The sequence below is a fragment of the Mya arenaria genome, chromosome 3, assembly GCF_026914265.1.
Source record: "Mya arenaria isolate MELC-2E11 chromosome 3, ASM2691426v1".
NCBI classification, from domain to species: Eukaryota; Metazoa; Mollusca; class Bivalvia; order Myida; family Myidae; genus Mya; species Mya arenaria.
The window spans coordinates 92054555-92126643 of record NC_069124.1 but is presented as its reverse complement, the minus strand read 5'-3'; the positions used below and the strand labels follow the sequence as shown (position 1 = coordinate 92126643).

General features: G+C 37.8%; 8 protein-coding genes across 9 annotated transcripts in view; 5 read left to right on the top strand and 3 right to left on the bottom strand.

Annotated features, from left to right (window-relative positions):
* Window positions 1–2823, top strand: part of LOC128227147 (uncharacterized) — a 2853-nt gene extending 30 nt beyond the window's left edge. Inside the window, exons 1-2 of the mRNA XM_052937393.1 lie at window positions 1–146; window positions 1600–2823. The exon at window positions 1–146 is cut by the window's left edge and continues 30 nt beyond it. Coding sequence (XP_052793353.1) covers window positions 56–146; window positions 1600–2804 — 1296 coding nt within the window. The 5' untranslated portion in view covers window positions 1–55 and the 3' untranslated portion in view covers window positions 2805–2823. The remainder of the gene's footprint in view (window positions 147–1599) is intronic.
* Window positions 2824–2960: 137 nt separating this feature from the next.
* Window positions 2961–4965, bottom strand: LOC128227148 (uncharacterized). The gene has a single exon (XM_052937395.1). The coding sequence runs from the start codon at window positions 4813–4815 to the stop codon at window positions 3661–3663; it is 1155 nt and encodes a 384-aa protein (XP_052793355.1). The 5' UTR covers window positions 4816–4965; the 3' UTR covers window positions 2961–3660.
* A 615-nt stretch (window positions 4966–5580) lies between these two features.
* Window positions 5581–9593, top strand: LOC128227149 (uncharacterized). The gene is made up of 2 exons (XM_052937396.1): window positions 5581–6358; window positions 8667–9593. The coding sequence occupies exons 1-2, from the start codon at window positions 5737–5739 to the stop codon at window positions 8858–8860; spliced, it is 816 nt and encodes a 271-aa protein (XP_052793356.1). The 5' UTR covers window positions 5581–5736; the 3' UTR covers window positions 8861–9593.
* A 6540-nt stretch (window positions 9594–16133) lies between these two features.
* LOC128228774 (protein mono-ADP-ribosyltransferase PARP16-like) lies at window positions 16134–28506 on the bottom strand. The gene is made up of 8 exons (XM_052940275.1): window positions 28403–28506; window positions 25006–25063; window positions 24606–24776; window positions 23036–23173; window positions 22242–22445; window positions 21822–21987; window positions 21399–21564; window positions 16134–16299 (listed from the first exon to the last, which is right to left on the bottom strand). Exons 2-8 carry the CDS (start codon window positions 25048–25050, stop codon window positions 16152–16154), a joined length of 1038 nt encoding a protein of 345 aa, XP_052796235.1. The 5' UTR covers window positions 25051–25063; window positions 28403–28506; the 3' UTR covers window positions 16134–16151.
* Window positions 28507–29318: 812 nt separating this feature from the next.
* Window positions 29319–41613, bottom strand: LOC128227012 (uncharacterized). Of its 2 annotated transcripts, XM_052937173.1 has the most exons (10): window positions 41579–41613; window positions 40906–41107; window positions 37676–37794; window positions 37231–37433; window positions 36535–36588; window positions 34453–34603; window positions 32026–32181; window positions 31076–31555; window positions 30447–30550; window positions 29319–30021 (listed from the first exon to the last, which is right to left on the bottom strand). In XM_052937173.1, the coding sequence occupies exons 2-10, from the start codon at window positions 40920–40922 to the stop codon at window positions 29995–29997; spliced, it is 1311 nt and encodes a 436-aa protein (XP_052793133.1). In that variant the 5' UTR covers window positions 40923–41107; window positions 41579–41613; the 3' UTR covers window positions 29319–29994. The 2 variants fall into 2 exon arrangements, with proteins under 2 accessions (XP_052793133.1, XP_052793132.1); XM_052937172.1 differs by lacking the exon at window positions 41579–41613 and having other exon boundaries at window positions 40906–41556.
* A 15-nt stretch (window positions 41614–41628) lies between these two features.
* On the top strand, window positions 41629–47010 carry LOC128226435 (E3 SUMO-protein ligase ZBED1-like). The gene is made up of 3 exons (XM_052936310.1): window positions 41629–41742; window positions 45343–45507; window positions 45598–47010. Exons 1-3 carry the CDS (start codon window positions 41629–41631, stop codon window positions 47008–47010), a joined length of 1692 nt encoding a protein of 563 aa, XP_052792270.1.
* Window positions 47011–53427: 6417 nt separating this feature from the next.
* Window positions 53428–56051, top strand: LOC128228391 (uncharacterized). Its single transcript, XM_052939687.1, has 4 exons — window positions 53428–53580; window positions 54318–54558; window positions 55317–55453; window positions 55593–56051. The coding sequence occupies exons 1-4, from the start codon at window positions 53538–53540 to the stop codon at window positions 55778–55780; spliced, it is 609 nt and encodes a 202-aa protein (XP_052795647.1). The 5' UTR covers window positions 53428–53537; the 3' UTR covers window positions 55781–56051.
* A 9570-nt stretch (window positions 56052–65621) lies between these two features.
* On the top strand, window positions 65622–66296 carry LOC128226434 (neuronal acetylcholine receptor subunit alpha-10-like). Its single transcript, XM_052936309.1, has one exon. It carries the CDS (start codon window positions 65622–65624, stop codon window positions 66294–66296), a length of 675 nt encoding a protein of 224 aa, XP_052792269.1.
* The last annotated feature ends 5793 nt before the right edge of the window (window positions 66297–72089 follow it).

The window sequence follows — 72089 nt, the reverse complement described above, 5'->3', positions numbered from 1 at the left end:
TGTCTTACAGGTACCAGGTGAACCGTGGAGGTCGCATGAGGAAAACTCACGAACAATGTGTGTGACAATAGACATGAGGAAAATAGTAGTGTTCAACATTGTCTTCATAGCATTCATTACATTCGGAATGTGTTTGTACTTGTTTGGTATGTGCAATTTTCCTGGTTTCGTATGTAGCTATTTTCAATAAATACAGCTCTGTGCATAGCTAGTGCCAGATAACGGCGATAAGAGCATTTACAAAATTATCACTGGTCGAAACAAAGTCAAAAAGATGTTCTTTTAGTGCATTCAACTGAAATAGATCATTAAATGCATTCACATGCATACATGAAAGGGGCTTGTTATGGTATCATAACATTCATGATATGCGGTATGACTAAAATACGAAAATAGGCTTTTTTCGCGAAAATAGCTTTTTTGACTAACATACGAAAATAAGAATATTTTCGCGAAAATCAGATTTTGATATAAATCTGAAAATATGGTTAGTTTTGGCGGGAATAACATTTTTGACATAAATGTAGATAGTTTGGGGCTAAAATAAAGTTATTTTCGCGAAAATAAGATTTTGGTGAAAATCTTGTAATTTTTGGCGAAAATAACATTTTTGACAAAGTGTAGTTAGTTTTTGGCTAAATTAAAGTTATTTTCGCGAAAATAAGATTTTGGTAAAAATCTGGTAAGTTTTGACGAAAATAACATTTTTGACAAACATGTAGTTAGTTTTTGGATAAAATTATTTTCGCGAATATAAGATTTTGATAAAAATAGGAAAATATACCTACTTCTGTTGTCGTAAATGACAATTTTTAATCCAAAATATTAAAATATTTTTATTTGGTCTACATATCACATATGACAGGTGCATTAGTGTTTCGAAATATTGTGTTTTTAAGAAATTTGAACAATGATAATTGAAAGTATTTTAACATGTTTCTGTTGATCAAACCTTCATCCGAAATGTGCAACATAAAACGGTTATCATGACACACTTGTTTGTCATTAAGCGGATTAAGTTGATGACAATGACCCATAATTATAGAACGTTATTGCTACTGAAGCAGGTACTCGATAAAACTAAAGGGAACAGTCAAAGATATGTCCTACATGGGTAGCTGGTCACTATTATATATTTGCATAACATACTCTCTTTTTTTCAATGTCGCTGTTGTATATCAAAAAACAACAACAAATAAATCATCAATTAAAAAAAAATATATTATATTCAAATCCAGTCAAACGCACTGAGGCATAGTCATAATATGCACTTTACTTAACATGGGACCAATAACAAATTCCACTCCCCGACTATACGCATTATATTGTTCTGTATATTAACAACAACATAACTTGTTGTCAGGCCCTTCGTCGACATTTTAAGAGATGTGCGACAACAAAATATGCTAAAGTCCGATGTTGTAGAGGGGTTTGGGGGCGTGCTACCCGTATTTTTTTTTAATTTTACTAATATCACTTTTTTAAAGACTAACTGTCTATCTGGAATGGTGTTCAATCAGAAAGCTGAAACTGTCGCGGTTTGCATCTAGCCATCACAATCCAAAGAAGAACACATTTAGTCTTTCTCATTTCTTTCAGTTGACAGCAAGCAGATCAAGATTAAAGTTGCCGGCGAAGAAGCAATGACCAATGGACAGCGATTGAAATGTACGGACATCCCGAAGCGGGTAAAAGTGGGGGTTGGGACAGGGGCCGTGATGGATCCTGGTACCTGGGCGAATGGCAGCCCCGCCCGCCCACACGCGCCTATGGACCAGATCGTTCCAATGGAGGCGGGGTTTGAGCCCGATGTCTCAACAGACTTCCCCTCCGCAGATGTACGAGCGACCACGATACCACGCACTATGCACCAGATGTGGATATGTGAGGAGGAGGCTTGCGGTGCCGATGCTGTTAAAGGAAAGGGGATTGTCGTTCCAAAGCAATTCAAACAGCCTGTCATTTCATTTTTTAAACACCATAAAGATTGGACGTATTACTTTTGGGGGCATGCAAACGGGAGAAGTTTTATTAAACACAATTTCTCAATACTGTTACCCGTGTTCGATAGTTACGTAGAGAATGTACTGAGAAGCGAGATGCTGCGATACACCGTGTTATATGTGTTCGGCGGGGTTTATTCTGACCTTGATATTACATTTCTGAGGCCGTTAGACCGGGTGACGGCAAGATACACGTGTATCTTGGTACCGGAGCCGTTTGAGCACCCTGTGTTCACTAGCGGCCAGCCCTACCGGCTAAACAACAATTTGATCTTTTGCCGGTCCCGCCACCCGTTCCTCAAGCTCCTCATTGACAATCTCGCCCGGGCCAGACTGCTTGTGCACACGCTCGATATCTCCGGCCCGGGATTTGTTACAATGTTCTACACTTTGTACACCAACATATCCGGCGACGAAATATTTCATGCGGACATAAAGCGTGATACAAACGATACATCCCCGTATTTCTATAAAGGAATACAACCAGAGAATGAGGAGGATGGTATTTACATCGCTAACACTCAATATTTCGTGCTTCCAGTACCGAACATCGGCGCGGCCCGGTGCGTGCAGGAGAGGTTCCGGTCCCGCCTGGTGGAACGCATGTGTACGTACCTGCGGACAAGACGACGCGCCCGAAACCAGTACACGTTCACGACGCATGATTGGACCAACTCTTATGTTCGACCTGACCAGTTCCGTGAAACTATCACCTTAAATTTCACCATAGAGACCTTCCTTTCAGTAGATAGAATATCAAAAAGGAGTTTTCAGTCAGCTTTGCAGTCCACTTTGAACTGAGCTTATATTGATGTTTGTTTGAAATTTATTCAAGACTGAAGAATATATAGACATTTAAAACGAACTTGGTCAAGTATGTTCTGTTAATACATGTGGATGGTATTGCAATTGTAGATCATCAGTACATACTTCACACAGAGAGCAAACAAACCACCCTACGAATGTCGAGGGTTTCTCGACTTTTATTATCATGTTTCTGCATAGAATAATTTAAACATTTGTTTAAAACTTAAGAATATAATATTACAGTGTAGTACATATACTGTTTATCATGTTTCGATTTTTTATACATTTGTTAACAAATTCAAGAATATATTATTACAGTGTAGTACATTTGCTGTTTATCATGTTTCGATTATTTTATATATACACTTGTTCAAGAATTTACTGAATAAGTATTTGGTACAGGCTACATATTATTAAGAGATACAATGAAATCAAAAACGGGTATTTAAGTTTTTGCGATCACGGTATAAGCGGACCATGTCAGAAACTATTTAAAACCGCTTAAAGTTGACGAACAACACACAACATGTAATTAAGTTGTAAGTTCGTGAAAACTACGACAATTTAATGGCATATCGAAATGGTCCACTCTCCATGTTCACGAAAAACACAAATAAATCTGAGATCAGTACTGAAGGAAACTCGATCCATATTAAGTAGTTTGTACTGTAGAAAACTAATATCCCTTTTTACGTAGTTTGTAATGTAAGAAACTCATATCCATTTTACGTTGGTTTTACTGTAGATAAATAATATCTGTATGAGACTAGTACTTGTAGAAAACTGATTATATGGACAACACAACCCAAAACTAAAACATCTCTTGACAAGTTGTTTCGTGTTACTGTATTCAAGGCTTAGCAATGGATGCTCGTAGCCTTGACATCTTTATCACAGACTTCTGAACAATCCTCGACGTTTGTGTGAGAGTGACACCACCCTGGATACACCTAAAGTCGCTGGGCCCCGCGTCGATGGCCTGTGTGTCAGCCTCAGCCTCCCTCAGCGCTTCTGCCAAGCCTCCCACACTCAGCGTGGTTCTACCACCAGTGGCAAGATTAGTTTTGGTAGGAAGCTGCGACAGCGCTGCAAGTTTGGCATCAATCTCCGCCCTTTGCTTGGATTCTGGAGTTTCCCCCACCTTCCACTTGTGCTTTGGTTTTGCGGTTTTATAGTGTGTTTGTACGTCACTGAAGTCCATTCTGGTCATCTTCATGGCAGCCTTAGACGCCATGGCCGTCTTCAATTCCTTCTTTCCCTTTTGTAGCTGTTGAGTGGTCACACCCTGTTGTTGCCATTTTGTTTGCAGAAACATAGAAAGCTCCATCTCATTTATTGGCTCGCCATCTTCAATCCTCTTCTCGATTAGCGCCTCAGTCTCATTGGCCAAATTTGTAAGCGACATTTCTTCCGTTGCCCCATATATGATCACGTTTACAAGAGACTTTGCGTGGTCCAAAGGCACGTACTGGCCGCCTGTCATGTGCGCCACAGACAGATAGAAGTCCTTATATGCGCATATGCTCGGTTCACATCCGGCGATGTATACGCTCACCCCCTTAGTGGCGAGCTGGCGGCAAATCTCCATCGGGTCCAGACCATCCGGACATCCGTCCGGTAACTTATCACCATAGGTGCCTAGTCCGTGTGGTGGTGCATCTGTTATAAACACGCACACCTTTGTCGCCTTCTCCCGCCAACTGAGGTAAAGTACTGCCTGCAAGGCATCAGCTACAGCTTCAGGTACGTCGCCGCCTCCAGCTGCCGTCGCCATTTGGAGCCAATTCTTCATTTCCCCAGGTATGGTAGTAAAGTCGTGCGTCTGTGTCACAAAGGTAGGCTCGCATAGCGGATGGTCCCTGTACTCCACTAAAGCCATATGGAGGTCGCAACCCAACGAAACGAGCGCGTTGATAATGCCAATGACGTTGTCGCGGGCCTCAGTGATGTAGGGGTCCATGCTGGACGTGCAGTCAATGGCGAACACCAGGTCAAGTTCACCCATCTTGCCAGTCGTTGATCACGGAACACACTGCAATCTTCAGTCAAATGGCTAGTTCGCCTGGCACTTAATTCACTTCCTGGTTCCAATGATTTTCACTCAACCCTAACCATTTGCAGAGGGTTACGAATAAATGTTTATTAATGTATATGTTATGCAATTTATGTCAACATATCGAAAATAGGAATGCGATGAAATAATATGCATACATGCATTGCGTCAATGTTTGTATTATTATTATCTACCTAACCTATTTAATCAATGTTAAAGGTACTCGCTCATGTTTTTTTGTGAAATGCGCTCTTTTGAATATCAAAATAAAAGTAGACAAACCGTAAGGAGTGTTAAAACGATAAAAAAGCTGAAACTCTTAGCAAATGTTGATATTTGCTCAAATACCGTCTTTGAAGACCACAATTTTCATTAATTAGCGTTAACAACGTTGATATTCACTTTATTAATGTATTTCTATGACGTTGAAATATCTACCACTATAGTAAAAGTGCTTGGAGGCTTTTTGGTTTTGGCGTCGGTTGTTATAAAAAAATCCGACTTTACCGGCATGGGTTCGCACCCCACTAATACTTGTTTTTTTTGTATACTATTATTGTACTATTATTGTATTTTATCTACAATTTCGATATCATAGAGAAACATGATAAAATGAGTGTTTTCTGATGCATTACCTGGAAAATTATGTTTTGGTCCAAAACATGAGGCAATACCTTTTAATATTAAACGTGTTTCTTTCCCTTTCAGCTTTACTCATATAACTGCATTACAGTATTCAGATGAAGTATTGATCGACAGTGTGTGTTGTGTTGGCTACTGAATTTATTGATTGACAACTTATGTACTTGGTTGTAAGCACACAGTATTAGTGCGTTAATGTTAGCAGTGTTTGTGTGTAAAAATGTTTAAACAATGGTAGATATTGATGGTGGCAGTTTAACTTTAAAATGCAGCATGAACGATACTTCGAACGTTACAACCGCTAGTACAGAAGCAGAGTGTCCGGTTGTGGAGCCGGACTGTGCTGAGTGGACGGACGTGGATACGGGATCCATCTTCGCCACCTATCTCCGAACCAGCGGCTGTCTGCTGTACGGACAGCTGCAGCAGCACGGCCACCAACAGGATGGACTTACCACATTTCGGCTGAGTGAATCCCCCTTTCTATGTGCACATCACAGCGACGAAAGGACCAGTAATTGTCTGAAGTACGCAATATTGCCAGAAAACAATAATGAACCTCTGGATTATTCACGGACTAACAATAAATTGGTAAGAATAAGAAAAATACACAGCTTGAAAAACGGAACTGTAAATCTATCAAATTGCAGTTTGACAAGAAAATCGGTTACTTCCGCCATTAATTTGACTCGAGCTACCAACAGCAGGCCCGAGAAGGACAATTGTAGGAAAAGGGCTTCAGCAACGCTCAGCACACAACGGCTGCTCGACTGCCTGATAGCTGAGACCCTGGATACACCAAAGGGGAAGGACCCAAGCTCCATCATAGCCACTTACATCTCAAAGTTCAAGGGTAGGTCTTTATCAAGCTGTTACCTTGCCAATATCAACATGCATATAAATTATCTAAAGCCATTATGAATTAAAAAATACATGCCACATGTGACTGTAAAACAAATTAATTAGGGAAGAGAAGTCAGGCGTACGCACGAACACACACGCACCCACGCACGAAAATACACACGAACGCCCGCAGACATACGCACGTAGAAAACACACACGCACGCACGAAAACACATACACGAATGCACATACAGACGACCCCCCCAGTTATGAAGATATAAACATGGATTCTTTCTTAAGATATGGATTTAGTTTGTACGAAGACATAATTATCGAAAAAATGGGAATGTGATGCATGTTTATATTTTCAACTTATTTTAACTCTCGTTTTGTCAAGAAACAATTATGTTATGCTAGACATTTGATTATTCATGAGTGTGAAATATGAGACTTAAAATCTGTAGTGGAGTTCTTAATGTTCAATTTCTAAGGAGACCAATTTTAAAGTTTGCGTAACGTACACAGCGTTGTCAAGAGGATCTTTTTATGTTATATGAAAACGCATCCACTGGCGCACGAATTTTAGTAAATTCTTGAAATGTTTGTTTCAAAATACTGCATTCATCTTTACGGAGGAATCTCAGAAGAAATATTATGTTTCAGTGAAAACATTAAAAATGAGTAAAGTAAATAGCAAAGACCCCATGGGATATAACAATGCAACAAACGGTGCACTTTCTATTTAAAAACTCATTCCATGTAATATGGGAGATAATTTTGCAAAAATGGGCCAAATAGTTCTTATCCTTGCACATTTTACGGTTTCACATTGTTAGCTATTATTATTCTAATTTTCATTGAATTCCATTCGGTTGTTTCCAATTAAGTCTGTTGATAAACTTTGTTAAAGAAAATAAATGTACAAGTGGAAGTTACTTTGCAATTTAGTACCCAGTAGTTAAACATCATATATTGTGCATGACTCCACACTGTTAGTATCCATATTCAAAGGTTTATTAACATAATTTCAATTTGAAAGTTATTTTTGCAAGATTATTGCCATCCATCAATTTTCCAAGTGCCATTCAATTTCGTCAAGAAGTTTCCGACTTCTGCTTCGGACAAAAATTGTTTGAAAAAAATAATGTCAAAAACAGTATAAAGGAGAGACATAACGAACTCTGAAATTATTGAAAATGTCCTGTCAGCCAATACATGCATATGCAAAATGGACCTATTTATTTAAATGCGAAATTAGATTCTTGGGAATTGACTTTTTTGTCTCTCAAATCTAAACGATCAAAGTCAATAAAATAACGCTGTTCAAAATTAACATAACACATTAACCGATTATCAGTAAACAGTATCGTTTGAAGGATCTGAGGTCTACTGCACATTTAACAATGGTTAGACGCTAGTTTAAGATTACTGTTCGCAATAAGAGTTCGAACTGCACGTGTGCACATGTTCTATTCAGTTATACCCGACCTACGCAGTTTACTAACCGTAATGGGATTGGTTTTAAATCATTGAAGTAAACAATTCCATGAATTACATTGTACTGTATACGGAGAAGAGATATGACACATTGTTTCCGTGAAGTTCACAATGTTAATTGGACGAGTTGCGCTCCTTGCCTCGGGACTAAGTCGTCAGCGAAATGTGGTTTGAACAGGTAAACTCACTTAACGAAGGAGTGACTCGTCGTTTTCGCAGAAGAATGTCGAAGTATTGTGATAGCCTTGGTGTCGTCCGTCTTGCATTTCTTAACCTTGACCATAAAGCAAACAAGAGGCCCGCGAGAGCCTATTCTATACCGGCATTAATGTTTTTGTTATGTACTGAACTCACAACTGCACAAGGGAAGCAATCCGTGAACCATATATTTTGCAAAGGGCAAGAACTACTACAATAATACAAACTTTCTGCACAATGCTGTATCCCTTAAAATACTGCAGCATTTCCAGGTCCATAATCCAGTCATGCATTGGCGGACCTGCTCGGTTTAAAAAAAGTAACCGAGCTCTCATGGATATCTAACTACTGTATACGTTTGATTAAGATACAATTGAAATTGAAGACTGTGGCGCGCTCATAAGCAATTGTTTACATGCGCACGAACAATGGACACCGTGTTTGGTCAGTATAAGAGCTAAAACAACAGCAAACGAGCATTGGCGACGCTTTTGTTGTCTTTCTTAGCTTTAATGATTCACTGTTTTCCCTTGAATTTCTTCGAGGGATGTACAACATTGCTTAATAAGGAACATGAGCTGTACATAACAACATTCATTTTAATTCATGTTATTGCTTTGCAGGAATAAAAACAGGGCGAAAATCTCCCGAGAGCCGAGAGTGCTGCAAGGCGGAGCAGAGCCGCGGACAGACCGAGGTAGGGGTTAATGGGTGTCACCTGTCCTTCAATCAAGAAGCCTCCCTGGACCAGCAGGTGGAGCGATATCTGAAACAACTCCTACAGGGCCCGGGAAAGAGCAAACACACCGGAGATTAACACGTGACAGTTTCAGTTCCTATTATGAAGTGAGCAAATGCTGAGATTTAAAGATCGATACATTATGGTTTGAAATGTTCGGTTATAATTGACTGTATCAAATAACATTTTTGTTTATTGAAATGCATCATTAATATGACAAAGTTTAATCCAAGAATGCCATTAATCGCTAACCATCCTAAATGGCTTTAAAGCTGCACTCTCTCAGATCTACCGTTTTACAACTTTTTTTGTCTACGCCAATAGACCCCTATCACTCTGATGCGTGTCAACCAGACCGTCTTTATGGTGAGAGGTTGGCATGTATAGCACAAGGCCATTGCCACCCTGTTGGGGCTCAAACCCACAATCTCTTGGGCGAGAGGCCGACATTATTAAACTGTAGCATCATATGCAATTGAAAGTTTCGACTGAGATAACAGCACTGGCCAAGTTCACCAACAGAAGATGTGCTCAAGGGAACCAGTAAAGCCACCCAGAAAACAGCTCATGATCGCTTAGTTTAAACATATTTTATTTTACATACATTGTATACATCAAACATCAGATTGCAACATTCTGTGTTTCACTATTTTATACTAAAACGGATAAAAATTAAAGCAGAGCTTATAATGTTTTGCTCTGAATAATTTTACCTACAAGTAGTTGAATGCTCACTTAAGACGGTTATTTATGTATGAATATTCGTATTCAATATGTTAACAATATTCAATGATAAAATGAACTAATGCAATGCATCTTGTCATACAAACCACAGGAAACCAAACTTCAGCACCACATGCATTTGTGCAGAAGCCAACTTGTTATAATAAATAACAAGAGCTGTTGTAAGACAGCGCGCTTGACTCTGCTGCTTTGACTTAGAAGTGAATACAATATTGATGTATGTGCCTGTCACGAGCAATAAAAATCAAATTAAAAAGTAAACAGTGACCGTTTCTCTCGGGGCCCAAAACACAATCTCATGAAAGGCCTCTATAAACTCTTTATATATACCAAGTTTGCTCGCAATATGTCAACCCTTACTTAAGTTATTCAATACCAATCATTTTTCTATTGGGCCTCATATGCAATCTCATGAAAGGTCTCTATAACCTCTTCCTATGTACCAAAAAGTTTGGTCACTGGATGCCAAACTTAGCTAGATATTCGATACATAAGGTGACTTTGATGCTGCCCTCCCACCAGCCCGCCTAAACAATGACACAAGTCATTCTTATAACTTGTTTTCCCTTTGTGAAAATCTGGTTAAGAATATGAAATGTGCTTGTCAAAAGAAATCAAAAGAAATTTAAAAACAAGAGCTGTCACAGTATGTGACGAATGCCCCCGAATGTGACATTGACCTATGAACAAGGTCAGTACATGAAAAGTTAAAGATAAAAAGATACATATGGCAAGTTATTTTAAATTGCCTCTGAACATAAAAAAATACCACCCGTACTTGACAACCTACATTCTTATGTCCTTATATTCAGCATTTCATTGTGAATAAACACAAAGTGTATCTTTCACCTTAGAGGTAGGGACATGGGTCTTGCACGTGACACGTCGTCTTGGTATGTCGAACACATGTGGCAAGTAATTTTAAAATCTGTCCATACAAGAAAAAGTTACAGCCCGGACATAACAACCTATACTCTATGTCCTTATATGCAGCATTCCATTGTGAATAAACACTAAGTGTGACCTTGACCTTAGAGGTAGGAACATGGGTCTTGCACCCGACACATCGTCTTGGTAATTCAAACACATGTGCCAAGTTATTTTATAATCTGTCCATACAAGGGAAAGTTACAGCCCGGACACGACAACCTATACTCTATGTCGTTATATGCAGCATTCCATTGTGAATAAACACTAAGTGTGACCTTGACCTAAGAAATAGGGACACGGATCTTGCACGCGACACGTCGTCTTGGTATGCCGAACACATGTGGCAAGTTATTTTAAAATCTGTAAATACAAGGAAAAGTGACAGCCCGGACACGACAATCTATACTCTATGTCATCAAGTGTGCCCTTGACCTTAAGGGTAGGGACACGGTTCTTGCACGCGACACGTCATCTTGGTATGTCGAACACATGTGGCAAGTTATTTTAAAATCTGTCCATACAAGGGAACGTTACAGCCCGGACACGACAACCTATACTCTATGTCCTTATATGCAGCATTCCATTGTGAATAAACACCTAAGTGTGACCTTGACCTTAGAGATAGGGACACGGTTCTTGCACGCGACACGTCATCTTGGTATGCTGAACACATGTGGCAAGTTATTTTAAAATCTGTCCATACAAGGGAAAGTTACAGCCCAGACACGACAATCTATACTCTATGTCCTTATATGCAGCATGCCATTGTGAATAAACACTAAGTGTGACCTTGACCTAAGAGGTAGGGACACGGGTCTTGCACGCGACACATCGTCTTGGTATGCCGAACACATGTGGCAAGTTATTTTAAAATCTGTCAATACAAGGGAAAGTTACAGCCCGGACACGACAACCTATACTCTATGTCCTTAGATGCAGCATTCCATTGTGAATAAACACCTAAGTGTGACCTTGACCTTGGAGGTAAGGACACGGTTCTTGCACGCGACACGTCGTCTTGGTATGCCAAACACATGTGGCAAGTTATTTTAAAATCTGTCCATACAAGGGAAAGTTACAGCCCGGACACGACAACCTATACTCTATGTCCTTATATGCAGCATGCCATTGTGAATAAACACCTAAGTGTGACCTTGACCTTAGAGGTAGGGACACGGTTCTTGCACGCGACACGTCGTCTTGGTATGCCGAACACATGTGCCAAGTTATTTTAAAATCTGTCCATACAAGGAAAAGTGACAGCCCGGACACGACAATCTATACTCTATGTCATTATATGCAGCATTCCATTGTGAATAAACACCTAAGTGTGACCTTGACCTTAAGGGTAGGGACACGGTTCTTGCACGCGACATGTCGTTTGGTATGTCGAACACATGTGGCAAGTTATTTTAAAATCTGTCCATACAAGGGAAAGTTACAGCCCGGACGCGACAATCTATACTCTATGTCCTTATATGCAGCATGCCATTGTGAATAAACACCTAAGTGTGACCTTGACCTTAGAGGTAGGGACACGGTTCTTGCACGCGACACGTCATCTTGGTATGCTGAACACATGTGGCAAGTTATTTTAAAATCTGTCCATACAAGAGAAAGTTACAGCCCGGACACGACAACCTATACTCTATGTCCTTATATGCAGCATGCCATTGGGAATAAACACCTAAGTGTGACCTTGACCTTGGAGGTAAGGACACGGTTCTTGCACGCGACACGTCGTCTTGGTATGCCAAACACATGTGGCAAGTTATTTTAAAATCTGTCCATACAAGGGAAAGTTACAGCCCGGACACGACAACCTATACTCTATGTCCTTATATGCAGCATTCCATTGGGAATAAACACCTAAGTGTGACCTTGACCTTGGAGGTAAGGAAACGGTTCTTGCACGCGACACGTCGTCTTGGTATGCCAAACACATGTGGCAAGTTATTTTAAAATCTGTCAATACAAGGGAAAGTTACAGCCCGGACACAACAACCTATACTCTATGTCCTTATATGCAGCATTCTATTGTGAATAAAAACCTAAGTGTGACCTTGACCTTGGAGGTAGGGACACGGTTCTTGCACGCGACACGTCGTCTTGGTATGCCGAACACATGTGGCTAGTTGTTTTAAAATCTGTCCATACAAGGGAAAGTTACAGCCCGGACACAACAACCTATACTCTATGTCCTTATATGCAGCATTCCATTGTGAATAAACACCTAAGTGTGACCTTGACCTTAGAGGTAGGGACACGGTTCTTGCACGCAACACGTCGTCTTGGTATGCCGAACACATGTGGCAAGTTATTTTAAAATCTGTCCATAATATTCTGAGTTATTGAGTCGGACGGACGGACGGACAGACGGACGGACGGTGCGATTTTAATATTCGGGGGCATAAAAAAGTAAATCAAGGGCCAAAATTGGTATTTAGGGTTTAAATGGAGTTATGTAACCTTATTGTAAGATGGTTGTCATTAATTGTGTGAAGTATTAAGTCAATTGAATGAAGGGTATAGAAGTTATTAATAAATATCCCGACCTGCCCTAAAACTTAGTTCCATAGTCAATCAGGGGCTATAATTTGTATAAAGGATAATATGGAGTTATCTAACCTCATTATGTGATGGCCATGAACAACTGTGTGAAGTATTTATTAAGGCAATTGAATCAAGGGTATTGGACTTTTAGTGAAAATCCTAACTTGCCCTAAAACTTTAACCGGACGCCGACGCTGGGGCGATTAGTAAAGCCCTCCTTATTCTTCAAATAGTCGAGCTAAAAAGCCCTTTTGGCATAAACATATTCACAAATGTAATATAAATTCATAAGTAGATATTGTGGTGAACAAATGCAGAGACATACCTCTAATCACATTTCAGAATGACATATGAAATTAGAAAAACATGCACAGATAAGATTCATTATAAACCAAAAAATGTGAAAAAAATTGTAGAATGATTCACCACTTAAAATATAAATGTATATAGAATACTAGAGATGAAAGAAGCGGTGTATGTAGAAGTGTATGTAGAGGTGTATGTAGTGACGCATGTAGCCATGCATGTAGTGATGCATGTAGCGATGTATAGCAGTGAATGAAGCATGTTTGTAGCGATATATGTAATATGTGCATGATGTAAAAATAACAAAATGATGGAAAGATAATTGGATGTCTTTGCATAACTAATTAAATTTACAGAGCTTAAAAAAAAACGCAGTGGTTATTTAAGAAATTCATAACTTTTTAATGAAGTAGTTTTCTTGGGGCAAGCAAATAATTTGAAATTAAAAGACAACCAGATAATAAGTATAAATGTTTGATGCCAAAGATGATCTTTGTAAGTGTTTTAAATGGCTTCAAAGCAAATATTTATATTGTAATATATGTTGTTTGAACATTTTCATGAAATAAACCAAATGAAAAGTTCTATTAAAACAAATTGGAAGCATCAATTAAAGTTGAAGGATGGTAATAGCAAATCATTGATTGAGAAAAATAACTACCTTTGTTGACAATTGCTGACATACTGAAATCTTTATACATATATGGATATTATGAATATGAAATGACAATTTGCAAACAACAGCTTGACTATCTGTTACATTATAATACAGTAAAACACAGCATGTTGCACAAGAAACATTGGACATGGGTTTTTATTTTTTCTAATAACAAGACCTCAGATACCAGTTATACAAACCTTCGTCTGCAAATGACATCGCACCATGAAAATGATACCATTGATACAAAATATGAAGTTTATTAACAGCAAAAAGTTTTTTTTTTCAGTTTTTTTAGGGAAATTCATGTTACAGTGTATAATATACCACATTTAAATGGGGATCCGATTACCCTGCACTGTCTCCTGCAATACAGTGTACTTATTTCAGCTGCAAACATGCATATATTGTAATTGTAGAGGTGTTTCCCATACAGTAGTAACCAAGGTTTTTAGTGAATTTTTTTCATTTAAATGTTATAAAAATTGCTGAAATATGTTAAACCTGACATTGCTTTATATGACATTTCCAGAACCAATTCATAGATATAAAAGTTGATATGGAATTTCCCAATGTAAATCAAGCCTCCATTCTGAATGGTAAAATTGATGTATTTTTTATAATTGGACAGATCAATTGTCTGACAACTTTGAAGATATCTTAGTAAGGATTTTCAGCAACAAATAAAATTTTGTGTGGAAATTCTCAAAAAACATATATATTGCAAACCATATCTGGACAATCCTGTAGTATTGTATCTACAGTAAGATTGAGATATACAGATTTCCTCCAAACAAATCGAAATATATTGAATAACAAGTGAGAAATTACGAAAAACCTTGAATCTACAGTATCTGTGTATGAATCTCATATTGTTATCAAAATACATCAATATGATTCACAACATCTTGTACAAGCCCAGTATATGATTGTGTCATCAAAATTGCACATAATTTAAAAATAAACGAAAGGGAATGTATAAATATACATTTTGGAGATAACATGGATTTCAGAGAGAAGCCATCACAGGAGCACAAGGTGCATGTCACAAATAAGGCACATCAGTATATCAATACAAACAAATACAAATATACGATACTAGACTTTTTTAAAAGCCAGTAAATCATTATAACATTAATGGATTTCAAATGGAACTTTTTCACTATGAACATGTGCAAAGAATGAGCATCTGCTGTTCTTATCATTTCCTAGAACCAATGCTTTACAACAATATATAATTATATCATGTGGATTTTCACTAAACTGTGCCCTCTGGTAACCTTAGTTACCTCTCAGATAAGCCCCTGATTTCTCGAAAATTCCTTAGCCTAACAGACTTAAGTGTCTTTTTTTGTGTAGTAAAATTTTTACTTTTAACCTTATTTTGATAAATAAAACTAAGTTTTACACGATTACCAGACAGATAACTTTAATAAACAGTCATAAAATAAATAAAAAAGTAAATATTTCACAAATCGTAGAAGAACAAAAATAGTGAGCTTAGCTAAATCCTGTTATAACAGACTTAAGTAGTTTTGAGAAACCGGTCCCAGGACAGTTCTAAACAAAGGCCATTCAGAATTAGTTTTGTCTTCGTCTATCTGTTTTCAGACATGTAACAACTGAAGGAAAAATAATATGCATCTTCTAAAAGTACAGAACAGTTAAGAAAATTGCACAGCTAAACTATTCTTACCACAAATAGATGTGTCTAGACATCTGAAAAAAAACACATACCGAGTAAAATATTATGTACACTCTGGTGTGTTTTTAGATCCTAATTGAGTGTCAGTTTTCATCAATTATTGGCATATTGCCAAATTTGCCATGGGCCATTTACAAATAATTTCAACTAGAAATAAACATCTTCACATTATCATGGATCTGAGAGTAGTGTACACAGCATAAAGACAACATACCTGATTGGTTATGAATAAAACAGCATTCTTCTTCTTTTAATTATTTTATATCAAGACTATGGCATGAACTTGATTGGTTAAGGTCAATTAAACCCTACACAAAACAAAAATATCACAACAATTGTAATTTCAATAAACACTGCTAGATTGAAATACCATAGACTGACACAGATCCACTCCCACAGTAACAAAGGTCTATGCACCGCCCCCCCCCCCCCCCCCCCACCCAATCCCTCTGGGGACACATCCAGCAGCCATATCATACAACCTTCCACAGTCGTCTCCAGTACACCTTCAAAGTGTGGGAGTTTGCAAGGCCCACGGCACACAAAATGACCATGTACCCAACCATCATCAGCAGAAACCTGTGCTCAATCAACCACGACTTACGGCTCAATGAACTCGACCTGCAGACAAAATATAGGCATTTGCAGCTAATCATAAAACTTCACATTTTCGAGCATAGAACTTGACAAGCTTACCTAACAAAAAATGTGCACATATATGTACTAGCAGTTTACCATACAAACATGTGCTTACAAGTACCAGCAGCTTACCATACAAACATGTGCTTACAAGTACTTGCAGCTTACCATACAAACATGTGCTTACAAGTACCAGCAGCTTACCATACAAGCATGTGCTTACAAGTACCAGCAGCTTACCATACAAACATGTGCTTACAAGTACCAGCAGCTTACCATACAAACATGTGCTTACAAGTACCAGCAGCTTACCATACAAACATGTGCTTACAAGTACTTGCAGCTTACCATACAAACATGGGCCTACAAGTACAAGCAGTTTACCATATAAACATGTGCCTACATGTACTAGCAGCTTACCATACAAACATGTGCCTACATGTACTAGCAGCTTACCATACAAACATCTGGCTACATGTACTAGCAGCTTACCATACAAGCATGTGCCTACCAGTACTAGCAGCTTACCATACAAACATGTGCCTACTTGTACTATAGCAGCTTACCATACAAACATGTGCCTACAAGTACTTGCATCTTACCATACAAACCTAAGTACTAGCAGTTTACCATACAAACATGTGCCTACAAGTACAAGCAGTTTACCATACAAACATGTGCCTAGAAGTACTAGCAGCTTATCATAAAAACAGGTGCCCACTTGTACTAGCAGCTTACAATACAAACATGTGCCTACAAATACTAGCAGCTTACCATACAAACATGTGCCTACTTGTACTAGAAGCTTATAATACAAACATGTGCCTACAAGTACAAGCAGCTTACCATACAAACATGTGCCTACATGTACTAGCAGCTTACCTTACAAACATGTGCCTGCTTGTACAAGCAGCTTACAATACAAACATGTGACTTCAAATACTAGCAGCTTACCTAACAAACATGTGCCTACAAGTAATAGTAGATTACCATACAAACATGTGCCTACATGTACTAGCAGCTTACCTTAAAAACATGTACCTACTTGTACTAGCTTACAATACAAACATGTGACTTCAAATACTAGCAGCTTACCTAACAAACATGTGCCTACAAGTAATAGTAGATTACCATACAAACATGTGCCTACTTGTTCTAGCAGCTTACAATACAAACATGTGCCTACAAGTACCAGCAGCTTACAATACAAACATATACCTACACATACAAGCAGTTTACCATACCAACATGTGCCTACAAGTACCAGCAGATTACCATACAAACATGTGCCTACTTGTATTAGTAGCTTACCATACAAACATGTGCCTACTTGTACTAGCAGCTTACCATACAAACATGTGCCTAATTGTACTAGCAGCTTACCATACAAACATGTGCCTAATTGTACTAGCAGCTTACCATACAAACATGTGCCTAATTGTACTAGCAGCTTACCATACAAACATGTGCCTACAAGTACTTGCATCTTACCATACAAACATGTGCCTACTTGTATTAGTAGCTTACCATACAAACATGTGCCTACAAGTACTTGCATCTTACCGTACAAACATGTGCCTACTTGTATTAGTAGCTTACCATACAAACATGTGCCTACAAGTACTAGCAGCTTACCATACACACATGTGCCTACTTGTATTTGTAGCTTACCATACAAACATGTGCCTAATTGTACTAGCAGCTTACCATACAAACATGTGCCTAATTGTACTAGCAGCTTACCATACAAACATGTGCCTAATTGTACTAGCAGCTTACCATACAAACATGTGCCTACAAGTACTTACATCTTACCATACAAACATGTGCCTACTTGTATTAGTAGCTTACCATACAAACATGTGCCTACAAGTACTAGCAGCTTACCATACACACATGTGCCTACTTGTATTTGTAGCTTACCATACAAACATGTGCCTACATGTACCAGCAGCTTACCATACAAACATGTGCCTACATGTACCAGCAGCTTACCATACAAACATGTGCCTACTTGTACCAGCAGCTTACTATACAAACATGTGCCTACATGTACCAGCAGCTTACCATACAAACGTGTGCCTACTTGTACCAGCAGCTTACCATACAAACATGTGCCTACTTGTACCAGCAGCCTATCATACAAACATGTGCCTACTTGTACCAGCAGCCTATCATACAAACATGTGCCTACTTGTACCAGCAGCCTATCATACAAACATGTGCCTACTTGTACAGTAGAAACTCACTAAACCGGAACTCCACAAAACTGGAATGCTCAGGATACCGTAATTTTTTTCAGAGTCCCCGTTATCCCCTTCTATTTTCAATGTAAAAAAATCCCTACAAAACCGGAATTCTGAATACCGGACAAAAAATCGAGAAAATTTGTTAGTTGTCAACGTAATTTTACCTCACAATACTGAACATATATTTGTTCCAACATGTCAATACAATTTTGTGTATAAGGAATTCACGCATCCCAAGTCACTTTGTTTTGACAGCCGGTGCTTTGTTAAATATTGCACCTGTGATGTTGTGTTAACTCGATAATGATTATTGCGCTGTGGATTGACTGCCGCATGATAATCAAACTTGTGAAAAGGAAATGATTGAAACATTAATTTGTTTGTTGCAGAAAATAAAGAACTAGAAACGGTTATTAAGTGATCATTTTGGAGGGTTGTTTTATCTAAAGACTTCTATGATTGAATCAAATTAGAGCGGAGCGTTTATTAAACTATCAAACATACTTAACAGGCATTAAATTACAGATAATCGTTGAATTTGTTTGTTACTCAAATCAAGAACTTTGATTGGTGATGAAGTGGTCATTTTCACAAGTTGTTTTATTTTAAGACTTGGAAAAAAAGATGATTATTAAAATGCAGAAATGTTTAATTATGTTTATCACTTTTGCATGTGCTTTAATCATGTCTCAACCTCTGTCTTGATGTAAAATAATGTTATCTTTATGTGTTTTCATTTTATTCCAGTTTTCAACTTCCCTTTAAAGGTTAACTCAGTAAATATTTTGAGTCAACTTACTCCGTCCATCAAAACCTCACTAAACCATAAATTTTGCATATTCCGGACCTTGTCCGATTTAGTGAGTTTCTACTGTACTAGCAGCTTACCGTACAAACATGTGCCTACATGTACTAGCAGCTTACCATACAAACATCTGCCTACTTGTATTAGTAGCTTACCATACAAACATGTGCCTACAAGTACTAGCAGCTTACCATACAAACATTTGCCTACTTGTATTAGTAGCTTACCATACAAACATGTGCCTACTTGTACTAGCAGCTTACCATACAAACATGTGCCTACAATAACTAGCAGCTTACCATACAAACATGTGCCTCCAATAACTAGCAGTTTACCATACAACGAGTGCCTCCAATAACTAGCAGTTTACCATACAAACATGTGCCTACTTGTATTAGTAGCTTACCATACAAACATGTGCCTACTTGTACTAGCAGCTTACCATACAAACATGTGCCTACAAGTACTTGCAGCTTACCATACAAACATGTGCCTCCAATAACTAGCAGCTTACCATACAAACATGTGCCTACTTGTATTAGCAGCTTACCATACAAACATGTGCCTGCAAGTACAAGCAGCTTACCATACAAACATGTGCCTCCAATAACTAGCAGCTTACCATACAAACATGTGCCTCCAATAACTAGCAGTTTACCATACAAACATGTGCCTCCAATAACTAGCAGCTTACCATACAAACATGTGCCTACTTGTATTAGTAGCTTACAATACAAACACGTGCCTACTTGTACAAGCAGCTTACCATACAAATTTCACGGGTACTAGCAGCTAACCATACAAACATACGCCTACAGGTGCCAGCGGCTTACCATGCAAACATGTGCCTACAAGTACTAGCAGCTTACCATGCAAACTAGCAGCTTACCATACAAGCATGTGCCTACATGTACTAGCAGATTACCATACAAGCATGTGGCTACATGTACTAGCATCTTACCATACAAGCATGTGGCTACATGTACTAGCAGCTTACCATACAAGCATGTGCCTACATGTACTAGCAGCTTACCATACAAGCATGTGCCTACATGTACTAGCAGATTACCATACAAGAATGTGCCTACAAGTACTAGCAGCTTACCATACAAGCATGTGCCTACATGTACTAGCAGCTTACCATACAAGCATGTGCCTACATGTACTAGCAGCTTACCATACAAGCATGTGCCTACAAGTACTAGCAGATTACCATACAAGAATGTGCCTACATGTACTAGCAGCTTACCATACAAGCATGTGCCTACAAGTATTAGCAGCTTACCATACAAGCATGTGCCTACATGTACTAGCAGCTTACCATACAAGCATGTGCCTACATGTACTAGCAGATTACCATACAAGAATGTGCCTACAAGTACTAGCAGCTTACCATACAAGCATGTGCCTACATGTACTAGCAGCTTACCATACAAGCATGTGCCTACATGTACTAGCAGCTTACCATACAAGCATGTGCCTACATGTACTAGCAGCTTACCATACAAGCATGTGCCTACATGTACTAGCAGCTTACTGTACAAGCATGTGCCTACATGTACTAGCAGATTACCATACAAGAATGTGCCTACAAGTACTTGCATCTTACCATACAAGCATGTGCCTACATGTACTAGCAGCTTACCGTACAAACATGTGGCTACATGTACTAGCAGCTTACCATACAAACAGATGCCTACTTGTACTAGCAGCTTACTGTACAAACATGTGCCTACAAAAACTAGCAGCTTACCATAAACATGTGCCTACAAGTAATTGCAGCTTTCCATACAAACTTTACAAGTATTTACAAACAGCATTCATGAATGATTCAGATCAATGCTGTATTTATGAAAGGAGACCTGATACATCTTCCGCCATTTTTCAACATATTAGCATTTTACTAAATATTACCATTTCACCACATGCTTCTATTCCTGTTTAATCAACCATTCCTTTACATATACCATTTCACAACAAAAATATATCTATTAAGGAAAGAATGCTGAGGAATCTTATATATATACTTGTGTGAAGCAGTCTTCTGTCCATACACAAGGAGATACTTGACCCTCATAACCTCGTTGTTTTGTACGACATAGTATTTTTCCGGGACATCCCCACCCTCACTGGGGCCAGCATTGGCTCGAGCACGCGCAGCTACCACTGAACTTCCCTTTTCTGTGGTGTACGCTGTAAAAGATACAACATGTAACCATTAATTCAAGCTACGGACCTTTAAACAGCACACAAAAAAGTGAATAATAAGCAATATCTGACTTAGACACAGACCATTTTAATTATACGAATAGAAGTAAAGGACCTACAAAAGTTCAAAGCTACAAATTATACTACGGATTACGAGGTCTGAACAAACATTAAATATGCACCATGTCATAGTAGGAGGAATAGGAGATATTAAATGTTATGTTCTATAGTTAAAGCCATACGTTTATCTTGGCACTTGACTGAAGGAGCATCTATCATCTCACAGACGGCTACACAACTTAAGCTGTTTCCCAGCTCACTGTGGTCCCAGCCGCCCCCCTGCGGACTGTAGATAAGGGACACAGACAACTCACTGGAAAGGTACGTACCCTCACCAAATACAGACATCTGAAAAATATCAGCATATTACATTGTGATTATCAGATTAAGAGCAGATATTTTGGTACTTACATAGAATGGTTTGAAGATTTTTAAACAAAGGGTATGGATAAAATATAACAGCATAGATCTTTTGAATTCTTACAGAAACTGAACTTCTCTTCTTTGTTCATAGCTTCATAATTGTCATAGAGTAATCCTGTAGGAAAATTGCTGATTTACAAAGGATATGATCATTGGAGATTTACGTTTGAATATCCTACCTTATTCATGTGCAGAGCCAGGCCATTGTGTAGAATAGAGAAGAAGTTTTCTAGTCGGCTGCCGTGGTAGGCATACATGAGGCCCCGTCCATCCCTTATCTGTTCAAATCTCTCATCAGCCACTGCACTCGGCTGAACCTCAAATATGAAGTTTGGTTTGGGCACTTTGAACAAATGTCCAGTTAACTTCTTAATGTCTGAAAACTAGAGCAATGACAATGTAAAACAATATGAAGTGCATTTTGAAGTCGCACATAAAACAATATGCATTTATATTCTGTTGCAGCAACTGTCTTCTATAAGTTTTATCAAAAGGAATTCAATACCCTCTATAAAACACAAAAAGAAATAAATAAATGGGCATTATTCAACTTTACTTTAAAGTTGTGGATGAATGGAATAACTGAAATGTTTAAATTATTTCCTATATAAATCACCAGTCATTTTTTGCTATATGACTGGTCATCAGACCATTTGGAACTGGTCAACAGTTCCAAATGGTCTGATGGGTACAATCATTTCTTTTGATTTATTGCATTTTTTTCCTTTTTAGATAGAATTTATCAGAGAAAATTAACGTAAATTGTATTTAAATACTTTTCAATTGATTAACATGTATGATCCGAAATAACCCCTTCTATGTAATAGATCAATGTTCCTTCTCCAGCCTCAGGCAAATACATTTGACTTTTGACTCACAAGAAATTTAATAAATTTATGTAAATCGATGTTTTAAATTTTCTGTCAGGATTAACCTGCTACAATTTTAAAACCCCACATTGTTGTTAACCTACCTTAGATGAGCCGACATTGTTGAGAACAAATGTTCGGGCATCAAGGACCCACTTAATCAGCTCCAGCTGCTTGTTGGGCAACTTGTGGCACTCTCTGCTCAGCCGAGACAGAGCAGGAACCTCTGATACCATCTTACGCTGAAATGCAATAAATAAATAAAATATGTGAATAGTCATAAAATTTTATGAAAGGTCGAGATCATTTATGATTACATAGTAAGATTAGAAGATCACCAAATCGTCTTGATAAACATTACTAATTGCTCCTTCAAATAAAGGTTTTCAAGACAAGACAAGACAACAGTTTATTGTGATATAGGCCTCTGCCCTCTGACAAAAGAATATAAGTGAACATCTTTAAAATACAGTTTATGGTTGTACTTAAACTATCTCATTAATATTATGCCATTCCTAAAAAAGGCTACAAAACTGACTTTTAGGTAGCTTTTGTAATTCTTCAGTCAAACTAATTCACATAAGGGAGTGTACATTATTTAATTCCAACTGGACTTCAACCAAAAGAACTAGAGCTGTCACAGGAGTGACGAATACCCCCAAATGCCACCTGGACACAGGAATGGCAAACCATTCCTTTGAAAAGAGGCCATAACTCCAAGGTTACTGCACACTGCATCTTCTTTTATCATGCATATATTGTTTTATTTAAATCTGTTGAGTAATTTAGAAGTTACACTGCTGACAAGAAAAACTAGCTGATGCTCTAGCTGATCTCTTCTGGAATAAGACATCTAGAGCATTCACGAGCTTTTCTTCCAACACGATCATCATCAAATTTTACAAGTACATATTTGGGCTTGAATGCATCCTTATCCACCTGGGAATAAATCCCGGGATTGTTCCTGTAGCCGAATTAACAAGTCCATCTGACAGGTCAATATCTGTAGTAAGCACTACTGTGGCAAATATGCCATACTTAAGTTCTGCTGGTATTTCACTGGCATCTGGTTCAAATGAAGCATGCTCGATTTGTTTTGTTTGTTCATCTTTCTAAGTGTCAATTACTTTTAAGGTAAATATTTGCTCATTTAGTTTTTGAAGGATCTATCGAACTTGACCTGTATCTTCTGATGTTACACCTGTGTACCAAAAAATTTTCAAATCTGTCAGGCCTTTCATGAGTTATCGTCCGGAAACCGTTTTTCTATTTTTAGTAACAGTGACCTTGACCTTGGCCCCACCAGCCCCAATATCGAACTTGACCTGTATCTTCTGATGTTACACCTGTGTACCAAAATATTTTCAAATCTGTCAAGCCTTTCATGAGTTATCGTCCGGAAACCGTTTTTCTATTTTAAGTAACAGTGACCTGGACCTTGGCCCCACCAGCCCCAATATCGAACTTGACCTGTATCTTCTGATGTTACACCTGTGTACCAAAAAAATTTCAAATCTGTCTAGCCTTCCATGAGTTATCGTCTGGAAACCATGAAAACCGACCGACCCACCGACAGACAGACCGACTGACAAGCTCACTCCTATATACCCCCCCAAACTTCGTTTGTCGGGGTATAATAATCCAGTGTAAATTTCTGTACTAATATAGCCTTACCAATGACTGTACATCTTTCTCATCATTGTTGATGAACATGGGAGGGAATGGCCGAAGGACAGTGTCGTATCTGTAGTTACACAGAGCAGCAAGAAACAGGCTCCATTGGAGGTCTGCCGCCAGTGGGTCCTGCCAGATACGCTCCTTTATGTGTTCTGCAAGCTCAGTAACCTGTACATACCAAAAACTAGCTATGCTTCATATGTATGTCTACTTATTGTTCAACATCTTATTCAATGCTTGCAGCTTCTCGTTTTACATGTTTCCATATATTTATGACATGCTTTTACCTAAGAGATATCTCAAATTTGAAGTACATTGTATAATTTGATATTTTCAAAATAAAAATTTTATTTTTATTTTTTTTTCCTGAAAACTTAGACTGAAAGTGAAATATTACCTCTTCATCCACTCCCTGAGCACCGAGGTCCATTGTGGCCATCATTTTTAATTATTCTCTGAAATATAATCAGTCTTTCTTGCAAGCTTTTACTAAGCAACCTCGTCAAAATGTCTTCTCACAGATTTTAGTCGAGTACAGTGTTTTTTTCAACTTTTAAGGGAATGGTGGCTTGACCCTTTGATAGGGGAAAATAAACGTTTCCGCAAAAAGGGGATAAACACTAACATGATTCACATAATGTTCAAACCTTTTATTCAACAAACCAATAAACATATTCATGAATTGCACTTAATTTTTGCTTAATGTAAATGGGTAATGCTCCTGGAATTTTTTTTTTTTACCTGGGTAGAGGAAAACTACAGTATATTCAGAAGGGGAATGGGGCCCAATTTCTGCCCACAAAAGGACAAAAAAACACTGAAATACTGCATTGAAGATAATTTACAGTGCTTCAGCTAGGCCTAAATAGCAGGGTGGGGCACCCCGCTGCCCTTTTCCAGCACCCTGCTGCCCTTTACTACACCCTGCTGTGCCCTTTTGTTTGACAGAGTCAATTTTCAGAAATAAGTATGAAAATAATAAATATAAATAGTTTTGACACTAAATTAAAGAAAACAGCTAAGGTATTCATAACTAACTATTAGGATTGAAAGTATTTACAACAAATACACAATAAGAATTCAACATTGGCCCTTGCAAGTGCCTGATCAAGGCTCATTGAAAGTGCCCTTTTTAACCTAGCACCCTGCCCTTTTCAAATCCTGGCTGGAGCACAGGATAATGGTATATATTTATAATATCAAAAGCAAAGTTTTAAGTTAAAACTCGAGTAGAAAGTTGGTTTCGAAAAGAATATTTTTAATAATAAAAACATAAATGAAGACAATGAATGGATTGACAGGTCTAAGGGTTTTAATAGTTTCCCGCAAATACCACGAAGCTGTATATGGATATTTATAAGACAACATCTGCTCATCTGGGCTAGGTAAAAGCACAAACATCATGACAGTGGTGTCATGTAGTAGCTAGGCCTGTCACCCATCCAAATAGTAACTCCCAAACACATTGCTTAACTTTGCACCTATGCAGTACATGCTAACCACATTACTATAAAAGCTAACTCAACAGTGAGGCTGTTGCTCTTGACTGATTTATATGTTGTGTTACAGCGGTTGTGGGTTTCGAGACCCACAACGGGCGCATTTTTCTTCCCAGGTTTACTTTAATGGTGGCAGCAGTAAAAGAATGGAGTGGCTCCATTGGCTAAAAGAGGGAGGGGTATAATAGGGGAGGAGTATAGTGTGTGTGGGTAGGAACCAGTCGCCCAGTTAGCTCAGTTGGTAAGAGAGCCGTGCTAGTCTTCTAGTGGTCGTACATTCAAGCCCCACACTGGGCACACTTTTCCTCCCAGGTTTACTTTATTAAACATAGCTTATGTTTTACTATTGTTCATGGTTGCAGACTATCAATAAATATTGAATTGATTAATGAATAAATAATACACTTTCTACCTTGCCTGGTGCTTGCCATTTAAAGGGTATATAGGTGCTTTACACTGAGCACATAAAAGAACCAAGGAGTCTCTTCGAAAAAAGAACTAGGGTATTGCACCCAGACTTCCTTGTTGTATCTCACCACACACCACTGTCTCTACTGCGTGGTGTCCATCAGCAAAGACAAAGGACTCCGTTAGAAATAGGTGCTTGCCTTTTCCCGATTATTCTTGACCGCAAGGTCTAAATAAATACATACATACAGTACACTCCACGCGGAACGACCACTTTCCTCGGTGACTCGGAGGCGTTTTTAATTTATCGCGGATTTCCGCCGAGTACGCAACCTTTTTCCTCGCTAAATTTCGCCGAGTTGCACCGAGTTAATCGTTTCCTATGGAGGGTTTTATTGCCGGTAGCGCCGGTGATCCAATCGATTTATTGACCTAATCGCGGAACTCCGCGTGTTGTGCATAGCTACTACAGAACATTGCTTCTGTTAAAACAGTATTGAATAATTAGATAATTATTTTTTCAAAGTACAGTAAGTTTCTTTTTAAAAACAATTATCGAAAATTTCCATATCAATTTTCATCAGCATCGTCTAACAACTGTTGTTTTTCACATTATGTAATTGAAAGATATACCATAGCGTGCGTTTGTGTTTGTTATTGTCATCCTTCTCTTAATATATTAAGGTGTTGAGAACTTAAATTAGATTGGAGTAATGAAGGTGTTGACAACTTTGTAAGTGTGAATATTTTTCGGTCTTTTTTTCCTAATTTGCATTTTACCTGACTTATTAATGTATCCGTACTTATCAATGGTTCTAAACTCATTTATAACGCATATAAGAGTAAATCCTTCATCAAGTTGATTAAAATTCCATTAAACACCATTTTATACATGCATTGAAATGAATAACACATTCTATCAGCTTTAGATCAAACAGTCACTCTGTGTGACGTCACATAACTCACAGTTTTACCCACGAGGATCTCATGGAGAGCATGTATATTGTTATGCAGGATTAATGTGTCTGAGTGGTGTTTTCGAATGTAACTGGAGTATTGCATTTCCAACTTTAATTCATCACATTAATTTGTTACCTATATCATTGAATGTGTTGACTTTTATTGATGATTCAATAAGTATAACTGTACATAATTGCTTCATACAGTCTATAAGTGTGGTATAAGTTTTAAAGTTTATTGGCAGATCGTTTTACAAAAATGTTATGTCTTTGTTTTCTTAATCCCATGATTGCCCTTGTTGTTTATTTAATCCTCCAATAAATATTTCACACTTTCTCTTTCTACATGTAATACATCGTTTAAGATGGGTATTTACTAATTAACATGTCACAGTGGTGTACTATACGGTATGTAATCTAGCCAGGATAAAAGATGAAAATCAATAATCTTCGTCTGTGAAACTTGGTGTGAAAGTTACAATTGATGTCCTTTGGGTGTTCGAAAATTAGGTATGCGAAATAAATTATTTTTATAAACAATTACGGGTGTAGCAAAAATTATCAAATAAATTAAACAAATTAGATACAGTGGGAGATTCTTATCGGTTTTCCTCCGAGTTTCACGGTGTTTTTACCTCCGAGTAACGCGGCGATTGTAATTATACGGTCCACTGATCAGCCTTGGTGGGTGAATGAGTAAAAACGCCGAGGAAAGAGGATTATGATCAATTGGATGTCGTGTCCGCGATGACCAAAATCCGCCGAGGAAAACGGAAAGTGGTAGTTCCGCGTGGAGTGTACTGAACATCTCTTATCCGAAAGCAGTCATATCCGAAATAAGCCAATTAGTACACAGTGAAATACTGTGCTTCCTTATAACGCCTTGCAAAATGTTGTGAAGATATCTAAATAATGAATTTTTACAAACCTTGTTGGAGCTTAGTCAATCAAACAGATGAGTAATCAATATTTTACTACATATTTTGGTGTCTATGTGTACAGTCATCCAAGATAGTTTCCCTTTGTTTTGACAGATTGTAACCGAACGAAAAACTAAATGAAAGGGAAAATATGGCAAAACGCAAAATCTACACAGCGGTTATTTCCCCTTTCAGTGATATTCAATGTCATGAATACTAGAATTAATTAATAAAAGGAACTCGTTCACAGTTTTCATGTTGGCATTTTTTATTTAAATTTGCTAAAAAATAGTTATCTGATTTCTTTTATGATCTAAATCTTAACAGCATCTTGAACAGCCGGAATTTTGAAAATCCAAGTTTGACATCGTTCTTTCAGTAGCGTTACCAGAACCATTCGACGAATTAGAGCATATATTTGTCACATTTTTCAATAATTATTAACTACTAAGTCACATTTTGTTCACATGTTACACAGTATTATTATGTTAGATGTCTGACCCTTAAAACTTAAAATAAAACGAGTCATATAAAACAAATTATTATTAAGAAATCTGGAAAATAATTGTGTCCGATACCATTATTTGTAAAACAAGTAAAGCCATATTTAACGTTTTATATCTTAAATGTCATTTCCTATGATAAAATGCATTATCAATGTGGTACCGCCATACTTTGTTTTTATTTAATTCAAATAAATACAATTTTCACGATTGTATGAAAAAACTCAAAAGCTCCACTTTCTTTTATGGTTACTGTATGGGATATGCCAGTCCTCGAAATAAATGAAGATATTAAACTGTCCAAGAGTTACCAAGAATATGTCGTTTTAAGGGAATCAATAGTTAATTGCTATGGACGAAATTCAATGACTTTGCACACTAATTAAACTCTATGCACAGGTGAACTAAACACTACGAACAATTAATTATAAATATTATTTATTTATAATAATTACATAATACGACATTTTGTAACAACTTATCATAGAAAAAAATGAATAATGGTATTAACACTATATAGGTCCGTGTTTTCACAGCTCAGAACTTCTACATAAAGAAACAGACAGACCAGCTGTCTGTATTATATATACGACATTTATGTTGACTTATTATCACAATCATAATATTTATATTCATATCGAAAATGCACCGTAACTAACGACAACGACAATGCACATGTAGCTAATGCTGGACACTTTACCCAGCATATACAAGTTACAATGGACTAGATGACTTTTTTTACTACTAACATATAGTGGTATGGCACCATGTCTTGAACGACCAGTAGCCATGGACTAGGTTTCCATGGTCGTCAGCGCGCAGACTGTCGCGTCGATATGTTGTATCGAGCATTTCCACACCAAACTCACGGCATATTCGTCAACAGATATGTTTAATAATACACTTTGTAAGCAAGTAATGCGTTTAAATAACCATGCAGGACCAAACAAGATGCCCCATAAAATACCATAATGTTTCTTTTCAACATGTCCGTTTATGAATCACTGTAAGTAGAGGTACAATGTCTGCAATTCTGAGGGGCTGAATTACGTGCACAACAACACCAACACTTGACCGGATGCAAGTTCAAAGTCTCGTCACAAATCCGTCATAGGAATCCCCTCCTGAAACGAAAATGCAAGGGATATTTAAACATCGTCAGTCTGCTGCTTCGTGGATACAATTTTACCCTTTCCTAAAATGCCCGTCAACAAGCTCACGCTGCGATGCGAACATCATGAACTGGTACATGCAATAACACACTTGCTTTTGTCATTAATTCAATAAAACAACTTGAATATAGTATGGACCGATGTATGTAATTCGGTTGGCGAATGATTCTCAAAACTTTGCAATAAAAATGTCTGAATTAAAGAGAATGCAAACCAGTGAACACATCAGATAACTAAACGACACAACTACATGACAGTCTTAGTGGAGAAAACATGAACATAAATGACAGAAAGAAATGAAATAGCTCGAATGTTTAAGAACAGAACATATTGATCAATAAGTATTGATGCCACATTGGTGATGTATGACAACTCACGGCGCTTTTGTACGTTCGGGAACCGTCTAAATCCGTGACGTCATCGTCGTCCTCACCCGCGTAACCCCGGTTATCGAAATACGTGCCCTCAAAGCTCGACTTGCCTGCATTGAATGAAACCAATCTTATCTTACCTCTTTTAAGATAGTTAAGTCATAAACAGTTTTACGTCTTAAACTTAGATAAAGTTACAAGATAGAAGTCAACAACCAAGAACGAATATACAGACCCATGCCTAGAATAGAAACGAAACTGAAGGAAAGGAACCAAAGAACATACATATACATGCTAGCTTTGTGACGCCGTATTTTGATAGCGACGAGTGTTGGTAGTCGGAAGGGTACGGAACGTGCAACGGAACATATTTACAGCTCTGACAACTCTGATTGCAATATATTTTCTTATCGTTTTTTAAAGAATGCTTTCATCGTCAATAATGATGAGAGACATGTAGAGCGATAGTTAAATTACTGATACCTTATTCGGTCAGTGATTTCATATTCACTGTAACTAGTAATAACATACAAATAATCGTCGGGTGTTACACGTTTTGGGTAGTCACTACCAAAACGCCTCATTCAAAATAGGGTGCTACACATGTAATTTATGTACAAACAGACAGGACTCACGTCTCCTCACGACGACTGGGCTTTCCTCTGGCGCAAGGTCCCTGGATATGGAAGGTAGCTGGTTCTGCCGGGTCGCCTCCTCAATCTGCACAGTCACTTCCTGCAGGAGGCCCGCCCTGTCTGCAGTGCCCTCCGACCCGTCACTGTCGAACACGTCGTCGTTCCCTTCGCCAACTTCCGCCGCCGCCGACCGCTTACGGAAACGCTTGCCACTCTGTCGAGGATTTTTCGATGTCAAATTTTGTTTAGTATCTTGTTCATTGAAAGAATCCTTCACCTCAATACCAGAGTCCGCCGCCTTGCTATTTTTTGAGTCAGAGTCATTTCTGGCTAAATCACTTTCATAACCAGTTTGAGAGTCAGTTAACTGGTTAAGTGCTTCACGTTGTCTTACACCGTCAATGTCATCTTCAGATGTAGTTAATACTTTATTTACTGTAATCCCATTTGGTGTTCGGCTCTGACCGTTAGGAGTAAGTTCTGAAAAAGAGTCGAATAAATCATACTGTTGGACACATGGACATCAGGAATGGAATTTAAGTTTGCAATCAGAATGGTGTAGGTTTCGTTTAAAGAACTGACTGACACTGAAATAACTGTACGTGTTAAATCAAAATGAAAAACAAAATGTTACTAAAGCATTTTATTCGATTTTAGCACAGACAAAACGAATGACACAATGTATTTGGATTAAGTACATTCGATAAGTTCCAAATTACATAAAACATATAGAGTGAATAATGAATGGATATTATAGAGGCTCAGTGTGTTATCAAATTCAGTTTATCGAGTGAGCACCGAACGAAAAATCCCAATGAAACAAACAGGTTCTCTTTATATTTTATCCTTAACACTTATTTAATTAAAAATACGTTCATTCTTTATGATCGCACACTGAATTTCTTGAGATCAAAAGTTAAGTCATCATTGGGATAAAAATAATCAACTACCCCTTTCCTTCAGGAGCTCACGGAGGTCGCGCAGCTCCATGACCTGCATGTTGTTGATTTCCTCCGATTTGCGGCACTTCAGGTCCGCATCGATTTTCGTCTGCCGAAGGTACTTCATCTCCTGCTCCAGTCGCGACACGTCACGCTCCTTCCGGACTGAAATAGAAGCAAGGAACACGTGGCAGTATATTGTAGAATATGTATATAGTGGCAGTATAGTGTATAGCAGGTATATAGTGGCAGTATAGTGCATAACAGGTATATAGTGGCAGTATAGTGTATAGCAGGTATAAAGTGGCAGTATAGTGTATAGCAGGTATATAGTGGCAGTATAGTGTATAACAGGTATATAGTGACAGTATAGTGTATAACAGGTATATAGTGGTAGTATAGTGTATAGCAGGTATATAGTGGCAGTATAGTGTATAGCAGGTATATAGTGGCAGTATAGTGTATAGCAGGTATATAGTGGTAGTATACTGTATAGCAGGTATATAGTGGCAGTATAGTGTATAGCAGGTATATAGTGGCAGTATATTGTATAGCAGGTATATAGTGGCAGTATAGTGTATAGCACGTATATAGTGGCAGTATAGTGTATAGCAGGTATATAGTGGCAGTATGGTGTATAGCAGGTATATAGTGGCAGTATAGTGTATAGCAGGTATATAGTGGCAGTATAGTGTATAGCAGGTATATAGTGGCAGTATAGTGTATAGCAGGTATATAGTGGCAGTATAGTGTATAACAGGTATATAGTGGCAGTATGGTGTATAGCAGGTATATAGTGGTAGTATAGTGTATAGCAGGTATATAGTGGCAGTATAGTGTATAGCAGGTATATAGCGGCAGTATAGTGTATAGCAGGTATATAGTGGCAGTATAGTGTATAGCAAGTATATAGTGGTAGTATGGTGTATAACAGGTATATAGTGGCAGTATAGTGTATAACAGGTATATAGTGGCAGTATAGTGTATAGCAGGTATATAGTGGCAGTATGGTGTATAGCAGGTATATAGTGGTAGTATAGTGTATAGCAGGTATATAGTGGCAGTATAGTGTATAACAGGTATATAGTGGCAGTATAGTGTATAGCAGGTATATAGTGGCAGTATAGTGTATAGCAGGTATATAGTGGCAGTATAGTGTATAGCAGGTATATAGTGGCAGTATAGTGTATAGCAGGTATATAGTGGCAGTATAGTGTATAGCAAGTATATAGTGGTAGTATAGTGTATAACAGGTATATAGTGGCAGTATAGTGTATAGCAAGTATATAGTGGTAGTATAGTGTATAACAGGTATATAGTGGCAGTATAGTGTATAACAGGTATATAGTGGTAGTATAGTGTATAACAGGTATATAGTGGTAGTATAGTGTATAGCAAGTATATAGTGGTAGTATAGTGTATAACAGGTATATAGTGGTAGTATAGTGTATAGCAGGTATATAGTGGTAGTATAGTGTATAGCAGGTATATAGTGGCAGTATAGTGTAAAGCAGGTATATAGTGGTAGTATATATTGTATAGCAGGTATATTGTAGCAGTATATTGTGCAGAGAATACATAGTGGCAGTATATTGTTTTAATATACCACGTGATAAAATGAGTTTAATCAATGATTTTCATTTGCTAAACAGGAACAAGAAAACAGTCAGAGACACTAGGTCGCTATTGCTGAGAAACCTTATCACCATAGATACCACCTGTAATTCTATAGAATTATTGACGATTTATGATACGAAAGGCAATACCATTGTCATTTGAAACAATGCGGTGCTGGAAGACTGAGCCAGAGCCGCCTGGCCGGATATTGATGTTATTGTTCATGTCGCGTGCATCACTCATTAAAGTGAATCACGATGTTAATATTGTGATCCGCTTCGATTAAATGTGAATAAACTCATCATTCAATAGTTAGCCATTCAATCAAGGAAAATACAGTATGAAATTAAAAAAAAATCCTTAATGGGACTCGCTCATGTTTTTGGACCAAAATTTAGTTATCCCGGTAATGCATCTGAAATTAATATTATATCGAAATTACAGTAAACAAAACACAGTTAAAGTATCAAAAAGTAATTTGTTTTTAAAGAGCTGCGAACCACATTAGATGGATATTTTGACCCATAAACAATACATTGATAACTTTATAAACGCCGATGAAAATTGTTTTGATGAAAAAAGAAGATATTCGAGCAAATATCAACATTTCCTAATGGCTTTTGGTATCATAATTAAATTGGTGTTTAGTAAAATCTTAACTTTTTACACTCCTAATGATTTGCCACACCTTATTTCGTCATAAAAAGTATATATTACAAAAACACGAGTGAGTCCCTTTTTAATATAGATTGGCCTGAAAATCATGTACATGTATATATTAAATTTCCTGTGAAGAAGATGTCGCCACACAAAACTTACTGTTGCATGTGCGTGGCAGCCTCCAGAGACGCAGCAACACGAGGAGCGCGGCCGCCTCCACCGCCACGTGGTAGCAAAGAAGCTGGTCATGCAGTACAAACAGTACCGCCTCCGCTCCCAGGCTACACACAACTATTATCCCGTCAAACACCTGGGTTGTAAAACAAATCAGTAAAATGCATGTTAATGAAATTGCGCAGGATTCCGATATCATGGAAACAGCCCATTTGGAAAGAACATTAAGATATATCCATGGCATTCTTTGAGATTAAACGTGGTGCATTTATTTTGACACATATGTACACACTCCCACACTTACACACGAACACTCGCACAAATACACGCACGTGATCACGCGTACACACGCACGCAGCAAGATGGTAAGAAAACAAATATACATGTAGTTCGGCTAAATGTTGCAAAGGTCATGACGCTATTTGGTTGGAAGGAAATATAAAAAAGCTATTCAGTAGGAACGAAAGTTAAGAAATATACTGAAGCCATTCAATTAGAGGAACGTTGGGGTAAGGCGCGGATCGGAGTGGTCCGTGGGGTGGGACATGACGGATATTTCCCGTTGAACTACGTTTTACTTCGGCTGGCAACTTTCCAAGCGAATTGGCGGACTTGCGGTAAACTTAGTTGAACTACGTTAAAGTACAGGCAGCCTCGGATGTCGTAGTTAAACGAAGAACACGCGGGGAGAAGCAGCGAGTTTTAAAACATTCCATGTCAAACAACGGATAGGTGCGTTTCGATATGGAAAATACCTCTTAGAACGTTTAACTACGGATAAATATAGTAAATATGTTTCAACCAAGTTGGATCAGAGTCACGCCCTAAAGGTCACGGATCGCTCCATCTTTTGTGCATATTCAAAAATTAAAGAAACTTGCAATTTTATTGATAATTATTGAATACGTTATCAGTGTATGTATTCCACGTGATAAATTTCGTCATATATGCTACTTCATTAAAAATGACGAAGCAAATGGTGAAGGTATCTTTGTTTTAAGTCTTCAGTTGGAGCATAATATTGCCCTCCGACGTAGCATTTATGATACAACTAAGGCACGGTACGACTTAGGCACGGGTCGATAAAGATTACTACGTTAAGGTACGACTAAGGCACGGGTCGATACAGATTACTAGGTTAAGGTACGACTAAGGCACGGGTCGATGCAGATTACTACGTTAAGGTACGTCTGAGGCACGGGTCGATGCAGATTACTACGTTAAGGTACGTCTAAGGCACGGGTCGATACAGATTACTACGTTAAAGTACGACTAAGGCACGGGTCGATACAGATTACTAGGTTAAGGTACGAGTAAGGCACGGGTCGATGCAGATTACTACGTTAAGGTACGTCTGAGGCACGGGTCGATGCAGATTACTACGTTAAGGTACGTCTAAGGCACGGGTCGATACAGATTACTACGTTAAAGTACGACTAAGGCACGGGTCGATACAGATTACTACGTTAAGATACGACTAAGGCACGGTACGACTAAGGCACGGGTCGATACAGATTACTACGTTAAGGTACGACTAAGGCACGGGTCGATACAGATTACTACGTTAAAGTACGACTAAGGCACGGGTCGATACAGATTACTACGTTAAGATTCGACTAAGGCACGGTACGACTAAGGCACGGGTCGATACAGATTACTACGTTAAGGTACGACTAAGGCACGGGTCGATACAGATTACTACGTTAAGGTACGTCTAAGGCACGGGTCGATGCAGATTACTACGTTAAGGTACGACTAAGGCAAGGGTCGATACAGATCACTACGTTAAGGTACGACTAAGGCACGGGTCGATACAGATTACTACGTTAAGGTACGACTAAGGCACAGGTCGATAGGATTCCTACTTTTCTATCCTCGGCTAGACGTTGCCACCTGCCCCGATACATAAGAAAGCAAGGGCAGGTGATGTAGTTATTCTGTTGGAAGCCGATTTAAACAAGCTGTTTCAGTAAAAGGAAAGACTATGGCACTATTCAGTTATATTTAGAAAGGTTATAATAGGACGTAATATAATAACGCCGTTTAAAAAAGAGAAGTCATCCATACCTGCCAAGGGTCTTTGAAAAATCTTTTCTTTGAATGTATTATTCTACCGATGATCTGGAAATAAAAGAATATTATACTAGTATAGGTAATTTGAAAATCGAACTACCACCGGATAACCGGTCAGAATCGTCCAGGCGACATATTTATTGTACACTTACCGACAGTATTATTCTGATTGCCGTTTCTCCTTCTCGTTAGTAAACAACACAGTTATGATGTGGACATATCAGTTACATTGTGGTCCATTTGACAGCGGGGTCCGTCAAAACTTTTCAGATATATAAAGTGTTCGATTGAAATACAAGTTATAGTTAAAAACTAAGTAAAACCTGCACTCTCACTAATTTATCGTTTTGACAACTTTTCTAGTTTTTGTCTTTGAAGGAGCTAATATTTGCGTAATTTAAATGTCTAGAAACCAGTAACATAAGACTGCTGAAAAAGATCAGATAACCGTTTAGCATATTTACGCTCGAAAACTGATGTTTTGAAATTGTGTGCAGTTTACCAAACAATTGAGATCTGTTCTATTGTGCGTCATCTAATTAAACTGAATTAATGACATTGATGCCGAAATCAGCTGATGCTGGGACAAATGTTTGAAAAGTGTCAAAACTGACAATTTTCGAGAGTGCAGCTTTAAGAATTTTAAAAGACCATATGTACATGTGTGATTTTTATAATTCACGTACGTACCTCGATAAAGAACAGAGCTGAGATGACGAGGGTGCCGTACCGGACGACCTCGACCACCGTCACCAGGTTCTCGTGCAGGACGGGTGGGCATCCTCCAGAGTCGTACGCTCCCTGGGTCGGGGCGGGGGCGGTGCTCAAGTTGCTCGTGCCTGAGGCGCCCTGTACGGTTGTGACTGCTGTGGTGACTGGCTCCACGCCGGGAACTGAAACACGAACACATGGAAACTGTAAAAAAACTGTAAAAACCAAGCATAATAACTAGAGTGTACCCGCAATAATCATTGTAATTGATATAACCTTTAAAAACATGCCTTTGTTAATTGAACCGAAGATTAAAGGATATGAAACTGCGCATGAAAACTACACCTGAACAGATTGATGAAAATGACCAAATTTTACATAAAAAATATATTTGTAATATATGATATAACTAGTGTTACAGTACCTTTGATAACCTCGAAGTGTATGAGAATTTCTACCGCCGACATGAGCGCGTGCAGGAACGTGCACGTGATTACCAGGCACTCCCCGTACACGCTGTATAACCAGCGACAGCACGTGCATCTAAAACAAATCGGAGCACTGTAAGTACTAAAGAAAGGGATATCTCATCATTTAAAAGGGGATGCGGCTAAGTTATATAAAAAAGATATTGTAATAAGTGACACGTAAGTATCAATAAAGTGCATTTCTAATTTTATGAAAGCGTAGTTTTACCAAGTAGATATAGTTTTCACGCTGATAGAATGATTGAGTTCGGTTGTCATTTTAACAAAGCTGATACGACAGTTCAGTTCTCTTTGTTCATTAGCCACAGGTGAACTATATAAGTTTATATTAGATCGATGCATAACATAAAACATAAATTGTCGCCTGTAATGGCTCTAATGTACTTTCATTCTTCCAGCAGCAGCTGTCGTTCGTCTCCTGGCATGCTATGTTTCCATGAATCACAAATCCTACCGGCAAACGCCCGAACTATGCAGACAAGCGTTAGAAGAAAACTTGGGCGATATTTTTGAAGAAGTCAATTCAATCTAAATTTAATAAGGACCAAATATTCAACCAACCATTTATCTATAAGTATTTGGTATAAAGAATGAGTTTATGCAGGTCGGCCAGAGCCATTGGGTTGCACTATGGCTTGACACGGCCTTGACCTCATCACCAGTGTTTCCATAGACATTTAGTGTTGTCTCTTTTCTTCCAAGAAACATTCAATTACGTAAAATGTATGCATTGCATTTTATCCTATCTGTAAACTTTCTATTTTTTCGGCGTACCCAATGCTCATGTTTGCCAATTATTTGCAAAATATATTGGTTTATCTTGGAAAATCAGCCTGAGATTTGTGTAAAGAGTTTAACATAGTTTAATTTCTTCCTCATCCATGCAGAGAGGGATTGGTTTCTGCGAAAGATTGATAAATACACTTGACATTTGATAAACCAGCGCTATCGTCTTAGTACTTTGGATTTGTGAATGAACTTTAATCATTATTTGTAATGAAGTCGTATCAATATCAAGTATTTCATTTTTCGAAACTGACTATCACTCGTTTCGATTGTTATCAATACAGAACTCCATAAACTTTCTTTTTTCTAAAGTCATCAATTTACTACAAGGAGTCTTATTATCACTATTGCATTCTATGAGATGTTTTCATCTTCTGGTCAAATATATTTGATACGTGTATAGGTTCATACATCACACATACCCTGAGCCTAATTTCATTCCTCTGGGCTACAACACCACAATATCACTGTGATGACTGATTTTCAACAACTACATTAAAGAAATGTGCTCAGTGCAAAAGTAGATTTGAATAACCACCATGACGATATCTTCAAATATAATTTCGTTCAATTTGTTTCAATATTAAGCCGGCATATAAGACACGTTCCCTCTCACTCGTGTTAGTGCTCTGAGGGCTTTGCCAAATTATAGAAGAGTTTACCATATTTTGGCCTAGAGAGCAGGATTTTAAGGCGAAACTATACCAAGCTTCGGAATGGTTTCAGGTGTCATGATGTTTGACACTATCAACAATGTATGGCGACCTTGTGGTGATTGGTTTCATTACTTTTAAGAAATACATTTGCATTATTAACCGGGATGCGAATTTAAGTCACAATGTTTTACAATGGGACATTACCCATCACTTGTTCGTTTTGGACCACCCCTTTTACCTACATTGGCCACTATATTTTAGTTGCTCAAGTTTCGAACCCACCACTTAAGTCTAGGAGGGCGATATTCGGAAATATTTTGGACAACAAGTGTCAGGAAAGTTAACATACTTACTGGATCCAAACATAATGCTATTCAAAACAGAGGGCTTTCAGCCTTATGTCTGTCCCCACCTCATTGCTGGTTGTATACTTGTCAGTAGACATATAATTATGGTTTGACTGATTGGTAGTTTCCTGTGCACTGGTGTACATTCTGGGGCTCGAGCCCGGGACATCGTCGGACATATTCAACTACACGAACTCACCTAGTGTGATCTAACCCGGATATCATTGTAATCAATGCATAGGTCCTGGGATAAAATCAAGCATCCTACATTATTTCTAGTTTTGTAAATACATGAAAAGGATTATTATAAAAATCCAACGCCATTTTTCGATTACACTTAAAAGAGAAATACCAATGAACAATGAAGGCAGAGGTACCAAAACATATCAAATAGACGGAATAACATTTTTATAGCTAGAATAAGTGTTTATTAATTCTCAAAATGCATAATATATATGTTGTTTAATACATATTTGACTGTTGAAAATTGAAAACCATGATATATTGAACGTATTTACATGAGAAAAAGGAGTGTTTATATAAATGAATGGCTCAATAGGTACACAAATATATACTAATTGGATGTATATGCAGTGATAATGTACATCATGGAATAATTAGCCTTGCCGCTGACTGCCTGTCACGCTGCAAAATGATTTATCGATGTTCATAATTTATCGATAACCCGTCACTGAACTTTCAATATCATCATCATCATCATCATCATCATCATCATCATGTACATTCAGTAAGAAAAGAAATAACACATTTACTGGGATGGAAACAGTTTAAAACTGCAAAAAAAAACACATTTCATATCCAAGCAACACACAGTTGTTGAACCTTTTGCCAATTAATTTATCTGATTAAGGCAAATTATATAATCTATTGATACGTCTGAATTAAAAATTAGACAAAAATTGTTATTTTCCAAACAAAATATTCGCTTAATTTATTGAGTAATCCATATAATGGATTATGTAAATACACCTTAGAACGAAGAAACTTGAGTAATAAAATGATAAATGAAATTTCATAAAAAAGAAGATGTTAACAATACAAGCTTTCTCGTAATATTCACCAGCAGCCCGGAGTTTCCCACAAGAAATACAATGGTCCAGACAACAAGATACTCGGTGACAAGTAATTCAATAATAGACTAGGTGTCAGGTTATTCATTAAAGAACTAAGGTTAACTTGAGAAAAAAAAACAGTCTGAAAACGTCATTAGTATCATATTATAAAGTATAGACGCCATAGAACACCATTTACAAAGCCAAACCCGACTGTGGTGTTTAAGTGAAAGAAACGATCGGGATAAAAAAAATGTTAAAATATAAAAATAAATATATATTGATATGAGTACATGAGACCAACCTGTGTTCGTGGGCCATGATGTACACGGGTATATTCCAGCTGTAATATGTACGGTGTTGTCGGTGTCACATGCAGTATTCAGTGATAGGCAATGTATCCGTGTAGCTGATTATCAGTCAGACTCGATATCAGCTCATTATCAGCAAGAACAACGGCCTTTACTAATTGCTCAATATCAACACCGCCCTCTTGAATCACATACCTGACATGGGTAGCGTTAATAGTTAACGTAAACAACACTAATACAAGGATGTTAAGCAAGTACAAAAAAAACGCACTATCTTTAATTTTTGTTTCATATTTCGTTGAAAAATAAATATTATCCATTTACGGAACATGTGAACTGTACTCGAACAACACATGTACCGGGATTATACCTCAGTTTAAGGCGAGCGTTTTACAAAGATATCCATTTGAACAGATTCTCCAGGAAAACATGGATCTTTCACACAAGACAAGCTGTGTACAATAAACTCAATTCAATTGATTCGTATTTCCTTATTTATTCAGTTTTTTTATATACCTGTTTTCTGACATTAACCACACATAAACTATTCATGTCATTATTCAAAGAATGTTTGTTATAACACATATTCATTTATTTTATTCAAACGAATTATTTAATTTTAAACAGTGAAAATAATCTCTTAAATCCTGTAACAGACATGCATACCATGTTTATCTCGGGCATCGATTCTTTCCGACGTGGGATTCTGTCGGGTCATGTTACCTGAGGCCGATGTTGGATTGTCAATGATCGCCGTGTCCCCGGAGACAAGCGGCGATGGACCACAGATCGATAGCTGCATTCCATACCGACCTGCCCGGGTTACCACGGTAATCAACCGACATATGTCTGCATTAGAGCGCCAAGAGGAGTTATCGCCCTTTCTTAAAACATCCGAACGTAAAAGGACAACAGAGCAGAAAACAAAACACATTCGTGCATATATTGGACTAATAAACTACAAGCATATTAAATATCAGTGTAGAATACCAAAATCAGATACCAAACCTTGAATTGTACATTCGAAACTCCTCTGCCATTTATATCGTAAACAACCTCAGATGTAAATGGACGGTTTACAATGTCAGACATCGGTACACGTTAACTACGCTGCAAGTAGACCGCGTAGTAATTTTAATTTAGCAGTTAAACTTAGTGACTTAACTCTTGGGAATCTTAATTATGTTTGAAATAATTCACTTCACTGGCAATCAATTTAAACTTCGATCTACAGATGCAAGCTACAACACTACATGTAATTAATAATATAATTAAAAAAAATAAGATCTATTTCTATTGATGTACCACTGAGCATACATCCGAGGTTGTTTTTGATAAAAATGACCGAGGAGCTCCGAATGTGATTTGTTTTCATCTTAAATGCGTACGTTAAACGGTTACAAACATACTAAACGAATGCACACCAGCGTAACCATTTGTTATGGAACCCTATATCTAGCACATGCCATACAAACAATAAAATGAATATGTTCTTAGTCTTTAATAATTCATATTGGAATACTGCCTCGGAACGGTAATGGAAAGACGGAATCCACCCGGGATTTATGCCCGGCCAATTTTCGATATTGAAATTTCGATGTTGGTTTGACTCGGACATGTTTATTACAGAATTAAAATGATTTTTTTTCGCTATTGTTCTCTTGGACCCAGACCAGAAGACAGCCAATTCCACACTATGACAGTAAATGTTGAGGCCGTAGCAAGCAATCGACATGTTGGTTCGGCGATCGTCCTTTCGGTAACTATAACATAGTCCATGCACCTATTTTGGTGTGTACCACTCCGATTTCTGAGCAGCGTTATTGCATATATACTGCATTTTCCATTTTGTCCTGTCCTGTCACTCAAATTCTCCGATTATCCCCCAGTGGTGAGCCTAATCCTTGTCGCGTAAAAGCGGTTGATATCAAGCAAGCCAGTCAAGTTGTGACATTTCTGTTTCTCCGTTTGATTGCTAAATGGAAGTGGGTAAGTTAATTTCAAGTTCTTTGTCTGCAGAAATTATAAAAAATCTTAACAAGAACATAATTGGCATATCAAGATCTCATGTTCGTTCAACTCCGATGATGTCTCAGTTATATGTTTCCTTTCAAATACTTGGTCACTTGTTGACACACGTCGTAGGTTTTAATGAGTGCTATGAAATACTGCAAGACATGTTCAAGACGAGTTGCAGTTTTAACAGTTACTTCTTTAACAGCAGATCATTTCCTTTCAGATGTTTGAAAAGGTTGCTCTTTTTAAGGCGTGGTTCTTTTTTACGCGTGTTGTTTTTCATGAAAGTATTAAATGCATCAAAAATATTGAGAAGATGTTTTAAAATAAGGCTGTTGAATATTATCTTGACATTGAGTTGGTTTTGGATCTGAGATAACAAATAAACATTCCAGGTAAACATTAGAATACACTATTTGATTGATGAGAACCATTTTCTTTTCAAGGAAACGGTGTTATTAGTCCTGGTACTACCTTGATTATTCCAATTTACTTACATACATCTAATCACAGTGCATAGTGTAGTGATACATGACGTAAAGGGTGTGTGATTGCGGCTTTGGAGGTCGCCATTCGGTGCATCGTTACGGCAAGGTTATACATCTTTGTATGGCACGTGCCCACTGTTGGGTATCTACACCATTTTTCGTTCACATCTCCATTATCTTGCCGTTCTCGCTCTATTTATAAATCCATGCTTGCTGTGTTCAGCTGCTCGGGCATGTCTTCGTACCGATTGTGACAGATCTTTCTCCTGCCTTATACTTAAGTTGTGTAGTCCACTGTTAATCACATCCTCAACAACATATGACCCACTGCATCGGAAGTTTGTTTTGATCAGAGTCAGAGGGCAACATGTGCTGGTTGTAGGCCTTTACTATCTCCAAGCCTATTTATGAGGTCTAGCGCATATTCATATGTTGTTAGCGTCTCAATTTCAAACTAAAGTTCCATCAACGCTTGCATTTGGACCTCGTACAACTCTCTCATAATACTGTGCTCACCTCGAACACTTCCCGCAGGCAAATACACATCCCAATAATTTGGCCTTTCTTGGCACATGCGCTTCAAAATGATATTGAAAATGCCGTTCATTCTCTCACATACACCGTTATATCTCGGGATATAGGGTTTTGTATATCTGTTTTACATACACCACCCGAGCTGCCTCATTCAATAGTCACTCTGTCAATCAGTTGCTCTTTTGGGAATCCAATCCGACAGAATATTTCTAGCAATGCTTAAGCCAGTCGTTCTGTCTTTATCGCTGTCATCATATACCAGATGCTTGTTCCGGATACTGGTGCTAAAGGCCGGACCAAATCAAAGCATACTCTTTGGAATGTTTCATCCATTACCGGCATATCATCAAGCGGAGTCATTTTTAACTCGTCTCTTAAGAGTTGTCTTCTGGCAAACATCTGAAATGTCTCTACAAATCGCTTGTGATAAATGACGAGCAAAACCTGCTCAGTGTTCCATCTTAAGCGTAATTTGCCGAAAGGTAACCACCGGCCATTTATCGACTCATGTGCCAGAGTTGTCACTCTCTGTCAATGTGAAATTGGAGCACATGTTTGCGACACCATGGGCTATCCCTATCCCGTTTTCATTCCAATTACCAGATCACAGATCAGCGTGCTTAATAGAATAGCTTCAATTTTGCCCGTGTAGTACGGTGATTCAACCGTAATACGTGCCGTCCGTATTGCTTTTCCAGCTCCATCTATTGTGATAATGACTAGGGATGGAAGCGAATATCCGAATATCCGGATATTAGATTGGTATTCGGATACTAAAATTGGTATTCGGATATTCGTATAATTTTCTTAACATTTTTTGTATAAATTATGCGGTTAAAATGGTCGATTAATTAGTGTAGGTCTTAAACATCTTAGCGTTTAGACTGTTTCAGGTGCTGCACAGACTGATTGGCGAAGCGCGATGGGTGTCATAAACCGTCTGCTATTAATTGGTTGTTTGCACAAGGCGCGAGATTGCATCTTTTGAAGGGTCCATGGTCCTGTTTATGAAAACAAGTGTTGTTTATGGTGTCTGAAGTCGCTAATTGGCACTAATTGGCAGTAGTTGACATCAATGATGACGTATATGATATGTGCATTAATCCATACGATTTAACTGTCCAATCACAAAGTAACGTCATGCAATCAGTAGATTATTCAATCAATTATCTTAATGAATATGCATAAATCAAGTATTGATGTCTGAATAAAATTATTAGAAAAAAATCGTTTCATTTCTATTTTATTCCCAATCAGTTAACATCGTTTCAAAGTTTATCAATTGAGCAATCTTGTCAAAACTGGAACTATGCCTCCGAAAGTGACTTCTAGTGTTTGGAAGTATTTCACTTAAACTGAGGATGGTAAAAGTGTTGTGTGTAACTTGTGTAGTGTGAAACTTGTGTATTGTGGTGGGACTTCAAATCTAAGGAATCACATGAAGAAGCATCCTGTGTGCAGTCCGCCATCAACTCCGTACGTGACTGCCTTCCACTCAGCGTCGTCGACGGCCAGGGGTTCCGTGATATGATGGCCTTGGCGGCACCGTCTTATACAGTAAGTGTTATACAAATGTATTGTATACATGTACTGCACGTGCAATCATTTTGATATTGTCATAACTTTTATAACTATGATATATTTCAGGTACCTACCCGGCCGACAGTTCGTGCGAGGGTTGAGAAGAGGTACGCAGACGAACGCTCCAACATCATCTCCCGGCTCGAGAAGGCGACGTCTGTCTCCCTCACGACAGACACGTGGACGTCCAACTCTACCGAGAGTTTTATCACCGTGACAGCCCACTACCTTGACGCCGAATGGATCCTCCATTCGGACGTCTTGATGACCAGAGCAATGCCAGAGCGTCACACAGCCGAGAACATCGCGTCCCGCCTACTAGAATGCGTAAGGGAGTTCGGTCTCACGGGCAAGGTGGAATGCTGCGTCCATGACAACGCCCGCAACATACAGAAGGCCGGCACACTCTGTCCAGATTGGGGAGACCACTCCTGCTTCGCCCACACTCTCCAGCTCTGCATCAAGCCAGTCCTCGAACTTCCTTCTGTCTCCAAGGTCCTGAGCAAGTGTCGAAAGCTGGTAGGGCATTTCAAGCACTCAACGACAGTCACCGCTGAGCTACACCGTCGCCAGGAGCGGATGCGGAAGGAGGGCGAGAAGCAACCGACACTGGCCCTCATCCAGGACGTCCCCACGAGGTGGAATTCCACGCAGCTGATGTGTAGCCGCCTCGACAAGCTACGCCGGGTGGTCACTGACATCATGCTTGACGATGACGTCACGAAGGAGGCCGACTGCGATCTCCTTCTGAGAGACGGCGAGTGGGGCATCGTTGCCGACATATCCACAGTCCTTGGGCCGTTCACCCACGTGACCACCTTCATGAGTAAGGACAAGGACGTATCCATCGGGGAGATGTTTCCCATCGTGTATAGTTTGGTTGGGAAAGTGTTGCAGCCCTGCAACAATGAAACAGCACTGGTCGCCTCGATGAAGACCACTCTCCGGGATGAGATGACGGAGAGGTTCCAGCCAGGCCGAGATGAAACTGTCGAGTCCCTCCCGATGCTCGCCTCACTTCTGGACTCTCGATATAAGAAGTTAAGCTTCCTGCCCAGGCAGCTACGACGAAGGACACACACCATGCTGGAGGGCCGCCTTGACGATGTCCCGTTCAAGGTCAGCTCGCGCGATGACGGTGACTGTGCCACACCTGCTAAGCGACCACGGCTTGAGTTCATGGTCACAGCCCCGGAGTCATCGGTGGAGGACGATCTTCAGCTGTACCTTGCCGGGAAGATGGATGATGCAACACCAGCCCTCGAGTGGTGGCGGCGCAACGAGAACCGTTTTCCGAAGGTCGCGCAAGTGGCCCGTAGCGTCCTCGCGGTTCCCGCTACATCTGTGCCATCGGAGCGCGTATTTTCGTCCGCCGGGCTTGTTCTGAACAAGTTGCGCAACAGACTTAACAGTGACATTGTTGGTGCCATCTTGTTCCTAAACAAGAACATGCGTTCTGTGAAGTGTGACACTGAGTGAAATATGATGAACAGTGATTGCCATTGATAATGAAAGCATAGTGTATTCGGAACTGTGTGAATAATTGATGAATACTGAAAAGTAAATAACTGCATGTAAATGCAAGAACGTTTTGTAACTACTCACGTTTAGTGCGTCTAGTTCTAAGTATGTAGTATGTATATTATTTTTATAATTAATGTATTTGCATGTTATGTTATTACATGTTATTATGTTTGTACACGTTTGTGTCTAAATAAAGGCATGTAGGTAAAAATTAAATGAATGAAATCATCTGTATTCACGACTTCTTTCTTTTTTGAAATCTGAAATGAAAATGAAATGAAATGAACAATAAGTCAATAACGAATATTGAGGTGAATTAAAAGTGTTAAATCAGTACATTACAGAGTATCGTCATTTACAAACATCCCAAGGGCACATGTACATTATTCTAGAAAACTCATTGGTATGCCTATTAATATTTTGACACATTTATATGACGCACAATGGATGTAACGTATTTGTTTACGACTTAAAACGATAATGACGTAAAACAGATTAGTAAAAACACATCAAGCTTACGACGGATACCAACTGAAGTGTACTATTATTTCATATGATATGATAAAGGGTGTACATAGTAGAGGGTAAACGTTACATAACAAGGTGTACACATTCTTAGACAACAATTTCATACGAGTATCCGGATAGTATTCGGATAGTTGATACGAATATCCGAATACCAATTTGCTATCCGGTTTTCATCCCTAATAATGACACAACATTTGTCAAGCAGTTGGACCATACCAATTCTCGCTCCACAACAACTAATTCACGTTCAATAGTACTCGAACCTTCTGTTGCTTAAATTGCCGCCTGTCAATTTTAAAATGCACTAGACCTACAGAAACTGCACCATGTCTCAAGTCTCCGATTCCGTTCTCAGCTTGCGTCCCAACTGTTCTCTACTTACTCGGAGCATATCGGACCTATGTGATCACTCGGGGATCCAATCCGTCAATGCCCAGAACGATTTTGATCATCTATGATGGCTGGTTTCTCTTTAACTGCTTCGTAGGCAAGAAATTCTTTACCAAGGCTAGAAGCTTCATTTCCACACTGGGCGATGAAACAGTATGTGTAGCCGAAATAGGGGAATATCTGGAACTCAGCTTAAAGATAAACACCCTAGTCTTGACAAAATAAAGGAAAATGCCAAATGTCACCTGACTTTCACTTCACCCCGGTTACCGATAAAGATATTGGAAAATACATTGACAGGTTAAATCCAAAAAAAGCAACTGGTATAGATCTGATTCCTTTCAAAATCATCATTGCTGGCAAAATCACTTTACAGGTTCATACATGGCCATTGAAATTATTAGCCAAGGATCATTTCCAAATAGTCTTAAGCTAGCACAAGTTACCCCATTTTCAAGAAAGATGACCCCTTTATTGAAAAGAACTATATACCAGTCCGTGTTTTACCATCAATGTCCAAATTATATGAACGGGTCATAAGTGAGTAAATCATTTCGATAACATTTTTCATCCTTTCCTGGCAGCATTCAGAACTACATCTGGATTTCAAACTACTTTGTTAAGGCTGGTTGAAGAGTGGAAAAAACCTTCATGAGAACAATTATGTAGGCGCAGTTCTAATGGACCTCTCAAAAGCATTCGACTGCCTGCCCCATGATCTCATCTTATATAAGCTTAATACATATGGTATCTCACCCCAAGCATGTAGACTTATACACAGCTATCTTACAAACAGAAAGCAACGTGTCAAACTTGGTCAATTTACCAGTGAGTGTGACTCCATCCTGAAAGGCGTACCACAAGGATCAATATTAGGGCCTTTAGTTTTCAACATCTTCCTAATCGTTATATTTTACTTTATCAATAATCCAGCTTTATATAATTATGCAGATCAGAATACTCATTTTGTGTGCGATAAAAATCCTGAAGTTGTTAAGACCACTCTTAAGAAAGAAAGTAACATTTTGATAAGCTGATTGTCTACCAATTAAATGCAGGCTAACTCTGACAAATTTCAAGCAATTTTAGCTGGCTCAAAGTATTGTAAAGAAATAAAACAATTTAATATACTTAATCACAACATTTTATGTGAAGATAAATTGAAACTTAGGTGTTGAGGTAGATAGTTTAATAAATTTTGATGCCCAGATTTCTACAATATGCAGAAAAGCAGCTAAGCAATTGAATATTCTTCAAAGACTAAGCAAATTTTTGACAACCAATACTAAGCTTATTATCTTTAAATATTTTATCAGATTCAATTTCAACTACTGTCCTGTCGTTTGGCATTTTGGTAGCAAGACCAACACAGAAAAAATTGGAAAAGATTCAATACAGAACGAAAATCTTCCTCAAAGAGTTCAATTGGCAACATTACATTTGAGCAGGGTAAGATACATTGCTATTGAAACTTACAAATGTCTGTAAGGTATCTCACCAGAATATGTTCAAAACCTTGTAACTTTTAAGACATGTAATTTTAATCTAAGATACGAAAACTGTGTAGATGTTCCATCAGTAGGACCAACTATTAATATGGGAAAAACTCTTTCAGCTGTAAGGCCAGTCAGATTTGGAACAGCCTACTAAAGGAAATAAGGTGATCCGAAAACTACCAGGAATTTAGCAGGCTGATCAGCACCTGGACAGGTCCTTCTTGTAAATGTTCAATGTGCAAATAATACCTTTTGCTTTAATTTTTTTTAGAAGAAATTGAGAAATTATAAGATGTTTCGCTGAATATCTTCTGTCCTTTGTCTTATCGGAAAAGGAGTTTTGTTTTCAGTGGGATGGCCACTGGACAAGATAAGGCATTCAAATACCAGAAAAGATTTCAGCGGACTTTCTGAATAAAATAACAACTTATATTAAATAACATGCTTATATCTATTTATGATTATTTCAAATTTATATAACATCTGTCGAACACATACAACTACTTGTGTTTTCTTTCGGCAAATATTTTCTTTAGGTGTTACGACTTTACTTTTTCAAAAAACTTTCTTTTACAGTGATAGGTGTAATAACAAGATAACATGATAAATATAACACCTCCTCTAGGCAATACTTTCCAAAGATTTTTCCTATCAAGCTAGATTGTTTATTTTTTTAACAACTATACATCGATATACAAAGCTGTTGTCCCTTTGTATATTTTGCTACTTTCAATTTTGTTCATTCAATGTATATGATTACCCTTAAAGTTATACTTTTGAAACAACTAACCATTTTACAGTGGTATATCAACTAGTGGAACCGTGCGCGTATGGACTGGCCGGGAAAACTTGTTGATGTTATCACTGTATACAGTGCTCTCATTCAATTTTACTATTTGAATTTGTATGCATGAATATGATTACGAACGGCTTTTGTAAATACTTGCTCTAATATCTGATTATTTTTTTACATATATGCTTTAATTTCCAGGTCACAAGCCCATTGTAATTTTTTTATATGTTATGTATGTCTTTTATTCATGTCGGAAAATAGCTAATTGAGCTATTTTTTCTTGTTCACATATACCAGACTTTAAATAAAGAGTCTTGTATCTTGTAGCTTGTATCTTGGTGAGTTGAGTAGTGGATATTGTCTTTCTATTTATTACTTGAAGATATCGATGTAGTCCAAAATGTCACTTTTCAGATTCTATGAAATGTCACTGTTGTAGTAGTCACTGTTCTGAAACTGATTAAAAAACAAAATGTTTTCTATGTATACTTCATCTTAGGGGTGGGTGTGTGTGTGTGCGCGCGCGTGTGTGTGTGTGTGTGGGGGGGGGGGGTAATGCTTTGGGGTAGGGGTTGAAATTCTGATGCAGAGACAAGCATGTTAGTAGTGATAATATCCTAGGTATAATGGCTTGATGTAAATATGGAAAATGTGTGTACCGTTTGGAGTTATCATCCGTGCACCTCGACTTAGAGTATTTCTGTTTTCATGAAATTTAAACATTTATGGCATAAGCTGAAAACTAAATTAACAGCTGATCTCAAACGCGACGCCTAGCTGTCCCTAAAAATAACATACCCGAAAATGATATATAAAACCGCTAAATAGTTACCGGCAGAGGCTGGTGGAGACGACCCGAGCGGCCCAGCATCGAAGCTGAGGGTGCGGACTTGCTAAAGTGCCCTCCTTATAAGGACGCACATACTCAATTGGGTAAATAATGACAGACGCGTGAACATTTTGAAAAGCCTTGGCTGTAAAGAAATACAATTGAAACCTAGTAAAATCCTATACGAGTGAATTGAAAAAAGAGCCCTTTTGTGGGTTAGATAAGCTCTATGTATGAGGGGTGAGTGAAATAACGGTAATGTATGAATGGATAAATTAATCACAGACTTGGTTAAATATAAAACAATAATAAAAATGCACGAAATGGGATAATAAAGATGAGATGTCTATGATTAAGACAGGTAAGCATTGCAACAAACAAAACACATTACAAAAATACATGAACAACTGGAGTATCTGCTCTCATGAAGATGATTGTCAGCCTGAGTCCTGGCGAGAAAGAGACAGCACAAACAAAAAAGAAAATGGATTTCTGGTTTGTTATGATACTTATATTAAACAGATGGTTAGATGACAACTTTTTCATATACATCAACAAATGAAGAAATAATGGGTATTTAAGATCATTGAGCGTGGCTTTTCGCCATTTTATATTGGCATTTTAGCCAAGACTAGCTATTAAACGTATATGTAATGTTTTAATTACAGACTGAACAAATGTTAAGGAGAAATAAAGCTGATTCATTATGTTGACTGATAAATAAAAAAATAAGTGAATCATAACTACTTTAAATGGAAGAGATTTTTTTTAAATAACTCCGCCAAAATGTTAGTCGAAACTTCCGAATATATTTCATTTTAACGTTCTCCTTTTAAAGATGCACTCTCACAGATTTTGACTTTTTTTTGTCTTGGAATGAGCCATTTTTTGCGCAAATCCATGGGAACCAGTTATATAAGACTGCTGTCAAAAATATTATCGTAGATTTTTATATTTAAGTTAAAAAATTGATGTTTTATGCATTTTTCTTAAACCGTTTAAGCCATAAAACATTAATTTTCGAACGGAAATATGAAATCTGCGAACTGAATTTTGTATGCAATCTTATATTATTGGTTTGCATATATTTACGCAAAAATGTGCTCTTTCCAAGACAAAAAATAATTAAGTTGTAAAAATGGTAAATCTGTGAGAGTGCAGCTTTAAAAGAACGTCGCAGAATTGCTTTGTTAATTAGTCAGAACCTATAACAACAAGAACGATATATTAAGAGCGGAAAACACTTAATATGAAACCTAAAGTGAACATTGAAAACATTCATAATGAAGTAAGCATAAAATGTAATAGCTAAACAAAACTCAAACACATAAATGAAATACGTCTGAATTTTAAATTGTTATGCATCTTCCGCTGTTATATGGCTATGAATGTAGTTATATTTAATAAACAGAGACAAGGAAATGTACTTTTACTCGCAACACATGAAACCCTAGACAGGAACACATTGTACCCAATGCATTTTTTAGCAGTTCATTGGGTCACATATTTGAATTTTAAATTGTGTTTCTTTGTTCAGGTGAACGGGCGATATGTAGGTCGCTGGATACCCAATGTCTATTTAAATCTAACCATTGAAAATGTATCACGATATTACGTTATTTACAGCCACGGGTGAAATCTGATATTTTATCGACAATACCATTTTATGTTTGGTAAGTCATGATATTCCCTAGTAGTTTATAAAACAGAACATAAAGGAGTGTCTTAAAATGATATTGGTTTCTGATTCCCCTACAAGCTTTTTCAATCAATCAATCAATCAATCAATCAATCAATTATTATATCAACAAATCGCTGCTAAAACTACTGTGATTCAATAAAAGTTTCATAATAATAACAAATCTGGGCTGGTTTCATCCTAGTTCAATGTATTCATTTCTTTCAATTTCATTTCATCATCAACGTTGAATATGCAATATATAAGAGAGGCTGCGAAACACCCCTTGTAATTGTACGTGCACGTGCACGGGAAGCTGTTTGTGCAGTTTCTTATTAAAGTCGGTTGCAAAACCTATTTCTTTAAAAAAAATCTCGTGATTGTGAAGATGCAGCCGTAGTCCATCTTGCAGAAACTTATCACGCCTGTATGACGTAGATGACAAAATATTTCCACGAGAGCACGTGCGAACATGGATGACGTAGCACTCATAATATAAAGCAAACGTGCACGTACGCTTTTCACGACGTCTCTAATGACGTAATAAGAAATGAAAGAAGTTTCTACGTTTAGTTTCTTATATCCATAATGTAAAAAGACCATAAACGACACATTTATTCAGTATGCCCTATGTGGAATACTGCCAAGTATGGTGACAACTAAGACGGTCGATTTGCGCTCAGGTAAGCAGTCAGACGTCGTCTTTCCTCGGTTTGTCATCATCCACTAATCTTGGATCTATACAGTGCCATCCACCGACAATCCATCATGAGGAGAGAGGTGTATATTTTGCTGTTTCTCGGCTTTGTGGGTAAGTTTTCTTCCGACTATTATCTGCATAAATTTGATGACAGAGGGCCAACAAAATCAACCCTAAAACTATGTCAGTATAAACGTAATTGCAGGCTATTTCCTCTAAGCTTGTTTGGGTTTCTTTGTTGGTGCATACGTAAGAATCGATCTACGTAAAATAATGTACAGAAAAAAACTTTGTCATTCATCCACATAAAATTGCTAACACAAGGTTTAGTTTAGTACATATCAAACTTCAGATCCCGACATCACAATTATGTTAAACAATCTCGTATACAATGTATATACTATATATATATATATATATATATATATATATATGAGTTTGTTTAACATAATACATAATGGCACGGAAACGGATTGAAACGAAATGAGAGTTTAAAATGTTTCTCTTAATGTTTTTGGTTAAAAATTGAAATACATTCTTTCTTGCAATAAAGCAATACTATTGGTTTGTTTTGAAATCAATACACCCCTTATTTACATAAATTATTAAGCAAGGTATTATCAAACTATTGTGTAATGCAACTCCACAGGGAGTCTTCTTGTACACATAATTATAACATATATATACATGTAGCGCATTTAAATAAAGCATGAGCTAACATGGGCATCAAGTTCCCTTTCGCAATATTTGCTTTAATATAAGCATGCTTCAAATAGTGAATGAGGTGAACGGTTCACTTCCCTATGCCCATTTCTACAATTCTCAAAGATGTGCGTTTCTCATTGTAGCGGTGTGTGCGAGGTCCCCACCCGAGGACAAGCGTGACCATGATGACTGTGAGTGTAACGAGGACATGTATCACCATGGAGACCGCAGTGACGTCGATGCCCGGGACGACTCGGACTCGCATGAAGATGAAACTGATGGACACATGGACTGGGAGACTATGACGGAGGAAGAAAAGAGAGAACTCATGCGTCGTAAACACGAGCACCACGAGGAGAACCGAAAATGCTGCGAACACCACTGGTTAGTAGTGCTCTATTAGTTTATTTCGTACTGACAGTTTTAGCTGAAATGAATACAGAAGCGCAATGAACATCAGTGTGAAATTCCATAACAGGGGATTCTTGTACTTGTAACATTAACTGTAACCAGATATGGAGCGCCTACCTACATCTTAAATCACTGATAAAACGTGAAAGTATAATATAGAAAGTAGTTTGATAGCAAATAAAGTTGTGTGCGTGAACCTATAACTGGGTCAATAAAAACCCATCAGGATAAGGAGAAATCTCGTCATCACATTCTTTGTACAGTATCTATATGTGTTTACATTCCACATGTTTCATAATGAGTTCACACTGACATGTTGTCCTATATGTTTCACCAAGTACGAGATGGCAAGGATCTTGTATCCATAATTGTGAATCAGAAAATAATCTGCTTGTTGCCAATGACAACTTCAGCTTTATTAAAAACAGAATAGTAGAAGCAACGAATATGCTTAACAATGCATAGTTGCAAACAATCCTACGTATACTATTTATCAGAATAATTAATCTGTAATTGATAGCTCTAACATTTTCAAGTCGAAGTAATGAATAGTTTGCATTTGAAGTCATCCTGCAAGGTATGTCTTTTTTAAAAGTGTCAAGGAACATCACTGCTTTTATTGCCCCTACAGGAGATTGGGAGTATTCATAGTTTGCCCAATTATATTTACCAAGGTGCACTATCTTATTTGATGAGACTGTGTATATTCCCCGTGTTTTCTTTCGTGACAGGGGAAAGAAGAAGATTGTCATCGCTCTGGCCTTCTCCTCCGTCGCCCTCGTTATCATCGCCGTCGTTGTCGGCTACTGTTGCTACAGAAAACGTTGTAAGAAAAACTGCAAGACGACCCCGGATAGCAAATACAAGGGTGCGCATTTGGATTTGACTTCTTTGACAAAATGCTTCATTAGCCAGCAGCTGTTAAATTGGTTGGAATGTTCATGCTCGCCGTTGAATGCTTTTCATTTTTGACCAATCTAGATTATTCCCATGTTTTTTTTATTCAGAGTCAGTATCCCAAATATTGTCTGTGCCGCCAGTAGAGACGGTTTCCGGGGAGAATAAGTACCCACTTCCGGAAGGTGACATCGCGACTTCCGGTTCCCCGCCTCCCCCGTACACCACCCTGCCCGGGCATGGCGTTGTCCTCGTGTCACCTCCCCCGTACCAGACGTACCCTACAACCGCACACTGAATTATGACAGTTGTTTCGTGGTTTTGAATTTTAAATAGTGTATGTGAACAATTGTCTGTATGTGAGTATATATGTGAACTGTTAACTTACGAGGAATAATAATGAGGCTGCGTTAGACATTTGGCTGCAGATTTACGTGTAGACAGGACTAAAGTTATGTTGTGTTTTGAAATTTGAGATGTTATTTCCTGCTGGTTCAGAGATGTTGTTGTTTGTCTCCTTTTTAATACATGTTTGTTATTGTGGTTTCATTACAATCTTTCAAAACTGATGCTTGTTCTGAAAAAGTTTGCAGCGTATTTATTGAACAGGGTTGTTCCCTGTTCAGTGTAGACACAAACTCGACACTCACAACACAAAATGCCAATTAATAGTAACAAGTGTCGTCTGCCTCTTTACCACCAAAAATATAGTTTGAGAAAGTGCGGACTATATAAATTGCAAACTATGTTCCAATAACCGAGCTAGATTTGACATAACAAGAAGCAATCATAACGCAATATCTATTTTAATCATTTAATTTGTTGAACTTAGATAAAAATAATAATAAAGTAGTATCCCTGCGCCCAAAACGAATGAAAATTGAAACGTGAACAAAGAATTACTATTCGCTCAAAGCGCTTCATTTTATCACGTGACATAATGATCTCATCTCCTGTGCACACTTTCCCCGCTTAAAACATCACGTGATAGCCCACGTGGGAATAACAAACGCACGCCATTTTGGCATGCACGTACTAAAGTGCTGACGAGTTAGCTGACTTATTTTGTTTAATTTGTTTTATATACTTCTTATAGTTTACGTAAAGACGGATGTTTGTGTATTTTTGAAAATGGCATTTTATTGAAATGAATTGAGTTGTATTTTTTGCTGTTTTTTATCATTTTAATATTGGAATTTAACGGGAAATTGTCTTGGCTCAGTGCATTTGTTTATTGTTAGAGTACATTATAAATGACAGGTTAAATAAGGCCTTTGAACCTTCTTACTGAGTGAGAAATCTGACAGCCAAAATCGTTCTCAATCTAAAGTATGATCACCTAAAACAATGAAAACAACATTCAAATTTTGAATGACGCATTTCGCCGCAATTGTGAAATTGGTTATTGCGCTATATAAAGACAAATTATCCGAAACGGGTAAATAGGTACGGTCGATAGCCTAAACTGGTCGCAGATCCAGAGGTCATTTCAAGTTCGAATCTTGCTGCCGACGAAAACCTTGCTCAAATTATATTTCAATAAATTAAAACCTACATCTCCAGTAAAGAGATCGCTATCGGCGTGTAATAAGTACCACACTTGCAGTTTAACAACCTAATAGACATGAGGTTATAAACATTGACCAGTTACAAAATATGCTTACTATATTCATATTGACAGAACACTTGTAACATATAATTGGTTTACAAATCTTCTGGAAAAATACATTGATTACTTCAAACACGGACATAAACACCATGTATACATGACCATTTATAGGTCCGTGTTACAAAGTTTAAAGACACAGCTTATGGGTATTGATTTTGTTTCCAGTAAATTGGCGGGAACATTCGTTATATCAAATATTTATAACTCTGGCAGATAACCGACTACCTTAGTTATAGTACATGTTTGCAATAGTTTAAGGAATGAATTGCGGGATGATGTAAATCCCGCAATTCATTACTTATATTTACACCAATAGTTCATTATTTCATTTTAGAAGTGTTAAAAAAATACTTCATTTCATTAAAGAAATTCTTTTTCTCACCTATTCTGTAAACAGAACGACCCGACTGTGACTGGAAATGTTTTATCAAATGACGTCATTACGTGTGAAAAGATCAGCCACTTGAAATCACTTTTAAACGTAAAATTGAAACTCTTATGACAACACGATATTTAACATATCATATATTAACACTGTCTTAAAGTTATTTTAATTTCTATGGGACCTGCTGCCACAAAACAAACAATAACAAGACGAACAAGTTTCATGTATATTGTAACATTATGCGATGATTCGCGATCCGAACATATCCGAAGAAGCCGCGTTCATCCGATGATAACGCAATTTTCGAAAGGCAGTTCATTTAAGGAATGGAACTTTAGGTGTAAATTAATATAACAGAGAACGCTACGGTGCCTTATTCAGCAACGTAAAATAGAATCGGTGCATTTATTAAACAATCAAAGACGCATTTTGTCTGCTTTTTCAGCCGAGCACGTTCATTAATGTATTCCAAATGTTGGCCATGATAAGTCCATGACCTCTTTCGAGTTTAAGGTGAACATATCAAAGTCAAAGATCATAATAAAAAAAGACTGAGCATTGCCCTATGGACATCAACGTTTAAAGAAGATTTTTTGACAAGTAGATGATGAAATTGATTTTGAGGTCAAATTTACTGTGATCGAAAGTAATTAAATGTTTTCTATTAATACTCATAGACTGACCTTTTTATTCTGTTTACACAATGCATATACATGTATGGCTTCTCCAATTGATAACGGCTTTCAGTTGTTTTATTACTTAAATATATTTTTCAATGGCAGCGAGTTGACTCCGGTAGATGTGAGATCCGTAAAGCGTGACAAAGTATCCCAAGTTGTCGCGAATATCGCGAACTATTGTTTATAAAGTTATTAAGAAGCCCACACAATTATTATATCTTCGGAGACCATCACATATAGATTGGTTAATTGCGTAAAAAACTAATGATTCGTCGTCAACCTTCATTTATTTTGAATGGTTAAAAAAGTCCCGACGGATTTTTGGACTAGGGCACTTGTGGCCTAGTTAATAGCCATAAACGCGATACCTGCATTCTCAAGCCGCATCTGGGGGTTCACTGACGTAATGTATTCATACGCTGTATTTTGATTGGATTGCGGTTAGCGAATTTGAATAATCAAAGTAGTACCAGAACTGATTACAATGAAAACATCCAATAAAAATAGTTCTCCTAACAATTCAAGCTAACTGTATGCTCTTTTAATGAAGCACAAGAAATTCATGCGTAGCGAGTGAGTTAATCGGGTTAACTACATGAATGTTCGTGCATACGGTCAGATTATATGTGCAATAAGAATATAAACATACTGGAAAAGCACACATCGAAATTTTCCCGTTCAAAGCTCTGTATTGATAGACTGTTACCCTCTTTCTCTTTCATCCGAAATGAAACCAGTATCAGCTAACCGCGGTGCCCGTCGCGCATTCGAAATGTCTTGTGAATTCATACGTAAAGCGAATAAAGCGTGCGGTCTAGGTAGAAAACAACCAGGAAAGTTGGTTTAAAAAAGTATTGTTATCCTTTGTATAGAATGTTGGTATTCCGAAGTCGGTCCCTGTTCTTTTTTTCGACATAATTTGCATGTTTCCGTGATATTTCCTTTTCGATACAAAGTTTTAACTAATCATCGCGAGGCACTTTTTTTTAAAAACAACATGATTTTTGGTATTTATTGTTCAAATACTATTAATGTTAACTAAAAACCATATGCCGCGTACCTGTATAACTTTATATTTTTTAGGAAAAGTAAATAAGGGTACCAGTCTACTTATTGACCTCAAAATGTACTCTGATCAGAGCGTCCGAATGATTCAGACATGTATGTTATCACTACTTCCGGATGCTGATGATGTGAATTTCATAGTGTTTTATTGAGGAAATAAAGCCGACATTGAATGATTACACCATCAAACGGATTTATTTTCAACTTACCGTGGGTAGCATTTTTAATTTGACACGTAAATTTTCAAGCAATACAAGTTCGTTTGAAAAAATAATGTAATTTCAATTTCGCAAAATGGAGATAAAAAATATCAAATATGCGCATACTTATTTATGAAGTTTCATTCTAAATGAGGCCAAATGTATTGATATGTGCACAGCATCTGTGAATAAGATGATTGTTTACCTATGTGCATAGAAAAGTCTTGGAGCCACTCTCAGTGTAAGTACATAATAACTTTATACATTTTGTTCAATGATATGGTGATAAGCCATCGCCTTTGATAAAACAATCTTGCATGCTCAATTTTGATTTCCTCTCTTATAATGCACCAGTCAATTGTTACCACAGCCCCCTCGGGGATATACCGGGAAAAAGGGCTGTGTTTTTACCTTTCATGTGTCCTCGTAGCTATTATATAAAAGAACTTCAGCGAACACATTATATATTGACTTCTTGGACGTGTTGTAAACATCAAAAAAAAATATCAACATTAAAGTTATGGAAGCCAGAACTAATGTCCTCTCAATGCCGGGTGATTGCGGTGGTTTTGTCTTCCCTCAAAATATATCAGGGAATTGCTCTTACCTTAGATCCCCTGGGTGCGGGGACGTTATTCACGGGATTTTACCACCAGTTCGTCTCCCAGGGTAGGGATTTTACCGGGGATTGGCTGGACCGAAAGTCAAAGTACCTGCTATTCCCTTGGGGAGGGGGCGTGGTTACAATTGACTGGTGCATACTTTACAAGTTCTTTTTCTGAAGACACTTTGTACTCACTTTTTGTTTTCTAGCCAAGAATGAAAATCAAAAATCAGTCAGAGATACAGTATGGTGATGCATTGTTGTTGATAGATCAATATAAATTTGTGAAATATTTGAGGGAAATGTATTTAGTTAAATAAGTGTAACTCTTGAGTTTTATTTTACATTGCAGTGCCGAATATTGTGGAGATAGAATTGAATTTGTATTAATTAATCAGTTGACTTGTGGCGTTTAGGGAACAAAATTAAAATCAAAATATCAATAAAGTTCCCTTATCACCCAATGTTGTGGAATAGTGAAGTAATGAAGATTTAACCTCACAACATTCTTTCTCAAATGCTGAACATTCAGGCTTTTGTATGCTTAAGAATAACTAACCTCGCGATGTCAGACCAGAAATCATCTTCACATGAGATCGGATCACCATGGATCATTATGCAGTCAATTGTAAATACGCCTCTTACAACCGGGGGTATACCGGGGATAGCCGGCGAAATGGGCCATGTTTTTACCTTTCAGGTGGCCCCGCAGTGCCGGGTCTTCCCGGAAAATACAGTGTGGATGGGGCTTAACCTAATGTCACTTGGGTGCAGGGGCATTTGGTGGGGACTTTACCATCAGATTATCTCCATAGGGCGGGGATTTTAGCTGGGGTTGGCTGGACCGAAAGTAAAAGTCCCCGCTATTCCGGGACCGGGGGGGGCATGGTTACAATTGACTGATGCATTAGCTTGTGTATTCAGATAAAGTTAAGAATATATATTTATTTTATAAGTTATACTTTGCAATCTAAATCAAAGATTTGAAAAAGGTATCCTGTATCAATAAATGCAAGTATACATAAATGACTGTGCAAATCTTTATGTATCATCCAAATATGAGTACCTTGCAGGGTGAATGTTATTTGTTATACTAAGTGAGCTTTCAAGATTACCTTTCAAATCGCATACACAATGCAGTTTGAAACCTGGATAATTAAAACAAATATTGGTTGTAGACCATAACTATTTATAGTTGATAAGTCACATACATTATAAGGTACAGTTTAAAGGGGCTGTACTCAGTTAATGATGAAAAAGCAAAAATTTAAAGAAAATTGTAGAAAATTGACATAAACTTGTATCGATGTGTACAATTAATGCATTGAAACTTACTACTGATGATCCCCATAGTTTACAAATGATTTATTCATAGCAGTTATTTCGTGTTTTTCCAACAAAAAAATTACTAGGTACATGTATATCTACCGAGTAGAATTCATTCCTTATGCGTGATCTGCCGTTGATGTTATTACATGATATTAGCGAGTTAGGTATACATCTGGAAAATTCCACCCAGTAAAAGTCAGTCTTCATAGCATAGTAGATACGACACTTCACTGCATTTTTTTCATTTTGGTATTTTATTTACAATAACGATATCAAAGAGTAAAATATTTTATTAAAAAAGTGTCCTTAGATTCGTTACAGGAAAAAAAAACTTTTTGGTGCCAATCTGGTGTACAGTCCCTTTCATAAAAAACAAGTGAAGCCAATGCTGTATTAATTTGAGACAAACAAAAAGAAGACAGCACAAAATTCAAAAAGGGTGACTAATGTGAGAATACCTTACATAATTTATAAATTTGCATGCGATTCAGACAATTTTAATGCTCGAAATCACAAAAAATCATTCCCTTGAATTATTCCTGTCAGAGTTTAAGCTGCACTCTCACAGATTTACTGTTTTTACAACTTTTTTGGAAAGAGCAAATTTCATCTTCAAACAATGATATCAGATTACTGACAAACAATCAGCTCGTAGTTTGTCATATTTCCTTTCGAAAATTAATGTTTTATGGCTTAAACCGTTACTAACAGTTTAAGAATAATGCTTAAAACATCATTTTTTTAACTTTAATATAAAAATCTGCCATCTAAATTTTTGTCAGCAGTCTTATATAACTAATTTCCATGGATTTTCGCAAAAATTGGCTCGTTCCAAGACAACAAATAAAAAAGTTGTCAAAACGTTCAATGTGCGGGAGTGCAGCTTTAAACTCATAATAAAATTTCAATGCACTGCATTTGACATAATTTTAAACAGATGAAAAAATGTTATTTTTAAAAAGCACAATATATCCTTTATGTGACCTTACATTATAATGAATTTATTCAGATCATAATTAAGTGACTTTTCTTGCACTCAAATGTGAACAAGTCAAAGCTTGGGATCGAACACTAAATGAAACAAGAATGAAATGAAATGAATCACAAAATATCATCAAAATTATACACACAAATGTTCTTTGATATACAAAAAAATGAAACTTTTTAGACTTTCAAAAATTTAACATTTACTAAATACGGTTATATAAAATGATGAATACATTTGTAGGATTTGATAACCTGCTAGATGTAACTCGGCTTCGTTCATTTTTCTAAATTTTCTCTCAGTGATGAGGAATAAATTTTATTCACTGCAGTCGTTTTCTAAGTTTATGAAAATAAGAACAATTGAAACAATTCATTAACTACTGTGATCAGTGCAGATTGTGGGAGGTCATGGTTGATTTCAATGAACCACCAATAAGCCCTGCCAAAATTGGATACTGATTGGTCAGTCAGGTGCTTTTGGTAGGCATTATTAGCACGAATGTTCATTTTAACCATCATTTATGAATGTTTACAAAATCATTGAATATTGAAATAACAAGCAAAATGTTAGTTTGAATGATGAAAGCCATGAAATATGTGAAGTTTTCCAAAAGAGACCAGTTTTTCAGCTTGTGTAAATAATGAGAAAATTGTTAAGTAAAATTATTGTGTGTATCAGGAAAATGTTGAAATCTCATGTTTAGGCCTATAGTAATCATACTTGATTGCTATGTTATTGGCACTTATTGCAATATGTTTTATTCATTGCAATATTTATGTAAAACATTAATTATTATGTTGACTTAAGTTTGAAGATAAGAACTAATGGTATAGGTGATGTGAGAATGATCTCGTAAGTCTTTAAAACACTTTTGGTATTGTGAGTTTTTTTGCTCCAGTCTTGTTCAGTTTAGCTTTTGAAGATTTTCCAGCTGTCTAGAAAGACTATGTCAAACCCTGACAGAGATAATTTCTTGTCTTTTCAAATTAACAACTTGGCAATGGTTTTATCATAACATAGGATATTGGTTTTAAAGAACATGTTAGTGTTTTTGTATGTGGAATGAAATATCATAAGTGGCACTAAATTGAACATAATTTATAGTTCTCATTGATATTACACAAAGCCCCAAGTACATGTTGATCTAAGATTTAAGGCTTGGATGGAGTCAGGGCAAGAAAAATGCATGTTAATACATTGTACTTTCCAACGCAAGAACTGTTTGTTTATTCAAGTAAATAAAGCAATCCCCACACCAAGGAACTGCAGTATTGCTTAACCAGCTTAATTGACATTATGAGTTGGAGTTCAAATTACTGCAATTAAAGGCACATCTAGTTTACAGAATTATTCAAACTCTGATTTAGCAACCTTAGTTATATGAACTACTTTTGCGAAATGAAAGCTTTTTTAGATTTACAAGGACGGGTGAAAAGTATTTGCCAAATGTACTGCAATACCTGATACCTGTTGCCTAGGAATCCAACAAATTCTTGGCACTTCAAATGTTACAGTACTATTCAATTTGGAGTGCCTGAAAAGAAAGCTTTTTGATTCTACATTCAACATCTTCTTTCTGTATGACATATTGGACCAGGAGAATCATGAACCTACAACCTTTTGCATCTATTGAGATAGGGAGCGTTCAGGACAGTGACAGAGGACAATACAAGAATGGCCAACTGCTGCATTTATTGAGTTATCTAATGCATACAAATTAAGACGGAGAAAAAATTCTTAATTTTTCCAAACTACTTCCTTAAGCATCTTGTATGTAGTTGTCTTTTACAATGATTGTTCAAAGTTACAATGGCCCTGTGGGTTAAACATGATCTGTCCACAGGGTAACATGTTTTGTACATAAGGGTTATAAGTACTGCATTTTGATCCAGGAGGTTGTATTCAACTCAAGTAGATTTTTGCAGATTTGGATTTCACAAGGCACAAGCCGAGTAAAATCAAAATCTACAAAAAACTACCAGAATCAAATATGACATTCGGCCATATCCGGATCAAAACGCAGTACTAATAACCCTTTTATTATATACATTACTGATTAGATCACTTAGAAGCAACATCTTTGCATAACAAATTTCATTTTAAGGATGCACTCATTGCTTTAATGACGTCAATTTAATATTGCGCAACATACTTGTTATGACGTGATGTCACAAGGGTGGTATATATGGCCGTATTGAACTGGAGCGGAATATGGGTTAAAGTATTTTGTATATGTATTGCATGTGGATTGATGATGGGTATATAATAAAGAATAAAATTATGTTTGGTATTCCATTCTCACTAGCAGTGTGATTAAATGCTGACACCATGTTATGAAATTTGATGATCAAAGTATTTAAAAGACATTTCAATATTTCATACTTTAAAAACGATATTCATCTCATCTTAGTCTACTCAACTTGCTTTGCTATGTACAAAAGTCTGCAGCAGTAATATGAATAGCATTAGACAGAAGGCAGTGCTTAGTATTCATCAACAGCACTAAGTTATCATGGTAACATGTTATATGAATTGAATACCAAGCACAAATTAAGAGGGAGAAAATAATTCTTCACTTTTTAAATAAAAACTACTTCCTAATAGCATTGTGTAGTCTGACATAGGTGTACAATGTAGATGTATTTTACAAAGATTGTTCAAAGTACGGTCCTGTGGTTTAAAGCTCCCCTGAAAAAGAGGTGACAGGTTTTCTATATAGTATATAATTACATCATTGAAAATCTTCCCTGAAACTGCAAATAACAGACCTTTGATATAAAAGGATTTGATCAAATTAAAGAGGTATGTGTGCCAACCACGTAAATTAATTTGTACAAGTCTGATTTAACGACTTTGAGAAATTCAAAAGAACTATGACTTTATCTGATTTAACGCTTTAGCCCCCCCCCCCCCCACACTTAACTTGATTTTTCAAATTTCTTTGCAGCTTGCAAGCAGTTTTAGTCTAAAGTTTAAGCTAGCCCATCAAACAGTGACCCCTTTTAATGTGAGCCGATTTTGTCAATGCTTAGAACATGGTTGTCAACATTCCCCTAAATGAAGCCCTAGTCCATCAGTGCTTTCTGCACTTTGATTGGTATCGGAATCGACAATCACATAAAACTGCGTGTGAAGCTCACTGTACAATCGAACAGTACCCACCAATTGTAACTACGCTGATTTCTGAAACAGTGGCTGTAAACGCAGCATGATAGAAAAATGAAAGTAGTCGACGTACACGTACCTGTTGTTTCAATATGTTTTGTGATATTCGCTGTTTGCACGCGCAGTGTAGGACACACATTCAATGACACACGGACACTACTGTCTGACCTTCTGAATGGATACACGGCGGACGTGCGGCCGGTGTTCGACCAGGCCGCCCCACTCCACGTTAACATGAGTATGGACCTTGGCGCCATCCAGGACTTAGACGAAGTGCAGGAAAAAATCACTATAGTTACGGGGCTGTATATGGTATGGATGGACGCCGGGCTCAAGTGGGACCCCGCGCTCTACAACGGCATTCGGGAGATTACGATTCCTTCAAACAGCGTCTGGACACCTCAGGTCATCTTGGTTAGTTCTATTGGCCCCCTTAAACCGATAGGCTCGGATCAAGGCTGGCTGACGGTCAGGTACAGCCATGACGGCAGCGCCTTCTGGAGCCCCGGGGACGGGGTTGTCTCTAGATGCATACTCGACGTAACTTTGTTTCCTTTTGATACGCAATCCTGCGAGTTTAAGTTCATTCCCTGGGGCCAGCTTGCGCGAGAGGTGATGCTTAAACACATGGAAGACACGGTTCTGACCACTTTCTACGAGGAGAACGCCCAGTGTCCTCCCACGTGTCGTCCGGCGATACCGCGGGGGGCTTCTCTCATTTCACTGTAATGATTGATCTGAGACGGCGTCCAAAGTTCTTCTTTGCAACCTTCATGCTGCCGGTTGTCGTCATTAACCTGTTAAGCATCTTCGTATTCTGCATTCCTGTTCAGTCGGGTGAGAGATATCTTTTACAATCACTGTTCTTCTGTCCGTGGCTGTGTTTATGAACATTGTTGTTGCTAATTTGCCTCGAAATTCGAAGAATATGGCTATTGTATGCTACCTTTTGTTGGCTAACGTGTGTATCTGCGCTTTGGTGGTTCTGCAGACTATTTTGAGCTTGTCTTTATACTACAGGAGCACACGAGTGCCACGCTGTGTTGCCGTTCTGACAAGGAAATTGATATCTGTTCGAGATCAGACCAAAGCGCAATTTAAAAAAAGAAGCAAGCATGGTCTGCATCTGGAAGAAAAGGAAAATGATAAAGCAAGCAATATGGACGGGAGTGTCGAATGCAACTCCATCGGCGAAACGTCTGGTAGTGTGACGTCAAGTAACGGCATTATGTGGAATGACGTCAGCAAAGCCACGGATCGTGTGCTCTTTTGGTTGTCATTAGCCTGGTTTACTACCACAGCACTTCTATACATGGGATTTGTTCTGTACCATTATACAGATTCCTTAAAGAACTAAACTTATCTCAGATGAAGCATGTTGAATATAAAAATGCCTGTAGAAATGAGCTTTCGAATACAATTGGGATTCTAGAAAACTAAATTTTGTGCCATGAAATGCTTACAGATATTCAATTTTATTTTGATGTAAATAGCATTTCGAAAGAGATTATACATGTGGTAAAGCGACATATTCTTAATCTCATACATACGCATTCATAATGTATTGTATATCTCATATATACGCATACATATATTGTATATCTCATATGCACGCGTTCATATATTGTATATCTCATATACAAGCATACATACTATTTTGTGTATATCATAAATACGCATACATATATTCTATATATCATAAACACGCATACATATATCCTATATATCATATATACGCATATATATAGTGAAACACTCATACATATATTGTAAATCGCATACACGCATAAGAAAGAAAACAAAACAACAAAAAACTTTTAAAAGGTTACCGCCTGGATTTTGTTTAGTGAGTGTGTTCAAGTGCTCTACACTTTACTAACTCCAATTTGCACGTCATTTTTAATTGTAAATCGTTCTTAGTGTTCGAAATTTTATTTTGTCCAATTGGATGGCAGTATTTTTCAAATTTCCCGTACACTTATTTGGATATACCAGCAGTTAGCCGTTATTAATAATAATTAGTTTATAGTTTACACTAGTTTCTTTTAGTTCGATTGTGATGAAAGCTGATAGTTTATAGAATCACTCTCGAGTCCTTTACCTGAGTAGAAACCAGGGAGAGGCCATTTTAATTGTAGTTTATAATTCATGTATATCAAAATTTATATTATTAAAGCATTCGTTTTCAAAAGGAGCGAAAGCTTGTTGTTTATCGTTGAAACTCCGGACAGTAGATCATTGCGGTTGACGTCAAGGCCAAATAAATGAACCAACTTTGTCAAGGACAGGAGTGTAAAAAGAAGGAGAGTAATCGTCGTTTAACGGTGATTTACTCACTTTGCGAAGATTTGCTCATTTTGCTTGATTTGGCTTTAGAAGGGACGGCACGTGTTCTTGCATGGTTTGGCTCTTTGCGAGATGTTGCCTTTATGGTATACCGGACTAAATTGCAGTATAAAGGACCCTTTTCGAGATGTTGCCCTTTGTGGTGTAAGTGAAATAACTGCTGCATAACGCGACGCATAAAACCGTGAAGAGTTATTCACCATAACCATGTTTAATAGATCGTTTTGTTAACAATTGTCAAAGCCGTCTAAGCCGTCTTGGGTTTCCGCGTTAATTCACTCTCAAGGTTCGGGTAAAATGACACCAAAGACTTAAGATGGAGTTTAAACATGAGCGAATGTTATGACATGTGTAAGGCGCCGAATAATTTGTAGCAATCTTTGTGATAGAGGGGAGATACACGTTATAGTTAATACCCTGAGTATTCGCGAAATTCATTTGGCTTCCAGCTGCGTGAAGTTGTAAGTAGAAGACCGCTGTTAAACACAGCTATTGTAGCGGAACCGCATAGTTGCACGATTACCGCCCTTTGTTATAAATTAGCCATTTGCGCTTACAAAGTTAAATATCTGGCGGTGTATTTCGAAGGTTAGTTTTACATTTTAGACTTATTTATTCCATACAAATATTTTATTAGCGACAATAATAATTAAAGAAATCATGTTAAACATTATTAATTAACCGGGAGTTTTTTCATAAAGAGTATAAGTAAAAATAAAGCCGTCTCCCTTCATGTTTTCGATAAGTGGAATATACCCGTTTTACCCATCTTAATAATGAACTCGTCCGCCCGGTAGTATATAAGCGCGTCGCTTAGCTAAAAGATTCATTCTGTGTTTGACCCCCGTGGAGGTAACTTCAAACAGTAAACCGGAAATAGTTAATAATTAGAGTCTTGACCTTCTGGCTGTTTATAATTGAACACCGGGCATTGTGATCTGTGGGATAAAAAGGCACCAGGAACTTGACATCTATAGGGTTATCTAGCGTTCCAGTTCAAGTAGCCAGATACATAGAGCATTGCGATTTAGTCTGGTGAACGGATCTGGTGGCTAGAAACTCTAATAAGCCTCATACCCGACAACTGCGTTGGCCACAGAGCATTGCGATCTGCGCGCTGACAAAGGTTAAGGTATTTTGCATCGCCAATAAACAAGCTCCCGTAAGAGAAAGCCATTCATCATTAAAGTGACTGAACTTTATAAAAACCAATGCATAATCTTTGAACCCTGATTATTTGGTTGATTATGTTTTAGCTCACCAATCATTTTTCGAATCATTTGTTTTAATCATAAGGCAAAGTAGCCTGAGGAAAATTTATATAAGAGCGATCCATATAGGCTCTACGACACCGATTGAACATACAGCCGGCACGTTACAAAATTTGGCTCCCAACGTGGGACAACATTAAGTATGGATCGAACTTCATCACAGGCAGACCTATATGAAGAACGAGAGATGATGGCCAGAGAAATCGAACATTTAAAGCGGAAGGTGCACATTCTACAACTAGAGAAAGAAATAGCGATGGCAAAACGGGACTTGGATTTATCCAGTAGCAGACTTGTGACTTCCACGCCTAAGCCAGGGGTTCACACGCGATGTGGTGTAGGCATAAATACACCTGCTAGGACCGATTTTGTCACGGAGAGGCGACGGTTAAAAAGTGAGCCTGGGGCCGACGAAGCTGGGATCGGTACTGTTTGTGGTGGTCTGAAACCACAAGCAATTGAGACTTGTCTGGGCCAGACAAGTAAGCCATTAAGGGCTTGAGGCTCAGCAGGTAGTGACAAACGTACCGTAATGAAGCCGGCTACGTTTGATGGAAATGGTGCCTGGACTGATTATAAGGCACATTTTGAAGCTTGTGCTATGTTAAATGACTGGGATGATACCCAAAAGGGTCTTTATTTGTCAGTGTCATTGCGAGGACAGGCACAAGGTGTTTATGGCAATTTGGCCACGAAAACAACTAATTACACGGATTTAGTTCAAGCCCTTGAGAAGAGGTTCGCTCCTCCGAACCAGACTGAACTATATAGAGTTCAGTTGAAGGACAGGCGACAGAGAGCTACAGAATCGATTACTGAGTTAGGGCAAGATATTCGTCGCCTGACGAACCTTCATATCCAAGCGCACCTGTAGATGTGCGCGAGACATTGGCAAAAGAGCAGTTTGTGGATGCTCTGGTGAATTCGGATATGCGATTGAAAATAAAACAGGTTAGGCCTGTGTATTTGAATGACGCAGTACGTCATGCTGTAGAGCTTGAGGCTTTCTACAGGGCTGAAAGAAAGGGCCAGGGTGTTGTTAGCCTAGCCGCAAACGAAAGTTCACAAAATACTTCCGATGTAAAGGAACTTATGAAGAAAATGCAGGAAATGCAATGCACTATTGATAAGTTATCAAAAGAAAGGCAATCACCACCTCAGCCTCAGACGAATAACGGCTATAGAGGAAACAACCAGTACCAAAACCGGGGTCCTAACAGGAACAATGAAAGAAGATGTTTTGAATGTGGGTCGAAGGACCATTTGAGAAGGAATTGTCCCCAATTGAAAGCTGCTCAACCCAATGCAAAGACGGGTGAGCGTAATGTTTACAATTCAAGTAATAAATTGTCAGGCATGTTTGCAACAGCAAAACTTGAAGGCTGTACCATTGAATGTTTAGTTGATACAGGGGCAACACTCACCTTAATATCAAGTAAACTATGGAAAAGCATACACGACACTCATAAGCTGATAGAATTTTCAGACCCCATAATTTCGGCTTCAGGAAACAATATGTCTATTTTGGGCTGTACTGACATTATTCTTGAGTTAGGAAATATCAGATGTCCAGTGAGGGCTCTAGTTGCTGAAATAAATTTAGATGTAATATTGGGCATAGATTTTATGCAGTCACATGAAGTCACGATCGAGACGATGGAGCCAGGCATACAGAGAATAGGGCTGGGATTAATTGAGCCAAGTGAGCGGTTTCAAGTACTTGGGAATGGATTTGTCGCCAGGTCGTTAGTGTATGCACAAGAAATCGTACCTGTCAGACTAGTAAACTTTTCAAAAGAGACACAGACTTACTATCCCGGAACGAACGTGGCTACTATCAGTAAAGTGGACAGGGTAGAAGAAAAGTCGACAAAACTTAAATATGGTGATACCTTACCTGAACATATGAAAGATATGTACGCTAGGGCATCTGAAGGTATGACCGATGGAAACAAGTTGAAGATTATGGACCTTTTGAAGAAATATTCACATATTTTCTCAAAGGATGATCATGATTTAGGCCGGACGGGTATAATAAAACATCGGATACCCACAGGAGACGTACGGCCTATCAAGCAACCTTTAAGGCGTGTCCCAATACACATGAGAGATGAGGTTGATCGACAAATAGACACTATGCTGGAAAATAACGTCATACAACCCTCTACAAGCCCTTGGTCCAGTTGAATAGTTCTTGTGAAAAAGAAAGATGGGACAAAGCGGTTCTGCATTGATTATCGTCGTTTAAATGACGTAACCATTAAAGATGCATACCCATTACCAAGAGTGGATGAATTGCTGGACCAGCTTGCTGGAGCTAAATGGTTTTCATGTCTTGACCTTATTTCTGGGTACTGGCAGGTCGAGATGGCAAGTGAGGACAAAGAGAAAACCGCATTTAGCACGCGCAAAGGCCTATTCGAATACAATGTCATGCCTTTCGGCCTTTGTAATGCGCCAGCCACGTATGAACGCCTGATTGAGTCGGTATTGACAGGGCTGCAATGGCAAATATGCCTCATCTATCTAGATGATATCATTGTGGTAGGACGGACTGTAGATGACATGATCGAAAATCTGGACAAATTTTTTCAAAGATTTGAGGAAGCTGGACTGAAGCTAAAACCAAGGAAGTGTCAGCTCTTCAGAGAGGAAGTTGAGTTCTTGGGGCATGTCATATCAGAGCACGGCGTTCATACAGATCTGAAGAAAATAGACAGTGTCAAGAATTGGCCAACACCGAAAAATCAAACAGAGGTTCGGTCTTTTCTTGGTTTATGTAGCTACTACCGTCGTTTCATTAAGAACTTTTCTCAGATTGCAAAACCACTGTTTAGGCTCACGGAAAAGAATGTTAAATACTTTTGGACGCCTGATTGTGAAAGCGCATTCACAGCACTAAAAC

Bases quoted from the DNA above. Each gene is read 5' to 3' on its own strand.
- LOC128228774 (XM_052940275.1), bottom strand. From the start codon at position 25,050: ATGATGGCCACAATGGACCTCGGTGCTCAGGGAGTGGATGAAGAG. The intron at 24,777-25,005 runs GTAATATTTCAC...TGGTATGTACAG, and splicing joins CTCAGGGAGTGGATGAAGAG to GTTACTGAGCTTGCAGAACA. The intron at 23,174-24,605 runs GTAAGGCTATAT...ATTGCATTTCAG, and splicing joins AGAAAGATGTACAGTCATTG to CGTAAGATGGTATCAGAGGT.
- LOC128227148 (XM_052937395.1), bottom strand. From the start codon at position 4,815: ATGGGTGAACTTGACCTGGTGTTCGCCATTGACTGCACGTCCAGCATG.
- LOC128226435 (XM_052936310.1), top strand. From the start codon at position 41,629: ATGTTACCTGAGGCCGATGTTGGATTGTCAATGATCGCCGTGTCCCCG. The intron at 41,743-45,342 runs GTAATCAACCGA...TAACTTGTGTAG, and splicing joins GACCTGCCCGGGTTACCACG to TGTGAAACTTGTGTATTGTG. The intron at 45,508-45,597 runs GTAAGTGTTATA...GATATATTTCAG, and splicing joins TGGCGGCACCGTCTTATACA to GTACCTACCCGGCCGACAGT.
- LOC128227012 (XM_052937173.1), bottom strand. The intron at 34,604-36,534 runs GTATGGATGACT...TTTACAACCCAG, and splicing joins TTTTCAAAGACCCTTGGCAG to GTGTTTGACGGGATAATAGT. The intron at 31,556-32,025 runs GTAGTTGATTAT...ACTCTTTTTCAG, and splicing joins TGAGCTCCTGAAGGAAAGGG to AACTTACTCCTAACGGTCAG.
- LOC128228391 (XM_052939687.1), top strand. From the start codon at position 53,538: ATGAGGAGAGAGGTGTATATTTTGCTGTTTCTCGGCTTTGTGG. The intron at 53,581-54,317 runs GTAAGTTTTCTT...TTCTCATTGTAG, and splicing joins GCTGTTTCTCGGCTTTGTGG to CGGTGTGTGCGAGGTCCCCA. The intron at 55,454-55,592 runs GTGCGCATTTGG...TTTTTTATTCAG, and splicing joins CCCGGATAGCAAATACAAGG to AGTCAGTATCCCAAATATTG.
- LOC128227149 (XM_052937396.1), top strand. From the start codon at position 5,737: ATGGTAGATATTGATGGTGGCAGTTTAACTTTAAAATGCAGCATGAAC. The intron at 6,359-8,666 runs GTAGGTCTTTAT...ATTGCTTTGCAG, and splicing joins TTACATCTCAAAGTTCAAGG to GAATAAAAACAGGGCGAAAA.
- LOC128226434 (XM_052936309.1), top strand. From the start codon at position 65,622: ATGAAAGTAGTCGACGTACACGTACCTGTTGTTTCAATATGTTTTGTG.